Source organism: Stomoxys calcitrans, chromosome 1 (genome assembly GCF_963082655.1).
Source record: "Stomoxys calcitrans chromosome 1, idStoCalc2.1, whole genome shotgun sequence".
NCBI lineage: Eukaryota > Metazoa > Arthropoda > Insecta > Diptera > Muscidae > Stomoxys > Stomoxys calcitrans.
This window is the reverse complement of record NC_081552.1, coordinates 111154609-111226697: the sequence shown is the minus strand read 5'-3', so window position 1 is coordinate 111226697 and position 72089 is coordinate 111154609. Positions and strand designations below refer to the sequence as shown.

Sequence of the window (72089 nt, the reverse complement as noted above, 5' to 3'; positions counted from 1 at the left end):
GCCTAATGAGGTTGAAATCGGTCCATAACCTGATATAGCTGCCATATAAACCGATCTGGGATCTTGCCTTCTTGAGCCTCTGGGGGTCGCAATTATTAAATATAATTAAATTGTGGTCCAAACCGAACCATATCTTGACATCGCTCTAGTAGCAGAGCAAATCTTTTCTGTTGTCCTTTTTTTGCCTAAGAAGAGATGTCGTGAAAAGAACTCGACAAATGCGATCCATGGTGGAGGGTATGTAAGATTCGGCCTGGCCGAACTTAGCACGCTCTTACTTGTTATATATAAGAAAATCTAGCTGGGCAGGGCCCGCTTAAGAGTGAGGCGGATGCCCACATATCAGATTCATGCTCTTGTCTCAAATACCTTTCATTTGATTCCCATATTGTCATTATTGATTTATATTCCATTTGGCTGGTGGCTTTAGAGGTGGGGCGGCCCCCTATATATCCCACCCAACTCCGAGAAACTCCGTTTTTGGAAATATTGTAAGGAGAGGATTCGCCCATTAAAGTTTGGATGTTAAATCTACTTCAATCTTTTGTAATTGGAGTAGCCAAACTCTGTGCCCCAAAAGTTGATATCAGATTCATACTTCACTCCCGAAAATCACATTGGAGCTACATTTTCCAATACTCGGTATATATGTGTGGTTTAGGGCGAAACAGATACAGATTTGAGCCCCTTTTTGCCATAATCCACAAATATGTTCAGTTTGAGGGGTATGCATGGTGGGGCGGCCACCCACATACGTACAAACAAACAACAAATTTTGCCCATGACCATTCTACTATGGAAAAGGGACAAACTTCTCACATATCATTGAATGCAGTTGGATTCAAATTTTAAGCTCAATGAAAAGTGGCCTCCTTTTTATAGACGAGTCCGAACACCGTGGCGCAGTGCGACACCTCTTTGGAGAGAAGTTTTACATGGCATATTATCTCACAAATGTTGCCAGCATTAGCCCGTACTTAGCCCTGAAAAAATATCAGCATCATGCTCTACTCTCAAATTTCTTTAATTTGAGCCGCAACTGCCATTTGTTTAGGCTGAGTTTAAGGGTTGGCACGACCCCCAAACATTTGGCCTCAAACTTGAATATCAAATTCGTTTTCTACTATCAAATACCTAATATTTATCGCCATAGTAGGCAATTATGACCGGTTTGAAGGGAGTTTTGAGGCGGACTCTGAAAAAATACTAGCATTGTGCTAGAACACGATTTTATTTGAGCCCCATAATGTCAAGCATTTTAAAGGAGGTTATCAAGATATTCAGAGCTAGGGGGTCTCGTTTAGACTCACACTTATTAATTGTTTGTATTGGTTATCTACATTCAAAATCATATTTCAAAGCGGCCACTTGGGATACTACATTCTTAGAGATCCGCAGGTCCTTCTGAGGCCATCACAATCTGAGTGTAAAAATGATCGGCATTTATATAATACATGCTGACCCGGGCCCGCTCCGCTGCGCCTTCTTTTACTTTATATGGAACAAAATTTTAATTGGAATATTTTTTTCTACAATTAAAGAGCTTTTTATGAAATACTATGCTACGAAAATAGTATATGGCTTGGCTAACAGTTTAAAAATATAAATGCCTTTATATGAATCCCATATGATCTCTATTGGTCTGCGAATTTAAGTTTGGATGTAAGGTGAACTCCATTCTTAAAATACTTTATTTCAGCTCGATATTCTTGTGATATCTGATTTATGGGTGTTTTCGGGGGTGAGGTGGCCCCCCATATACTTGGCCCTGAAAAAATTTCAGCACAGTGCTCTTTCCTCAAATACCATTTATTCAGACTCCATATTGCCATTGGTTTAGGGGAGTTTACACGATGAGGCGTCCCCCAAACACAAGGCCCCGAAATTGGATATCAAATTTGTTTTTATACCCACCACCGACGGATGGGGGTATATTCATTTTGTCATTCCGTTTGCAACACATCGAAATATCCATTTCCGACCCTATAAAGTATATATATTCTTGATCAGCGTAAAAATCTAAGACGATCTAGACATGTCCGTCCGTCTGTCCGTCTGTCTGTTGAAATCACGCTACAGTCTTCAAAAATAGAGATATTGAGCTGAAGTTTTGCACAGATTCTTTTTTTGTCCAAAAGCAGGTTAAGTTCGAAGATGGGCTATATCGGACTATAACTTGATATAGCCCCCAAATAGACCGATCCGCCGATTAAGGGTCTTAGGCCAATGAAAGCCACATTTATTATCCGATTTTGCTGAAATTTGGGACAGTGAGTTGTCTTAGGCCCTTCGACAACCACCGCCAATTTGGCTCAGATCGGTCCAGATTTGGATATAGCTGTCATATAGACCGATCTCTCGGTTTTAGGTTTTGGTGCCATAAAAGGCGCATTTATTGTCCGATGGTGCCGAAATTTGGGACAAAGAGCTAAATTAAGCCCCTCCACATATTTCTGCAATTTGGTCTAGATCGATCAAGATTTGCATATAGCTGCCATATGGACCGATCTCTCGATTTAAAGTCTTGGCCCCATAAAAGGCTCCTTTTTAATCCGATTGCACTGAAATTTGACACACTGACTTATGTTAGGCTTTTCGACATCCGTGTCGTATATAGTTCAGATCGGTTTATTTTTAGATATAACTACTAAAAAGATCAATATTTTGTTATAAACAATTGAACAATAACTTTTACTTATTAGTATCTGGTCCAAATCGGAACATATATTGATATAGCTGCTATGGGGCATAAGGTATGAATTTTGCACCGGATTTTGAGGAAAGGTGGTTCACATATATATCCGAGGTGGTGGGTATCCAAAGTTCGGCCCGGCCGAACTTAACGCCTTTTTACTTGTTGAATATTGCTTAGAGTTCAAAATTAGTCCAACCGTGTGCTCCGTTTAGACTGTCAAAAATTAAAAACTATTAAAATTAAACATGCGTTACTCTTTGTGCTGGACGAAGTAGGTGTGGTGGGATATACAGAGAGCGTCGAAACCTGGGCTGTGGAGTCTAAGTCGGAGTCGGAGAGGGGTTTCGAGTCGAGGAAAACGTGCTCGACTCCGACTCCGGCTCAATAGTCCGACTCCAACTTCGACGGCGGCCTCAGAAACTGTACTCCGGTCGACTCCGCAGCCCTGGTCAAAACAAAATGTAGAAAAGCATTTGATTAAAAAAGAATTATTTCGTTTTTAAATTTACTGCCCAATGGCGGAATCACATACCGCTACGAACATGCAGGCGTATAAATATACCTCTTTTAGGAATCAATCACCATCCGCCACAACTTCTAAAAACATCCATGGTATAACACATATTTTAGACTTTTTTTCCGAAGTGCGAAAATGCTCTTACGCATACCCACTCAACTTCTCAAAATTGTTGTTTTAATATGCCTGCAATAAGCAAACTGGATAAATAATAAAATTATAGGATAATGGATAAAAATTGCCAAGCTATTGGAGCTACTTCAGGTTATCGACCGATTCGAACCATACTAGAATTATGTGTTGGAGACCATTATATGTTGGTAGAAGTCGTTGAGCCCCATAGTGGCTTATGAATTAAAATCGGGAGATCGGTTCATATGGGAGCTATATCAGGTTATGACCGATTCAGACCATATTTAGCACGTATATGGAAGGTCATAGGAGAAGTCGTTAGAATAATGTTTAGCCAAATCGCATAAAAATAATTGTTGCTTGGCATAGTTGTCGCAAGTCAAAACAAAAGACTTGCAAAATTTCAGCCAAATCGTATCTGTCGCGCACTCTAGAGGTTCACGAAATCAAGATCCGAGATCGGTTTGTATGGCAACTATATCAAGCTTTAAACCAATCTGGACCATACTTAGCCCAGATGTTGGAAGCCATAACAAAATACCTTATACAAAATTTGAGCCAAATCGGATAAGATTGCGGCGTTTAGAGGATCAAGAGGGAAAGATCCAAGATCGGTTCATATGGCAGCTATATCAAAACATTTATCGATATGACCATTTTACAATCCCAACTGACATACACTAATAGGAAGTATTTGTGCAAAATTTCAAGCGCCTAGGTTTTTCCCTTCGAAAGTTAGTGTGCTTTCGAGAGACGGACGGAAGAACATGGCTAAATTGTTTTAGATTGCAAAGATGATGAAGAATATGCATATATACTTTGTTGGGTCTAAGAGAAATATTTCGAATTGTTACAAAGAAAATAACGAAATTAGTTTACCCCCTATCATATGCTGGAGGTTTAAAAATAAAAAAAAAAACAAGATATAGTCCGGTTCGGACCACAATTAAATGATATGTTGGAGACCTGTGTAAAATGTCAGCCAATTCGAATAAGAAGTGCGCCCTTTGGGGGCTCAAGAAGTAAAATAGTGAGATCGATTTATATGGTAGCTGTATCAGGCTATAGACCGATTCAGACCATAATAAACACGTATGTTGATGGTCATAAGAGAATCCGTCGTACAAAATTTCAGGCAATTCGGATAATAATTGCGACCTCTAGAGGCTCAAGAAGTCAAGACCCCAGATCTGTTTATATGACAGCTATATCAGTTTTTGAACCATACTTGGCGCAGATGTTGGATATCATAACAAACAAGTAAAAGCGTGCTATGTTCGGCCGGGCCGAATCTTATATACTCTCCACCATGGATCGCATTTGTCGAGTTCTTTTCCCGGCATCTCTTCTAAGGCAAAAAAGGATATAAGAAAAGAGTTGCTCTGCTATTAAAACGATATCAAGATATGGTCCGGTTCGGACCACAATTAAATTATATGTTGGAGACCTGTGTAAAATTTCAGCCAATTCGTATAAGAATTGCGCCCATTGGGGGCTCACGAAGTAAAATAGAGAGAACGATTTATGTGGGATCTGTATCGGGCTATAGACCGATTCAGACCATAATAAACACGTTTGTTGATGGTCATGAGAGGATCCGTCGTACAAAATTTCAGGCATATCGGATAATAAGTGCCACCTCTAGGGGTCAAGATCCCATGAGTTTTTGAGAGAACCTTTTTATCTTGGCGGCGTCATTAACGCTATGGACCTGTTCGCAGAAAAGCTTCCAGGAGGCACGTTTTGTCGCTCTGGTAATCTTATTGTATTTCATGAGCCAATAAACTTCCGCTTTATTCGACGTGCTCTGTTAAAAAGTCTGCGGACCTCTTTCCCAATATTGCGAATCTCCCCGGTCATTCAGGGTTTTTCTTGGGCTGATTTCCTTTCCCGAAGAGGACAACTATCTTCGAAGGATTCTCGTTCAGTCGTAATCCTCTTGACATTTTCGTGAATCTCTTCTATGCTTGGACAATCTAAGTTATCTTGCCCAAGTCTTCTTCTGAGTAGCCTTCCGAACAATGAGTTGTGTTAGGCTCTTCGAAATTTTTCTGCAACTTGGCCCAAAACGGTGGAGATTTGGATATAGCTGCCATATAAACTGATCTCTCGATTTAAGGTTTTTGGCCCATAAGAGGCGCATTTATTGTCCGATGTCGCCGAAATTTGGGACAGTCAGTTGTGTTAGGACCTTCGACATCCTTCTTCAATTTGGCTAATATCGGTTCAGATTTGGATATAGCTGCCACATAGACCGATCTCTCGATTTAGGGTCTTAAGTCCATAAAAGGCGCATTTATTGTCCAATGTCCCAAAAGTTGAGACAGTGAGTTGTATTAGGCCATTCGACATCCTTCGTCGATTTGGCTCAGATCGGTCCAAAGTTGAATATAGCTGTCATATAGACCGATCTCTCGATTTAAGGTTTTGGAGCCATAAAAGGCGAATTCAACGTCCGATTTCGCCGAAATTTGGTACAGTGGGTTGTGTTAGGCTCTTCGACATTTTTTTACAACTTTGCGCAATCGGTTCAGATTTGCATATAGCTGCCTTATAGACCGATATCTCGATTTAAAGTCTTGGCTCCATAAAAAGCGCATTTATAATCCGATTTCACTGAAATTTTACACAGTGACTTATTTCACTTGCTTTTCGACATCCGTGTCGTTTATGGTTCAGATCGGTTTATTTTGCTATACACAATTGAACAATGACACATACTTATTAGTATTTGGTCCAAATCGGAACATATTTCGATATAGATGCTATGGGGCATAAGGTATGCCTTTTCAATGGATTTTGATGGAAAGTATTCAAAATTCGGCCCGGCCGAACTTAACGCCTTTTTACTTGTTTTCTCAAGCATTCGTTATGGGTGTGAATGCAAAGCCATAGGTGGGAATATAAGTGGTGAGAGTTAGAACAAGTAAAAATGTGCATAGTTCGGCCGGGCCGAATCTTATATACACTCCATCATGGATCGCATTTGTCAAGTTATTTTCCAGGTATCTCCTCATAGACAAACAAAGGATAATGGATAAGAATTGCTGTTGGTTATAAACCGATTCAAACCATATTTGGCATGAATGCTGAAAGTCATAGGAGTCATTGTACAAAAGTCATTGTAGTATTCCGCACTCTAGACGCTCAAAAAAAATTAGAAGATCGGTTTATATGGAAGCTATATAAGCTTGTGGACTGATTCAGACAAAATCTAGTACGTATATTAGAGGTTATAGAGCAACGGACGATCCGGAATAAAGTGTCTGAACTGAACCATATCAACCACAAATTATACTATGCAAACAATGGTACTCGGCCGAGGATCTGCCTTATTTGTCATAGGTTAGGTTAGGTTAGGTTGAAAAGAGGGTGCAGATATTAATCCGCCCCATGCCACTATGGACATACACCTAAGCCAGTAATCGGCTTGTTATGTGCTCTAAAAACTATAAAGTAACCTCAAAAAAGAAAATTTTAAGTTAGGAATTCCGTGCTACTTACAAAATTCTTAATTGTTTTCAATGCCACTCTCCTTAGTTGGTTCATGTCTGATATTGTGTCTCCACCTAAGTACCGGTATCTGATGGACGCGAAAGCCGGACAATGACAAAGGAAATGCACCAACACTCATCATCTTCCCCGCATTTCCTACACATGCTATCACATGCCGCACCGATTTTACATTATGATACCAATAGCTATACTGTCCTCCTTCTTGCTTCCTTTCAGTAATAGCCTCGTCTTCTCAAGATCTGTATCCCCCCATAGGATTTTCACCGTCCTACCGACCGTTTCGCTGTTCCACAATGTTGCATGCGCATTCGTCGCCCACTGCCTTAACTCGGACTGCGTCGACTCGAAAGGCTTCGGGTTAACCAAGTTTATTGACGGCAGTCCTCTGGCCTTCACCGCCAAATCGTCTGCCCTTTCATTTCCCCTTATTCCGTTATAACTCGGCACCCAAACGATGGATGATGGGAAAAGGATGGGAGAAGGCGTTAATCTACTTCTTACACTGCAAGACTGTTCGTGACCTTACCGTCCTGGTTGTTATTGCCCTTATGGCAATTTTACTGTTTTCAAAAGTGTTCACACTCGGAGTCCTCGCGTAAGCACACACCACTTCACGCAATCCGTGATCGCCCGGCTCTCCGCCTGCAGGACCGTATTATGGTCAGGCAGTCTAAAACAGATGTCAGTTCCTGGGTTTTCAATGTAAACCCCCAGGCCCACTCTGTCCTCTAGCTTTGATCCATCCGTGTAACATGATCTTCCGGATGGCAATACTAGGGTTCCGTCAATCCAAGACTGTGCCGATGCCAGCAGTGCGTTGCACTCGACTTCAAGGTTCGTCTCAGGTATCCGATCGGAAACCTCTCCCCTTCCTTCCTGGTTTCCTATCGTCGCCTCGATTATACCGCGATGGTATGAGCTGCTCCCATCCTCAATCCATTTTCCCATCGCCTTAAGTCTCATAGCCGTAGTGACTGCCTCACACTTAATCTTTAGGTCAATGGGTCGGATATCTAGAATAGTCTCCAGTGCCCTAGTGGGCGTGGTCCTCATCGCTCCGACTATGCCAAAACAACATGTTCTCTGAACCTGTTGTATGCTCCTTATGTTGCACTTTTTCTCCACAGCAGCCCACCAAACTACTGAGGCGTAAATAAGTATTGGTCTAATCACGCTGCTGTAGAGCCAGTGGACTATCCTAGGATTCAGGCCCCATTTCGAGCTTACGGCCCGTCTACATAGTGCCCAACATCTGTCAGCCTTCTCAGTACGCTCCTGAATGTGACACTTCCAATTCAGTTTCCCGTCCAAGATCACACCTCAGTCAGCATCCGTAAAAGCTCATTTATGGTGGTCACCCATAGGGGTGGCGATAAAATGGCACCGTGTGGCGTGCCCTCTTCCATTTTCTCCCTTATATATATGCCATTGGACACACAATTTATCCACCTGTTCCTTAGCATATGGTTTATCTAGTCTCTTAGGACCGGGTCCACCCGGTACAGGTCTAAGGATTGGATCAGTGTATCGCTCCGCACATTGTTAAAAGCCTCCTCGATGTCAATCCATACCACCAGTGTGTACGTTTTGGCATCGAAAGATTCTTCTATTTTATGCACAACCTCGTGCAGGGCTGTCTCCATCGACCTTCCCTTAATATATGCATGCTGTTGTTGAGCAGTTCGCTGGATGTCATATTCTTAATCATGGTGTCCACAATACGTTCCATACGTTTTGAGTAGAAAGGACGAAAGGCTTATGGGTCTGTAGGCCTTTGGTGTTGCATAACTTGCCTTGCCGGGCTTAGGTTTAAATACCACCCTTGCCTCCTGCCAGGCTTTCGAAGTATATGAAAGTCCTAGGCACGCTGTGAAAATTTTGGCCAGACGAGGCGCCAGATAGTCTGCCTCTATCTGTAGTAACGCCGGAAATATTCCATCAGGTCCGGGTGACTTAAATAGTTTGAAGCTCCTCAAGTATTCCTTTACCATAAATTCCGTTATTGTAAACCTTCGCTCAACGTCATTATTCCAAGATTCCGGTGTCTCCGTGAGTTCCTTCGTAACCTGTGGACATGGGTTTTTGAGAGAATCTTTTTTATCTTGGTGGCGTCATTAACGCTATCGACCTGTACGCTGAAAAGCTTCCAGAAGGCACGTTGTGCCGCTCTGGTAATCTTCTTTTATTCCTTGAGCCGTGTGTAATACACATCCCAATAAACTTCCGCTTTTTTACGACGTGCTCTGTTAAAAAATCTGCGGACCTCTTTCCCAATATTGCGAATCTCCCCGGTCATTCAGGGTTTTTTTTTTTGGCTGATTTCCTTTCCCGAAGAGGACAACTATCTTCGAAGGATTCTCGTTCAGTCGTAATCCTGTTGACATTTTCGTCAATCTCTTCTATGCTTGGACAATCTAAATTATCTTGCCCAAGTCTTCTTCTGAGTACCCTTCCGAATTTTGTCCAGTTGGTTTTAAACTTATTCCGAAAGCTTATCGGATTCGGCGCTGCCAGTGCTTTTCTCAATCTAATGAAGCGATGGTCAGAGAAAGAGAGTTCCTTGGAGACCCTCCAATTCTGAACCTCATCGATTACATTTTTCGAACATATCGTCACATCTAATACCTCCTCCCTAATCCTATTAACAAAGGTAGCGGTGTTACCAATATTAAGTGTTATTAGGTCGTTAGTATTCACGCACTCTGCCAGGGCTTGGCCCCGCTTATTAGTATTGGTGCTACCCCACGAAATGTGGTGAGAGTTCGCATCGCACCCTATTAGTACCTCGTTTCCTGTTTGCTTTGCTTTCATCACCAGCCGTTGCAGCTCCGACGTGGGTGGCGGTGTCGGAGAGTCGACACCAGATAAAGTGATGCCAAGTATGCTCCACCGTCTCCCTGTCTCACCACTGTTGCATCCGACGTTGACAACTGTGGGGAAAATATAAAATTCAAATTTCTATGACAAATAACGCAGGTCCTCGGCCGAGTACCAGTGATAGCACAGAATAATTGGTAGTTAATATGGTCTAGTCCAGAGACTTTGTTCCGAGTCGTCCATGGCTCCTGAATTAAGGCAATATGGATCTTTCCCTTGCAGATTTTCTCCATCAGAGCGTGTGTGGCAGTCTCGCCCCGGTGGAGGTTTATCTGGATTACCTCAATCATTGGTCCTCCATTAAATGGGCATCTTGGGAGTAGGTGATGATCTCATCGTCTGCTCCCTGTTCTTTAAGCTTAATTGGGTTTCCATTCCCTGTACTGCCTGATGTTCCAATACTAGGATCTTTGCCTATCTTAGCCTTCCAAATCTTAAGTAAATGGGCTTCTTGGGAGTAGGTGATGGTACCATCATCGGCTCCCTGTTCGTTGGGTTGCATCGAGACCCCTGTCGCTGCGCTGCCTAATGTTTCAATATTAGGATCTTTACGTATCCCAATATTCCGAATCTTTAAGTCGGTGGTGGGTCCGTCGACGGGTTCCTGTTTGTTAGGCTGTGTTGGGTATCTCGCCACTGCACTGCCTGATATTTTAGTATTAGGATCTTTGCTTCTCCTAGTCTTTCCAATATTGAGAGATGGCGTGATTATCTCGTTGTCGGCCCCCTGTTTGTTGGGCGGTGTTTAGTCACCTGCCACTGCACGTCCTGACGTCGCAGAATGAAAATTGCTGCCTATCCTAGTCTTTCCAATCTTGAAAAAGACAGCTTTGCTCCCGTAGTGCGCCATGCCTTTAATCTTAGCCAAACTCGTCACTTGATCAAAGCCAACCACAAAGATAGTTCCTTCCTCCTTCTCCTCCCTGTGGAAGACCTCCCACTTCTCTGCGACCAAACCTTCGTTTTGCTTGCCCAAGAATCCCAACATGCGTTCCGTCGCAAATTTACTGCCCCAACCCTTGATGAAGACCGTAGCCTTTGTGAGCTGGGGCATATCCATCTTTCTCACCAGGTCGAGCTTAGCGCCCTCACAGAGAGTGTGAATACCTCTGACGAGCTGTTTGACAGTATCAATACATTCCGCCGACGCAAAACGCAGCGTAAAGATGTCCCCTCTAAACTCGCCGCACATCATTTGTTTGGGTGGACCCTCTACAGAGTTCCACACATGTTCAAAAATCCGATCGTTAACCAGATCCTCCACTTGGGAACGATGATCTGGTGGAATCCTACCGATATTAATGACTGCGTAAGTCAGCTCATTTCTGTTGTGCTTCCTTGCCACTCTAGCGTAAGAGGGCGGCTCCTTACCACTCTCAGCGACCATCTTTCCCTTCCGCGATGGCTGTGGCCTTTTGGAAGTCACAGTCCTCCATGAAGACTCAGCACGGCCCGCGCTTCCTTCGTTTCTGTTCCAACTTTATCTACCTCCGAAGGACACTGTCTGGAGTCTCCATTGCGGGATGGCTGGCTTGGTTTGCCCAGAGGACTTGAAAGGGGTTTCTAGGTCTGCTTGTGAGCTTAGCAAAGCCATCACTCACTTCTGCCGTCATCCCAATGCCCTCATCTCTCGATTCGGCTGCGATGACTGTTTCATTGACACAGTAACTGTCTGAACCCGAGTCAGAAACACCACCTTTATTTAAAAGCTCGGTCTCTTCCTCTTTAATAAGTCTGACGACTAGTTGTGCGCTTGAAGCATTACTCTCGACTACAGGTGCCAAGGCACCCACACCTATAGGAGGGGAGGACAGCACTCTACGGTCTGACGCCACCACCGCAAATGTTGAGTCTTTAGAGTCCATTCATAGCCTACTCCAAAAGGCTTTAACATTTTTTTCGTAATAGGTAGTACCTGTTCCGAGATACGGATATATACTTCTTTTCTTTGAGGAGCGAAATAAAAACACGTTCGCTTCACTCAAGGGCTACACTTTCGTAAAACAAGTAAAAAGGCGTTAAGTTCGGCCGGGCCGAACTAGAAATACCCACCACTTCGGGTATATATGTAAACCACCATTCGTCATAATCCGGTACAAAATGCATAATTTATGCCCCCACAGCAGCTTTATCGATTGTCCGAGTTGGACCAAATTCGACACGGATATTGAGAGGCCTCATAAGTCATACAAGTCATTGTTCAATTTTGTAGAACAAAATATTATTATTTTTTTGCAGCAATATATATAGACCGATCTGATCCATATACGACATGGATGTCGAAAAGCCTAACATAAGTCATTGTGTCAAATTTCAGCGAAATCTGAAATTTAAATCGAGAGATAGGTCTATATAGCTGCTATATCCAAATCTGGACCGATCTGGGCCAAATTGCAGAAAGTTGTCAAAGAGCCTAACGCAACTCACTGTCCCGAATTTCGGCGAAAGCGGACAATACATGCGCCTTTTATGGGCCCAAACCTTATATCGAGAGATCGTTCTATATGGCAGCTATATCCAAATCTGGACCTATTTGTGCCATATGTCGTGTGGCCTAACCTAACTCACTGTCAAAAATTTCGGCGACATCGGACAATGAGTCTTTTATGGGCCTAAGACCTTCAATCGAGAGATCAGTCTATATGGCAGCTATATCCAAATCTGAACCTATCTGTGCCATATTCCAGGTAGATGTCTTGGGGCCTATCCTAACTCACTGTCAAAAATTTCGGCGACATCGGACAATAAATGCGCCTTTTATGGACCCAAGACCTTAAATCGAGAGATCGGTCTATATGGCAGCTATATCCAAATCTGGACCGATCTGGGCCAAATTGAAGAGGGATATCGGCTGGCCTAACACAACTCACTGTCTCAAATTTCAGCAAAATCGGTCTCCAACATGTAATATAATTATGGTCCAAACCGGACCATATCTTGATATCGCTCTAATAGCAGAGACAAGTAACAAGTAAAAGCGTGCTAAGTTCGGCCGGGCCGAATCTTATATACCCTCCACCATGGATCGCATTTGTCGAGTTCTTTTCCCCGCATCTCTTCTTAGGCAAAAAAGGATATAAGAAAAGAGTTGCTCTGCTACTAAAACGATATCAAGATATGGTCCGGTTCGGACCACAATTAAATTATATGTTGGAGACCTGTGTAAAATTTCAGCCAATTCGTATAAGAATTGCGCACATTGCGGCTCACGAAGTAAAATAGACAGAACGATTTATATGGGATCTGTATCGGGCTATAGACCGATTCAGACCATAATAAACACGTTTGTTGATGGTCATGAGAGGATCCGTCGTACAAAATTTCAGGCATATCGGATAATAATTGCGACTTCTAGGGGTCAAGAAGTCAAGATTCCAGATCGGTTTATATGGCAGCTATATCAGGTTATGAACCGATTTGAACCTTATTTGACATAGTTGTTGAAAATAAAAATAAAATACGTCATGCAAAATTTCAGCCAAATCGGATAGGAATTGCGCCCTCTAGAAGCTCAAGAAGTCAAATCCCCAGATCTGTTTTTATGACAGCTATATCAGGTTATGGACCGATTTCAACCATACTTGGCACAGTTGTTGGATATCATAACGAAATACTTGGTGCCAAAAATTGATTCCAATCGGATTAGAATTGTGCACTCTAGAGGCTCAAGAAGTCAAGACCCAAGATCGGTTTATATGGCAGCTATATCAGGTTATAGACCGATTTAAACCATACTTGGCACAGTTGTTGGATATCATAACAAAACACGTCGTGCGAAATTCCATTTCAATCGGATAAGAATTGCGCCCTCTAGAGGCTCAAGAAGTCAAGACCCAAGATCGGTTTATATGGCAGCTATATCAGGTTATGGACCGATTTGAACCATACTTGGCACACTTGTTGGATATAATATCAAAACACGTCGTGCAAAATTTCATTTCAATCGGATAAGAATTGCGCACTCTACAGGCTCAAGAAGTCAAGACCCAAGATCGGTTTATATGGCAGCTATATCAGGTTATGGACCGATTTGAACCATACTTGGCACAGTTGTTGGATATCATAACAAAACACGTCGTGCGAAATTCCATTTCAATCGGATAAGAATTGCGCCCTCTAGAGGCTCAAGAAGTCAAGACCCAAGATCGGTTTATATGGCAGCTATATCAGGTTATGGACCGATTTGAACCATACTTGGCACACTTGTTGGATATCATAAAAAACACGTCGTGGTAAATTTATCCCAATCGGATAAGAATTGAGCACTCTAGAGGCTCAAGAAGTCAAGACCCAAGATCGGTTTATATGGCAGCTATATCAAAACATGGACCGATATGGCCCATTTACAATACCAACCGACCTACACTAATAAGAAGTATTTGTGCAAAATTTCAAGCGGCTAGCTTTACTCCTTCGGAAGTTAGCGTGCTTTCGACCGACAGACAGACGGACGGACGGACGGACAGACGGACGGACATGGCTAGATCGACATAAAATGTCGCGACGATCAAGAATATATATACTTTATGGGGTCTCAGACGAATATTTCGAGTAGTTACAAACAGAATGACGAAATTAGCATACCCCCCATCTTATGGTGGAGGGTATAAAAAGGCGTTAAGTTCGGCCGGGCCGAACTTTGGATACCCACCACCTCGGGTATATATGTAAACCAACTTTCATCAAAATTCGGTGAAAATTTCATACCTTATACTCATATACCTCATACCGATCTGAACTTTGTACGACATGGATGTCGAAACGCCGAACATAAGTCACTGTGCCAAATTTTAGTGAAATCGGATTATAAATGCGCCTTTTATGGGGCCAAGACCTTAAATCGAGATATCGGTCTACATGGCAGCTATATCCAAATCTGGACCGATTTGGGCCAAGTTGCATAAACATGTCGATGAGCCTAACACAAAGCACTGTCCCAAATTTCGGCGAAATCGGACAATAAATGCCTCTTTTTATGGGCCCTAAACCTTATATCCAGAGATCGGTCTATATGGCAGCTATATTCAAATCTCGACCGATCTGGGCAAAATTGAAGAAGGACGTCGAAAAGCATAACCAAACTCACAGTCTCCAATTTCAGCGACATCGGACAATAAATGCGTCTTTTATGGCTCCAAAACCTAAAACCTGGATATCGGTCTATATGGCAGCTATATCAAAATCTAGACCGATCTGTGCGATATTGCAGAAGTATGCCAAGGGGCTTTACTTAACTCACTGTTCCAAATTTCGGCGACATCGGACAATAAATGAGCATTTTATGGGCCCAAAACCATAAATCAAGAAATCGGTCTATATGGCAGCTATATCCAAATCTGAATCGATCTGGACCAAATTGAAGAAATATCGCAAAGGGCCTAACACAACTCACTGTCCCAAATTTCAGCAAAATCGGATAATGAATGTGGCTTTTATGGGCCTTACACCATAAATCGGAGGATCGATCTATATGGCAGCTATATCCAAATCTGGACCGATCTGAGCCAAATTTACGAAGGATGTCGATGGGCCTAAGACAACTCACTGTCCCGAATTTCATCAAAATCGGATAATAAATGTGGCTTTTGTGGGCCTAAGACCAAATCTGGATCGATCTTAGCCAAATTGACGAAAGATGTCGAAGGGCCTAACACAACGCACTGTCTTAAATTTCAACAAAATCGGATAATAAATGTGGCTTTTATGGGCCTAAGACCCCAAATCGGCGGGTCGGTCTATATGGGGGCTATATCAAGATATAGTCTGATATAGCCCATCTTCGAACTTAACTTGCTCATGGACAAAAAAAGAATCGGTGCAAAATTTCACCTCAATATCTCTATTTTTAAAGACTGTAGCGTGATTTCAACAGACAGACGGACAGACGGACGGACATGTCTAGATCGTCTTAGATTTTTACGCTGATCAAGAATATATATACTTTATAGGGTCGGAAATGGATATTTCGATGTGTTGCAAACGGAATGACAAAATGAATATACCCCCATCCTTCGGTGGTGGGTATAAAAATATTTCCTTATATTGTGTTTTGCCTAAGAAGAAATGCCGGGAAAAGAACTCGACAAATGCGATCCATGGTGGAGGGTATATAAGATTCGGCCCGGCCGAACTTAACACGCTTTTACTTGTTATATATATTTATAATAATTTTCCAGTATATATTTCAGCCAGCACAAACGTGCACACGTCTACAACAAAAATTTTAAATAAAATCGTATTTACTTTGTTGTTATTTAACGGCTTCAGCAAAAAAATAAAGAGAGAAAAAATATTAAACACCTGCGATGATCTTGCTGTTCGAGTTTGCAAATTCAACTGATGATATTCATTTTCTCAAGAGCAAGCGGATAAAGATTATACCGATTACTAGCTTTCGTGAAGTGTTTCATTTGAACTTCGTAAATTGACTTCAAATCCTTATTGGCATACACAACTGCCTATCGGAAGCAATATGTAAGCAAAACAAATACGTCTTTACCATACTATGAAGCTGTTTTTCATGCATACCGTATGCAATAGATTAGTGCACAAATGTATGTTAAATTAATATTTTTCTATCGAATTTGTTTAAGGAGTATTACTTTACAATATATGAAAGTTTCATGCATACTTATTTAGCATTCGAAATGCGCATTAGCATGCTAAATTATTTTCGTATTGCTTCCTAAGCAGGTAAAATTATTTGGTGGGTGGAAGCTAAATCGAGATATAGTCCGATATAGCCCATCTTCGAACGTGACGTGCTTATGGACAAAGAAAGAATATGTGCAAAGATTCAGCTCAATATCTCTATTTTTAATGACTGTACCCTGATTTCAACAGATAGACGGACGGACATGTCAAGATCGTCTTAGATTTTTACGCTGATCAATTTACTTTATAGGGTGGATATTTCGATATGTTGCAACGAATATACAAAGTGAATATACCCCCACCCTTGGGTGAGGGCTATAAAAATAAATTTATGGCGACAAGTCAGCAGGTTTTATCACAATATTATTAAATTCACCTTTTTTATTTTTTTAAAAATGTTCTTACAAAAAATTGTCGTTAAAGAAATTAAAAGAATAATAACTGCGTCAACATAAATGCTCTAAAATATGAATATATGAAATGTCATCCAAAATAGACGAGGGAGTCGACGGTCAAGCGTAATGGGTTAAAATTTTGTCTTTAAAAATATTTATTGGAAATTGTCTATAGAAAAAAACCTTTTTTTTTTGATATTTTTCGAAATTTTCTTTTCGAAAAAATAATTTCAAGGATGCCTGAGAAACATTTTGCCTTTAGACATATTTCATTGAAATGTTGCATTTAGAAAAAATGTCTTTCAAGTTTTATCTTTACGTATAAAATCTCTCATTATAGCCATACACCACCATCATCATACAACACCGCTGTGGTACAGGGTATTGTAGATTTGTGCATTTGTTTGCACCGCCAAAGAAGAGAAGAGCTTGACTCATTGATAAGTATACCGAACGACTCATAATCACTTTCTGATTCGATTTAGCCATGTCCGTCTGTGAGTCCATGTATTCTTGTAATCAAAGTACAAGTTCGTATTTGTTGTCCAATCATTTCCAAATTTTGCACATACCACTTTTTTGGCCCAAGAACGAACGCTTTGATTTTAAAAGAATCAGATCAGATTTAGATATAGCTCCCACATACATCTTTCATCCGATGTGCCCTTTTAAAGCTGTAGAAGAAACAATTTTGGTCCGATCCTTACAAAATTTGACTCAATTTTTATACCCTCCACCATAGGATGGGGTGTATACTAATTTCGTCATTCTGATTGTAACTACTCGAAATATTCGTCTGAGACCCCATAAAGTATATATATTCTTGATCGTCGTGACATTTTATGTCGATCTAGCCATGTCCGTCCGTCCGTCTGTCTGTTGAAAGCACGTTAACTTCCGAAGGAGTAAAGCTAGCCGCTTGAAATTTTGCACAAATACTTCTTATTAGTGTAGGTCGATTGGTATTCTAAATGCGCCATATCGGTCCATGTTTTGATATAGCTGCCATATAAACCGATCTTAGGTCTTGGCTTCTTGAGCCTCTAGAGTGCGCAATTCTGAAATTTTGCACGACGTGTTTTGTTATGATATCCAACAACTGTGCCAAGTATGATTCAATTCGGTCCATAACCTGATATAGCTGCCATATAAACCGATCTTGGGTCTTGGCTTCTTGAGCCTCAAGAGTGCGCAATTCTTATCCGATTGGAATGAAATTTTGCACGACATGTTTTGTTATGATATGCAATAAGTGTGCCAAGTATGGTTCAAATCGGTTCATAACCTGATATAGCTGTCATATAAACCGATCTTGGGTCTTGACTTCTTGAGTCTCTAGAGGGCGCAATTCTTATCCGATTTGAAAGAAATTTTGCACGTAGTATTTCGTTATGATATCCAACAACTGCGCCAAGTATGGTTCAAATCGGTTCATAACCTGATATGGCTGTCATATATAAACAAATCTGGGAACTTGACTTCTTAAGCTTCTAGAGGGCGAAATTCCTATCTGATTTGGCTGAAATTTTGCATGACGTTTTTTATTTTTTCTTTCAACAACTGTGTCAAATAAAGTTTAAATCGGTTCATAACCTGATATAGCTGCCATATAAACCGATCTGGGGACTTTACTTCTTGAGCCTCTAGAGATCGCAATTATAATCCGATTTGCCTGAAATTTTGTACGACGGATCCTTTCTTGACTATCAACATATGTGTTTATTATTATTGTCTGAAGCGGTCTATAGCCCGATATAGCTCTCATATAAATCGATCTCTCTATTTTACGTTTTGAGCCCCCAAAGGGCGCAATTCTTATTCGAATTGGCTGACATTTTACACAGGTCTTTAACATATAATTTAATTGTGGTCCAAACCGGACCCTATCTGGACATCGCTCTCATAGCAGAGCAAATCTTTTCTTATATCCTTAATTGCCTAAGAAGAAATGCCGGGAAAAGAACTCGACAAATGCGATCCATGGTGTAGGGTATATAAGATTCGGCCCGGCCGAACTTAGCACGCTTTTACTTATTTTTTGTTTGACGTTCCAATATGTGTGCAAAATTTCATTGAAATCGGTCCAAATTAAAATATAGCTCCCATATATATCTTTCATCCTATATGCGCTTTTAAAGCTGTAGGAGCCACAATTTTTGTCCGATTTTTACCCAATTTAGCATGCTATATTTCGTGCGCCTTAACACAGCTGCAAAATTTCATTCATATCGGTTCAGATTTAGCTACAGCTCCCATATATAAATTTCATCCGATTTGACCCATTAAGGCTGTAGAAGGCACACTTTTGGTCCGATCTTTACCAAATTTGGCACGAAGTGCTTTTTTCTAATATGTGTGCGAGTTTATATGTAAAACCACTTTCATCAAAATCCGGTGAAAATTGCATTCCTTATGTCCTATAGCAGTTATATCGAAATATGATCCGATTTGGACCAAATAAGTACAACTCATTGTTCAATTGTGTATAACAAATTATTGTTCTTTTTAGTAGATATATCCAAAAATAAACCGATCTGATCCATATACAACATGTATGTAGAAAAGTCTAACATAAGTCAATGTATCACATAAATGCGCCTTTTATGGGCCCAAGACTTTAAATCGATACAACAGTCTATAGGGCAGCTACATCCAAATCTGCACCGATTTGGGCTAAGTTTCAGAGAAATCGGTCAATAAATGCGCTTTTTATGGCCCAAAACCTAAAACCGAGAGATCGGTCTATATGGCAGCTATATCCAAATCTGAACTGATCTGTACCAGAATGTCAAGGGATCTGCAGAAGTATGTCAAGGGGCATTACTTAACTCACTGTCCCAAATTTCGGCGACATCGGGAAATAAATGCGCCTCTAATGGGCCCAAAACCTTAAATCGAGAGTTCGGTCTATATGGCAGCTATATCCAAATCTAAACCGATCAGGGTCAAATTGAAGAAAAATGTCGAAGGGCCTAAGACAACTCACTGTCCCAAATTTCAGCAAAACCGGATAATAAATGTGGCTTTTATGGGCCTAAGACCCTAAATTGGAGGATCGGTCTATATGGCAGCTATATCCAAATCTGGACCGAACTGAGCCAAATTGAAAAAAAGATGTCGAAGGGCCTAACACACCTCACTGTCCCAAATTTAAGCAAAATCGGATAATAAATGTGGGTTTTATGGGTCTAAGACCCTAAATTGGAGGATCGGTCAATATGGCAGGTATATCCAAATCTGGACCGATCTTAGCCAAATTGACGAAGGATGTCGAAGGGCCTAACACACCTCACTGTCCCGAATTTAAGCAATATCGGATAATAAATGTGACTTTTAAGGGCCTAAGACCCTAAATTGGAGGATCGGTCTATATGGCAGCTATATCCAAATCTGGACCGATCTGAGCCAAATTGACGAAGGATGTCGAAGGGCCTAACACAACTCACTGCTCCAAATTTCAACAAAATCGGATAATAAATGTGGCTTTTATGGGCCTAAGATCCAAAGTCGGCGGATCGGTCTATATGAGGGCTATATCAAGATATAGTCCGATATAGCCCATCTTCGAACTTAACCTGCTTATGGACAAAAAAAGAATCTGTGCAAAATTTCACCTCAATATCTCTATTTTTAAAGACTGTAGCGTGATTTCAACAGACAGACGGACGGACATGTCTAGATCGTCTTAGATTTTTACGCTGATCAAGAATATATATACTTTATAGGGCCGGAAATGGATATTTCGATGTGTTGCAAACGGAATGACAAAATGAATATACCGACATCCTTCAATGGTGAGTATAATTTGCACTTAATAGGGCGTAGTAGCGATTTGCACTTAAATAGGCGTAGTAGCTACAATTTTCAACCGAGGGCCCACCCCCTGGCTCCCATATAAATCGATCTCCCATTTTGACTTCTTGATCCTCGGAAGCCACACTTTTCATCCGTTTTGGCCTAAAGTTTGCACACGGTGTTCTCTAATGTCCCTTTACAACTGTGTTAAGCGCGGTCCAAATCTATCTATAACCTGGTATTAGTTCCCATATAAACCGATCTCCCGATTTGATTTCTTGAGCCCCCGGAAGCCTCAATTTTCATCCGATTTGGCTTCTATAACATGATATAGCTCCCATATAAACCGATCTCCCGACTTGACTTCTTGAGCTCTTTCAATCCGAAATTTTTGTCCGATTTGGCAGAAATATTGCGTGCGGTGTTCTGTTTTAATTTTCAAAATCTGTGCCAAGTACAGTCCAAATCGGCATATAACATGATATAGCTCCCATATTAACCGGTCTTTCGATTATCTTTGTCCGGTTCCTAGAAATTTTAATGTTGCTGGTTTGACAGAAGTTTGGTATGTAGAATAAAGGATAAGGATTTTCAGATATCCTAAGGAGGGACGGACCCTCCCCTTAACACCAATTTTCAAAAACACCAGATTTCGGAGATGTGTGCTTCGATTTAAGCGAAATTTCGTACGCCACGTTATTTTACCTCAAAAACTTGAAATTGGTATAACATTTTAGTGAAAAATAACCTCTATCCAGGTTATTTTCCACTAAAATGTTAAACCCCCATTCACCGTAAGTGGTCGTCGGGGTCCCCCACCTTCCAATACCCCTCAACAGGACATATTTACCGATTGGGACAATATGGGTATCAAATGGGACAATATGGGTATCAAATGTGTAATATGATAACTTGTTATACTCGTACTTATAAGAAACTTTTGATGAAACTAAGTAGACTAGCTTGTTCCTTTAAAGTTGTTTGTTTGAAAAATATAATAAAAAGTTTCAGTTTGTTGACAGAAGCTTTACAATTCAGGTGTGGGGTTCCCAAAAAAAAAAAAAATAAATAAAAAAAAAAGAAGACTCAAAAAAAAAAAAAATTTTTTTTTTTAAATATGGATTCACGCCCTACTCGAGAAAGAATTCTTTCAGCTTTGAAAGCTTCAAATGTGGAATTTCAGTTTGTTGACAGAAGCTTTACAATTCAGGTGTGGGGTTCCCAAAAAAAAAAAAAAATAAATAAAAACAAGTAAAAACGTGCTAAGTTCGGCCGGGCCGAATCTTATATACCCTCCACCATGGATCGCATTTGTCGAGTTCTTTCCTGGCATCTCTTCTTAGGCAAAAAAGGATATAAGAAAAGAGTTGCTCTGCTATTAAAACGATATCAAGATATGGTCCGGTTCGGACCACAATTAAATTATATGTTGGAGACCTGTGTAAAATTTCAGCCAATTCGTATAAGAATTGCGTCCATTGGGGCTCACGAAGTAAAATAGAGAGAACGATTTATATGGGATCTGTATCGGGCTATAGAACGATTCAGACCATTATAAACACGTTTGTTGATGGTCATGAGAGGATCCGTCGTACAAAATTTCTGGCATATCGGATAATAATTGCGACCTCTAGGGGTCAAGAAGTCAAGATCCCAGATCGGTTTATATGGCAGCTATATCAGGTTATGAACCGATTTGAACCTTATTTGACACAGTTGTTGAAAGTAAAAATAAAATACGTCATGCAAAATTTCAGCCAAATCGGATAGGAATTGCGCCATCTAAAAGCTCAAGAAGTCAAATACCCAGATCAGTTTATATGACAGCTATATCAGGTTATGGACCGATTTCAACCATACTTGGCACAGTTGTTGGATATTATAACGAAATACTTCGTGCAAAAATTCATTCAAATCGGATAAGAATTGTGCCCTCTAGAGGCTCAAGAAGTCAAGACCCAAGATCGGTTTATATGGCGGCTATATCAGGTTATGAACCGATTTAAACCAAACTTGGCACAGTTGTTGGGTATCATAACAAAACACGTCGTGCAAAATTCCATTCCATTCGGATAAGAATTGGGCCCTCTAGAGGCTCAAGAAGTCAAGACCCAAGATCGGTGTATATGGCAGCTATATCAGGTTATGGGCCGATTTGAATCATACTTGGCACAGTTGTTGGATATCATAACAAAACACGTCGTGCACAATTTCATTCTGATCGGATAAGAATTGTGCACGCTAGAGGCTCAAGAAGTCAAGACCCAAGATCGGTTTATATGACAGCTATATCAGGTTATGAACCGATTTCAACCATACTTGGCACAGTTGTTGGATATCATAACAAAACACGTCGTGCGAAATTCCATTCCTATCGGATAAGAATTGCGCACTCTAGAGGCTCAAGAAGTCAAGACCCAAGATCGGTTTATATGGCAGCTATATCAGGTTATGGACCGATTTGAACCATACTAGGCACAGTTGTTGGATATAATAACAAAACACGACGTGCAAAATTTCATTCTGATCGGGTAAGAATTGCGCACGCTAGAGGCTCAAGAAGTCAAGACCCAAGATCGGTTTATATGGCAGCTATATCAGGTTATGGACCGATTTGAACTATACTTGGCGCAGTTGTTGGATATCATAACAAAACACGTCGTGCAAAAATTCATTCCAATCGGATAAGAATTGCGCACTCTAGAGGCTCAAGAAGTCAAGACCCAAGATCGGTTTATATGGCAGCTATATCAAAACATGGACCGATATGGCCCATTTACAATACCAACCGACCTACACTAATAAAAAGTATTTGTGCAAAATTTCAAGCGGCTAGCTTTACTCCTTCGGAAGTTAGCGTGCTTTCGACAGACAGACGGACGGACGGACGGACGGACGGACGGACAGACGGACGGACATGGCTAGATCGACATAAAATTTCACGACGATCAAGAATATATATACTTTATGGGGTCTCAGACGAATATTTCGAGTAGTTACAAACAGAATGACGAAATTAGTATACCCCCCATCTTATGGTGGAGGGTATAAAAAAGAAGACTCAAAAAAAAAAAAATTTTTTTTTTTAAATATGGATTCACGCCCTACTCGAGAAAGAATTCATTCAGCTTTGAAAGCTTCAAATGTGGAATTTCCAGAAACAGCGTCAATTGCACAATTGAGAACATTATATGATTCTTTGCAAGTTAACGGTGGTCCATCAAAGCACACTGAATTGCCTTCTGGAAATGTGGTTTCTTCTGATTCTGCTGGGAATTCATCTGTAACTGTCACTACAATGTCATCCAATACTTTGAATGAAACTCCCGTTATTAATTCCGCAACTGCCGATCCTGAAAATTTGCTTCAGTCATTTCAATGTAATGGTGAGTCCACAAATCAAACTGAATTGGTTCTTGGAACTGCCGCTTGTTTTTCTGCCGCACGGACTTCAACCGATTTAATATCTAGAAATATATTGAGTGTCGCTTTTAATAACAGCGAAATTGGCGTATCCTGTGCAAATCTTCGGCAAACACAGACTTCAGTGCCTCCTTCCGTAATTTCTTCCGTACCTTCCGTCTATAATTCTTCTGCTTCCGTTCCTGTAAATACAGTTCAAAGACAATTTCCTGGTACTTCAGGGACTGCTGCTTCTGTTTCTGCCGCCCGGACTTCATCAGTTATTTCCGATTTAATGAATACAAATACATTGGGTGTCGCTTTTAACAATAGAGCAATTGGCGTGTCCTGTGATGTTCTTCCGCAAACACAAACTTCCGTACCTCCTTCCGTATCTTCTTGTGTTGTTTCTTCCGTACCCTCCGTCAATTATTCCTCAGTTTCCGTTCCTGCAAACTTACTTCGAGGACAATTTTCTAGACCTTCTGTTCCATCACAGGTAACAGACCCTTTCATTCGTTAAAGCGTTTTATCCCGTGAAGCTGATGAACTAGAGAGTGAAATTAGAGTTTTGAGATTGAAGCAAGAAATGTTGGTTCTTCGAAACCAAATTGAATCTTTAGAAAACGGTGGAAAAAAGGTTTCTACAAATATCAATTATGACGAGCTCTCTATGATGGTTCCGAAATTTTCTGGGAATGATGGACGAAATATTGAAAAATGGATAAACTCTTTTGAAAGCTACACTATAAATATGACTGACCAAGAAAAATATATGTGCTTAAGATATTTGCTGGTTGGAACTGCGCGAGAGTTCATGGAAAATTCAAATTACAAAGAATATAAGGAGTTGAAGAGATCGCTCTTAGACATTTTCAAGAGAACGGTAACGCAAGAAGAAGTTTATCAAAAATTGCGTTTGCGCAAGTTGAAGCCAACAGAGCCGTGTATTGCCTATATAGTAGCAATGCAAACTATTGCAGCAGAAGGCGAAATCAACGAGCAAGAACTGGTTGACATTATAATAGACGGAATGGAAGATAAAACCAACAACATATCCATTCTATACGGATCAAACTCATTACAAGAATTGATGCATGGAATAGATAGATACGAGAAACGCAGGTCAAAAACAGTCAGTACTCATAAAGAAGGCCGTGACAATACTAAAGGCATACGATGTTTCAATTGCTCTCAATTTGGACATATGAAGAACACCTGCAATAAGCCTCGACGTCCACCGGGATCTTGTTTCCATTGTTTCCAAATGGGACATTTTTACAAGGATTGTCCTAAAAGGATGAATGTTACTGCTCCCATATTTTGTAGTAATGATATTGTAGACACAACACAAATGGTAAGTGTGGCCTTTAAATATTCTTGTGGATCCAAATATACTAATTCTGCGAATATTTCGTGCTTGATCGATTCCGGTAGCCCAATTAGTTTGGTTAAGATGTCTTTATTACCGACTGGTGTGATACGTTCGAAGAATTTAATACCAACTTCGTATGTTGGAGTTGGCAATTCCCCTTTGAAAATATATGGAAATATTTCTTGTTTAATAAAATTTAAAAAATCGTCTAAACAAATAGAATTACTTGTTGTTCCGAACGAGAGCATTCATGTTCCAATGATTCTTGGACGGAACTTTATGCATGCATTTAATGTAAAATTACTTCAAGTCAAGGAAACTACGAATGATATAGAAGTATTTGAATCCACAAGAAAAATAAATAACAATAATAATATAACCTCGGTGTCTACACCATCTACGATAAGCAATTCTTATGATAGTCCTGTGAATTCCCAAGTGATACGTACGGACGATATTGATCTAAATCCTTTGTTAAATTCATTCCAGAAGAAGACTTTAGAAGATCTTATTCATAATCGTTATATAACTCCAAAGGGAATTGATAAAAAGTCATCTGATTATAGGATGCAGATTAAATTATCTGATGATATTCCAATACACTGCTCTCCCCGTAGATTGTCGGTTCGTGATCGTGAGGAAACGCAGAAGATTGTTAGTGATTTGTTAGAAAGGAAAATAATACGTTACAGCAATTCTCCATACACGTCAGCAATTGTGTTGGTAAAGAAAAAGACAGGGGAAACGCGGATGTGTGTCGATTATCGAGCGTTAAACAAAAAGACTATTAGGGATAACTTTCCTTTACCCCTCATCGAGGACTGTATTGAGAGCATATCAGGCAAAAAATGGTTTAGCCTCATGGATTTGAAGGATGGATTTTTCAACATAGAAATGCATAATGATTCAATTCCATACACTTCATTTGTAACCCCATTTGGACAGTACGAGTATTTGAAGATGCCATTTGGTTTAAAGAATGCTCCAGCAAACTTTCAACGCTTTATAAATGGTATATTTCGCGACTTAATAGAGGACCATAGAGTGGTTATATATATGGATGACATATTGATTGCATCCTCTGATTTCGATTCTCATGTTCAGACATTGGCGGTTGTACTTGGACGTGCTTTTGAGTACGGATTACGTATCAAGTTAACTAAATGTAAATTTGGTTATCAGAGTTTAGAGTATTTAGGATACTTAATCAGCCCAAAAGGTATACGGCCGACAGAAAATCACTTGCGAGCTGTGAAACAAATACCAATGCCAAGGAATCATAGGGAATTACAAACTTGTCTTGGGTTGTTTTCCTACTTTATTAAATTCGTTCCGTCATTCTCAAATATTGCAAGGCCATTGTTAGATTTGCTTCGTAAAGAGAAAAAATTCGTTTTCTCTGAAGAATGTGTAAAGGCCTTTAGTGAATTAAAGTCTCGTTTACTTCGGGCCCCAGTATTAGCTATCTATAACCCTAAAAGCGATACGGAGTTACATTGTGATGCAAGTTCTCATGGATTCGGAGCAATATTGATGCAGCGTCAGGATGATAAAAAGTTCCACCCCGTAGCATTTTTTTTCAAAGGCTACAACCAATGCAGAATCGAGATATCATAGCTTCGAACTGGAAACACTCGCAATTATTTACGCGTTGCGCCGGTTTCGTGTGTATTTAGTAGGATTACATTTTACCATAGTCACAGATTGCAATTCACTTACAATGACCTTGAACAAGAGACAAGTTAATCCTCGGATATCCCGCTGGGCATTGGAACTAGAGAACTATGACTATTCTATCAAACACAGGAAGGGTTCTTCTATGGGTCATGTGGATATGTTAAGCAGATGTATAGAAAAGGAAATATCCCCTCATGTGGGATGTAACATGATTTGCTCTGTAGATTCGAATCAACTCGATGTCCAAATTCAACTGACCCAAGCTAGAGATCCTGTTATTAAGGACTTATGTAAACGTTTGGAAAAGGAAGAGATATGTGATTTTGACCTAATAGACGGTCTCTTATTTAAGAAAGTGGGTGCAACCGTTTGTTTATATGTCCCAAAGGAAATGGAAGATAATGTGATAAGAATGATACATGAGAAGCTTGGACACCTGGGGACAGATAAATGTTATTATAAGATTCGAGAGAATTTTTGGTTCTCAGACATGCGCAATAAGATAGATAGCTTCATTAAGAATTGTATAAAATGTATCATTTATGCTGCTCCAGCTAGAATAAACCAACAGAACATGTACAGCATTCCAAAGGTGGCGGAGCCATTCGATACGATACACGTGGATCACTTCGGACCACTTCCATCATTAAAATCGAAAAGAAAACACATTTTAGTGGTAGTTGATTCTTTTACAAAATTTGTTCGACTTTATCCTGTAAATTCGACGAGCACTAAGGAGATTTGTTGTTCTCTCGAAAAGTATTTTAGTTATTACAGTAGACCAAGACGCCTAATCTCGGACAGAGGATCATGTTTTACGTCATTGGAGTTTTCTGAATTCATTTTGAAAAATAATATTAATCATGTTAAGGTGGCGGTTGCCTCTCCACAAGCAAATGGGCAGGTTGAGCGTGTAAATCGTATTATTAAGTCCATGTTGAGCAAATTGAGTGACCCAATAGATCATTCCGATTGGTCATTGAAATTGTCCCAGGTGGAATATGCTATCAATAACTGTGTTCACAGTTCTACAAAGGAAACCCCAGCGAAGTTACTCTTTGGAACGAATCAACGAGGGGTGGTGGTAGATAAGCTGTCGGAATATCTAGATAAGAAAATGGGTAGTGAGGAGAAACTAAATTTGAGGGATATGAGGGTTAAGGCATTGAATTCTATACAGCGATCTCAGAACTACAACGAATTATACTTTTCCAAATATCATGAACCGGCAAAACGTTACGATGAAGGTGATTATGTTGTTATTATGAATATTGACAATACAGTTGGGAAGAATAAGAAATTTTGTGAAAATATCGTGGTCCCTACATTATTGAAAAAGTATTAGATAATGATCGCTACGTTGTGAGAGATGTTGACAATTGTCAACTGACACAGATCCCATATAAGGGTATAATTGAAGCAAAGCGACTTCGGAAATGGTTGACACCTAGGTTATAGATTTATGTTATTGGTCACACTTATATAATATACACAATTTTTATATCATGATTGTGGGCAATCATATTGTCAGGTTGGCCGAACTGTAATATGATAACTTGTTATACTCGTACTTATAAGAAACTTTTGATGAAACTAAGTAGACTAGCTTGTTCCTTTAATGTTGTTTGTTTGAAAAATATAATAAAAAGTTTCAGTTTGTTGACAGAAGCTTTACAAACGGGACAATATGGGTATCAATAGATACAAATGGCCTTGCCAGTCATACACATATTAGTAAAGCGATAAAAAGAAATGCGAGCATGCTCATCCACATTTCGAACTATATACCAATGGATGGATGAGTTAGTTTCTTTACGGTTGTATTAAAAAAATTTAAATCGCCTCTTTCACCAACATTTCTGAAAAAAATACCTAAAGTAATCAAAACAAGAATCAGGCAAACATAAAAAATATAGTAAATTTTTTCACTAGATTTGTGTACTTAAAACAGCAGATTTTGTTTGCTAATTTAGCTAACCGAACCGTTTGCTAATGCAACAGCCCTATGTTTGCTGAAACAGCAGTAATGTTTGCTTTCCTATTTTCAGCAGACAAAAACTGCTGTTCTAGCAAACATTTTTGCTGTTATGAATAACAAATTTGGTTGAGTGTACCTTCAAAATGCATCACATTATAGTGCTCAAACAAAATCGTGCTAATAGCACGATGGTGATATTATTTCAGGGTCCGCCCCCTAAACTCCCTTTAAATCGCCCATTTCAACATCCAGTTTATAACCAAGTGTTTCAGGGAAAACTCATCTCATAAACTCCCCCTGAACCACACATATACCGACTATAGCAATATGTAGCTCAAATTTGGTTTTTTGTAGTAGAGTATGAATCTAATATCCACTTTCGGAGCAAAGGGTTTGACAACTCAAATCCACCATCAAAACCAAGAGAATGAAGTAGATCTTACATCCAAAATTTTAACGGCGGCCCCTCCCCTTGCCCTATTATCAAAAACCCCACATCTCGGTGGTGAGAGGGGCGATTTAAGCGAAATTTTGTTTTTGTATAATAACTCAACAACCTAAATTTGGTATCCTTATTTAGGGTGGGATATCTAGGGGGCCGCGTCACCTCCAAAGAACCGCCAAATGGAAATATAAAACAATAACGATAACATGGGGCCCAAATGGGCGTCCATCTCACCCCCAAAAACACCGCCACCACCATGGAGCGCATTTGTCGAGTTCTTTTCCCAACATCTCTTCTTAGGCAAAAAATTATATAAGAAAAGATTTGCTCCGCTATTAGAGCGATATCAAGATATGATCTGGTTTAGACCACAATTAAATTATATGTTGGAGACCTGTGTAAAATGTCAGCCAATTCGTATAAGAATTGCGCCCTTTGTGGGCTCAAGACGTAAAATAGAGAGATCGATTTATATGGGAGCTGTATCGGGCTATAGACCGATTCAGACCATAATAAACACGTATGTTGATGGTCATAAGAGGATCCGTCGTACAAAATTTCAGGCAAATCGGATAATAATTGCGCACTCTAGAGGCTCTAGAAGTCAAGACCCAAGATCGGTTTATATGGCAGCAATATCAGGTTATAGACCGATTTAAACCATACTTGGCACAGTTGTTGGATATTATAACAAAACACGTCGTGCAAAATTTCATTCCAATCGGGTAAGAACTGCGCCCTCTAGAGGCTCAAGAAGTCAAGACCCAAGATCGGTTTTTATGGTAGCTATACCAGTTTATGAACCGATTTGAACCATACTTAACACAGTTGTTAGAAGTGATACTAAAACACTATGTGCAAAATGTCAGTCAAATCGGATGAGAATTGCGCCCTCTAGAGGCTCAAGAAGTCAAGACCCAAGATCGGTTTATATGGCAGCTATATCAAAACATGGACCGATATGGCCCATTTACAATATCAACCGACCTACACTAATAAAAAGTATTTGCGCAAAATTTCAAGCTGCTAGCTTCACTCCTTCGGAAGTTAGCGTGCTTTCGACAGACAGACGGACGGACGGACATGGCTAGATCGACATTAAATGTCGCGACGGTCAAGAATAAATATACTTTATGGGGTCTCTGTCGAATATTTCGAGTAGCTACAAACAGAATGACGAAATTAGTATGCCCCCCATCCTATGGTGAAGGGTATAAAAATGAATTTGTGTTTGTTTGTTTGTGTGAATGTTCCGTATAGACTCAAAAACGGCTGAACCAATTTTATTATGAAATTTTCACAGACGGTGCATTATGGATCCGAGGTGAAATTACGTTACTTCATTTTTTGATATCTGAAGGGAGGTCGAACCTTTTCACCTACCCTAATTTTCAGAAATGCCGTGCCTCGGAGATGAGTAGTGCGATTTTAGCGAAATTTTGATTGCTCTTTTATAGTAACCTAAAAACAACAAGTAAAACGGCGTTAAGTTCGGTGGTGGGTATCCGAACTTTGGATACCCACCACCTCGGGTATATATGTAAACCACCTTTCATCAAAATTCGGTGAAAATTTCATACCTTATGACCCATATCAGTTATATCAAAACATGTTCCGATTTGGACCAAATACTAATAAGTACAGTAGCTATATCTTAAAATTAACCGATCTGAACAATATACGACACGGATGTTGAAAAGCCTAACATAAGTTACTATGTAAAATTTCAGTGAAATCGGATTATAAATGCGCTTTTTATGGGGCGAAGACTTTCAATCGAGAGATCGGTCTACATGGCAGCTATATTCAAATCTGGATCGATCTGGACAAAATTGAAGAAGGACGTCGAAGAGCCTAACTAAACTCACTGTCCCAAATTTCAGCGACATCGGACAATAAATGCGTCTTTATGGCCCCAAAACCTATATCTAAATTTGAACCGATCTGTGCGATATTGCAGATGTATGACAAGGGGCTTAACTTAACTCACAGTCCCGAATTTCGGCGACATCGGACAATAAATGAGCATTTTATGGGCCCAAAACCTTAAATCAAGAAATCGGTCTATATAGCAGCTATATCCAAATCTGAACCGATCTGGGCCAAATTGAAGAAAGATGTCGAGGGGCCTAACGCAACTCACTGTCCCAAATTTCAGCAAAATCGGGTAATAAATGTGGCTTTTATGGGCCCAACATCATAAATCGGAGGATCGGTCTATATGGCAGCTATATCCAAATCTGAACCGATCTGGGCCAAATTGACAAAGGATGTCGAAGGGCCTAACACAACTCACTGTCCCGAATTTCAGCGGAATCGGATAAAAAATGTGGCTTTTATGGCCCTTAGACCCTAAATCGGAGGGTCGGTCTATATGGCAGCTATATCCAAATCTGAACCGATCTGAGCCAAATTGACGAAGGATTTCGAAGGGCCTAACAAAACTCACTTTTCCAAATTTCAGCAAAATCGGATAATAAATGTGGCTTTTATGGGCCTAAGACTCTAAATCGGCGGATCGGTCTATATGGGGGCTATATGAAGATATAGTCCGATATAGCCCATCTTCGAACTTAACCTGCTTATGGACAAAAAAAGAATCTGTGCAAAATTTCAGCTCAATATCTCAATTTTTAAAGACTGTAGCGTGATTTCAACAGACAGACGGACGGACATGCCTAGATCGTCTTAGATTTTTACGCTGATCAAGAATATATATACTTTATAGGGTCGGAAATGGATATTTCGATGTGTTGCAAACGGAATGACAAAATGAATATACCCCCATCCTTCGGTGGTGGGTATAAAAATTTGATATCCGATTTTCGGATGGGGTACATAGTGAGCCCGCACCTGCAACATTTATATATTGCCTATTCAATACAATATGGGATTCAAATGAAAGGGTGGAACACCCCAAATCTCAAAACACCCCTAAATCGGATATATTTAACGAACATGGCAACATGGGACTCAAATGAAAGATATTTGCAAGTATAATACGAATCTGATATCCAAATGTGGGACCAAGTTTCTGGGGATCCATCCCCCTTCCAAAACAATATGGGGCTCAAATGAAAGGTATTTGGATATAGAATACGAATCTGATCTGAAAATGTGGGACCATGTGATTGGGGGACCGCCCTTCCCTAACAACACCCCTCAAAGAGGACAAATTTACGACCATAGCAATATAGGGCTCAAATGAAAGGTCTTCGGTGGTAAATCACGAATCTGATATCAATGTTTGAGACTGTGGGGCCACCCCATCTCCATAACACTACCCACATAGGACGTATTTGCTGACCATTGCAATATGGGGCTCAAATAAGAGGTATTTCAGAGTACAACACGAATCTGATATAAATTTTGCATATTGTGGAAACATGGGACTCAAATGAAAGGTTATTGGAAGTAGACCACGAATCTGATATCAACATTGGGGATCAATTGTCCAGGGGACATTCCACACCCATAACCACCCCCATATAGGACGTATTTGCTCACCTTGACAATTTGGGTCTTAAAGAGAATGGAGATCGATACTGATTGTTTTTAGGGCCCATACCCAAACCGGACTAATGCACTGACTTTTACAATAAGGGGTTTAAATGAAAGTTATTTAAAATTAGAAAATTAAATTGATATTTGAGAGTAGGGCTCGATGCTGATATAGTTTCAGGGCTAAGAGCTTGGGGGACCACCCCAAAACACCTCTAAATATTTAGTGACCATGTCAATGTAAGGCTCAAATAAAAAGGTATTGGGGAGTAGAACACAAAATTGATACTCACTTTCGGAACAAATTTTCTGGGGGCCTGTTCCTTCCCCAAAACATCTCGCAAACCACAATTCTTTACTGACCATCGCAATATGGGGCTCAAATAAAGGTATTTGGGAGTAGAATACGAATCTGATATCCAAATGTGGGACCAAATATTAAGGGCACCTTCCCTTCCTCAAAACACCCCCCAATGAGTACAAATTTACCGACCATGGCAATATGTGGCTCCAATGAATGGTATTTGAGATTAGAAAACGAATGTGATGACCAATATAGGGTTTAAATAAAAAATATCAAAAAGCCCCCCAAATGGGAATATTATTTCATCTTAGCTAGATCAGTCTCAAATTAAAGGTATTTGGGATGGATATTTTTGAGTGGAGTGCGTCATTTAAATGTGTGCTCAAAAATTAAAAGTATTAAGTTGTGGCCTGCGAATCTGATACCTTTATTCTGATATTATATCTAGGTGATCACCTCCCCCAAAACAGCCGATCAGTCATAATGACCCAACTAAATTCTGTGTTATTTAATTAATTTAGGTGCAATGGACAAAGTAGGCTGCCTTGCTCCAAAAATTATGTCGATCCGTTCGGTGCCATAGAAGAAAATGCAAACCTTATCGCCACCGTGGCCACCACAGTAACAGCGGGGATATATCTCACATATCAGATTTTTCGATTAAAATTTTAGTTCATTGATAAGGGGCCTTTCTTTCCTAGACAATACCGCAGGGCAACAATTTAAAATTGTTCAAACATGTTACATGGTCATACCCAGACTATTGGAATGTGGGGATGACGATCACACAATCTATTCCAATGTCTTCGTAAGATTTCGAACGCAGGCGTTCGAGGTACAAGCAATCATGTACACATCTACGCAAAGTAGTCAACTTTGCGTAGATGTGTACATGATTGTCAAATATATAAACTAGCAAGTTAGTTGTTAAGACTATAAAGTCTTTAATATTGATATTTGATTTGATCAAAAAAGGCTATATGATGAATATTTAATAGACAGTCGCTTAAGGACAACTACCACATCATGATCAATGTTATAGGCGTTAAGCCACTTCAAGCGAGTAACAATGAAATTTACTTTAGCCCCCTCTACTGGCTGGAAAAAAAGAGGGCAGAGTGGTCAAAGTTAATGACAATCTATGGTTTTCTGTCTAAATAATTTAAGAGCCTGTCTTTGTCGTAGATAAAAAAGAAATATATATAAAAAAAAACAATTTTATCGAAGCTGGACAGGACCCGCCTCGCTGTGCCTTCTTTCACACTCTTATTTTATCTGAGGTGCAAAACCCTTTGGCCCGAAAGTGGATATCAGATTCATACTCCACTCCCAAAAACCACATTTGAGCTGCATATTGCTATAGTCGGTATATGTGTGGTTCAGGGGGAGTTTATGAGATGAGTCGTCCCTGAAACACTTGGCCATAAAACCGGATATAAGGTTTGAGCCGCTTTTGCCATAATCCACAAATATGTCCAGTTTGAGGTCGTATGTAGGGTGGGGCGGCCATCCACGCACTTAGCTGTGAAAAAATATCGGCATCGTGCTCTACTCTCAAATTTCTTTTATTTGAGCTCCAATTGCCATTGGTTTATGGTGAGTTTTTGGGGTGATATCAAATTAATTTTCTACAATCAAATCAATATCGTGCTAGAGCACGATTTTCTTTGATCCCTATAATGTGAAGCATGTTGAAGGTACACTCAAACAAATTTTTTATTCATAACAGCAAAAATGTTTGTTAAAACAGTAGTTTTTGTCTGCTGAAAATGGGAAAGCAGACATTACTGCTGTTTCAGCAAACATAGCGCTGTTATATTAGCAAACAGTTCGGTTAGCTAAATCAGCAAACAAAATCTGCTGTTGTATGTAAAGTGTGATTTTTTTGAGGTTAGGATTTTCATGCATTAGTATTTGACAGATCACGTGGGATTTCAGACATGGTGTCAAAGAGAAAGATGCTCAGTATGCTTTGACATTTCATCATGAATAGACTTACTAACGAGCAACGCTTGCAAATCATTGAATTTTATTACCAAAATCAGTGTTCGGTTCGAAATGTGTTCAAATTTTGACAAATTTTGTTCAGCGATGAGGCTCATTTCTGGTTGAATGGCTACGTAAATAAGCAAAATTGCCGCATTTGGAGTGAAGAGCAACCAGAAGCCGTTCAAGAACTGCCCATGCATCCCGAAAAATGCACTGTTTGGTGTGGTTTGTACGCTGGTGGAATCATTGGACCGTATTTTTTCAAAGATGCTGTTTGACGCAACGTTACGGTGAATGAACACATTTCGAACCGAACACTGATTTTGGTAATAAAATTCAATGATTTGCAAGCGTTGCTCGTTAGTAAGTCTATTCATGATGAAATGTCAAAGCATACTGAGCATCTTTCTCTTTGACACCATGTCTGAAATCCCACGTGATCTGTCAAATACTAATGCATGAAAATCCTAATCTCAAAAAAATCACCCTTTACAAAAATTTGCTGAAAAAATGTATTAAATTTTTTATGTTGCCAATACATGTTTTGATTAATTTAGAATTTTTTTTTTGGGAAATTTTTATAGAAATTTTGTTGAAAGAGATGATTTTAATTTGTGGAATATTACCGTAGAGAAACTATCTGGTCCATATATTGGTATACATTTCGAAATGTGGCTGAGTATTCTCGCATTTCTTGTTATCGCTCTTCTTATATTTACATGACTGTCATGGCCTTCTGTATCTAAATGTAAAGAAAAAAGATTATGCGAAGTATACATTCAGTGGTGATTATAAATATCCACTGAGTCACATAATCGAATTTTTATACCCTCCACCATAAGATGGGGGTATACTAATTTCGTCATTCTGTTTGTAACTACTCGAAATATTCGTGTGAGACCCCATAAAGTATATATATTCTTGATCGTCGTGACATTTTATGTCGATCTAGCCATGTCCGTCCGTCTGTCCGTCCGTCTGTTTGTCGAAAACTCGCTAACTTCCGAAGGAGTAAAGCTAGCCGCTTGAAATTTTGCACAAATACTTCTTATTAGTGTAGGTCGGTTGGTATTGTAAATGGGCCATATCGGTCCATGTTTTGATATAGCTGCTATATAAACCGATCTTGGGTCTTGACTTCTTGAGCCTCTAGAGTGCGCAATTCTTATCCGATTGGAATGAAATTTTGCACGACGTGTTTTGCTATGATATCCAACAACTGTGCCAGGTATGGTTCAAATCGGTCCATAACCTGGTATAGCTGTCATATAAACCGATTTTGGGTCTTGACTTCTTGAGCCTCTCGAGTGCGCAATTCGTATCCGATTGGAATGAAATTTTGCACGACGTGTTTTGCTATGATATCCAACAACTGTGCCAAGTATGGTTCAAATCGGTCCATAACCTGATATAGCTGTCATATAAACCGATTTTGGGTCTTGACTTCTTGAGCCTCTAGAGTGCGCAATTCTTACCCGATTTGAATGACGTGTTTTGTTATGATATCCAACAACTGTGCCAAGTATGGTTCAAATCGGTTCATAACCTGATATAGCTGCCATATAAACCGATCTTGGGTCTTGACTTCTTGAGCCTCTAGAGTGCGCAATTCTTATCCGATTCGAATGAAATTTTGCACGACGTGTTTTGTTACGATATCCAATAACTGTGCGAAGTATGGTTCAAATCGGTTCATAACCTGATATAGCTGTCATATAAACCGAACTTGGGTCTTGACTTCTTGAGCCTCTAGAGTGCGCAATTCTTATCCCATTTGAATGCATTTTTGCACGAAGTGTTTTGTTATGATATCCAACAACTGTGCCAAGTGTGGTTCAAATCGGTTCATAACCTGATATACCTGTCATAAAGACAGATCTGGGGACTTGACATCTTGAGCTTCTAGAGGGCGCAATTCCTATCCGATTTGGTTGAAAATTTTCATGAAGTATTTTATTCTTACTTTCAACAACTGTGTCAAATAAAGTTCAAATCGGTTCATAACCTGATATAGCTGCCATATAAACCGATCTGGGATCTTGACTTCTTGAGCCTCTAGAGGTCGCAATTATTATCCGATTTGCCTGAAATTTTGTACGACGGATATCTCATGACCATCAACATACGTGTTTATTACGGTCTGAATCGGTCTATAGCCCGATACAGCTCCCATATAAATCGATCTCTCTATTATACTTCTTGAGCCCCCAAAGGGCGCAATTCTTATTCGAATTGGCTGATTTTATACCGGACCATATCTTGATATCGCTCTTATGGCAGAGCAAATCTTTTCTTATATCCTTTTTTGCCTAAGAAGAGATGCCGGGAGAAGAACTCGACAAATGCAATCTATGGTGGAGGGTATGTAAGATTCGGCCCGGCCGAACTTACCACGGTTTTACTTGTTTTTAAATTTTTTTCTAACATCTCCTTTATAATTAAGCTTATAATTAAGCAGCAGTCATTTGCAGCACACTTCAGACTTTTCAGTAGTACGCCAGCTGTTCTAAAATTACAGAACTACTGCTGTAATAGCACAACTACTGCTATAATAGCAGCAAACTTAACTACTGATATTTAGGAGACAGTGTTTGCTATTATCAGCAAATTTTTTTCTATGAGTGTAGCTATCAAATTACTCAAGGCAATAGGTCTCGCTCAGATTCATACTAATAAATATTTTTTTGTATTGGTTATCTAAATTCAAAATCATATTTCAAAGCTACTATTTGGGATACGACAGTTTTAAGGATCCGTAGTTCCCCCTGTGTCTATCCCAATTTGAGGGTTGAAAGTGCACTCTAGTACCAAAGTTCTTTTATTGCTGTCCTATTCTGTACTGATCGGCCTTCATTTATTATTTTCAATTCTTTTCTTTTTGGGTAGGATAGGGGGAGGGAGATTGACCTTAGACACATCCATTCATTTGAATACAATATATTATCGGTTGTCCTACATGACAGTTTGCTGTTGTTTTTATTGGGAGGGGAGGGTCGATCCTCCCGACTCTAAGACCCAAAAGACAATTTATTTGAGTCCTTTAATTTTGGCATCTACTTGTCCTGCTGAACGGCAAGATGGCTGAACGGCTGGGCGTGACCCATATACTTGAATACTTATGTAAACATTAGATTCAAACTGTTATGTCATAGACCTTTCTTTTAAATCCCATATTATCACGATGAAGCTACACGTCCTATTTAAGGGTATTTAGTGGATAAGACGGTCCCGGACTCTGCAAAATGTGTATAGCAGATACGTAGTCAACTCCCATAGACCTTTCATTTGATACCCCTTTTGTGACTTTGGACACCCTGGACCGAATTCTTATAACAGATGGGTACTTAACTTCCAAATTCCTTTCATTTGATACCCATATTGTCCCAATCAGTAAATATGTACTGTTATGGGGTTTTGGGGAGTGGTAAAGCGCCTGAAACACCAAGGAATAAATTTTATATCAGATTCTTACACTACTTTTAAATACCTTCCATTTGATATCCATATTGTCCTAATTCGTAAATATGTCCTTTTGAGGGATTTTGGAGGGTGGGGGACTCCGCCGACCACTTATGGTCTAAGTTCATACTCTTCTCTTGAATACCTTTCTTACACTACTTTTAAATACCTTTTAAATACCGGGGGAGTTTTGGGATGGGGGATTCGCCAGGTTATTGGCCCTCAAAAGGTTTTTGAGGTTAAATAACATGGAGTACGAAATTTTGCTTAAATCGGTGCACCAATCTCCGAAAACTGGCGTTTTTGAAAATTGGGGTAAGGCGGAGGGTCCGCCTCCACTTCGAATATCTGGGACTCAAACTCTACCATATGTGAAAATTTCATGAAAATCGGAAATTCATGAAAATACGGAACAGACAAACAAATAAACAGACAAAGCGCAACAATTTAATTTTTATATAATCGAAGCATAGTACTTCGACTTTTCGGCCGAACAACTGTAAAAACACATTATAAAATAATGGAGACAAAGAAAATGATCTTGGTGTAAATGAAGGCGCAGCGAAGCGGGACAGGCTCAGTTAGTAGGCTATATAATTATCTGATATCGGAAGAGGGCGGAGTCCTCAACTTTGTAAAACAAAATATTGGTCTTTTTGATAGTCTTATCCAAATACAAACCGATCTGAATCATATACGACACGTATGTGTCAAATTGCACATAAATCTAATTATAAATGTGCCGTTTATGGCCAAAACCATAAATTGAGAGATCGGTCTATACGGCAGCTATATCCAAATCTGGACCGATATGCGCCAAATTGAAGGCAAATGTTGAAGGGCCTAGCACAACTTACTGTCCCAAATTTCGACGAAATCGGACGCTAAATGCGCCTTTTATAGGCCCAAGACCTTAAATCAAAAGATCGGTCTATATGGCAGCTAAATCCAAATCTAGACCGATCTGTGCCATATTGCAGAAAGATGTCGAGGGGCCTTACATTACTCACTATCCCAAATTTCGCCGACATCGGACAATAAATGCGCCTTTTATGGGCCCAAAACCTTAAATCGAGAGATCGGTATATATGGCAGCTTTATACAAATCTCAACCAATCTGGACCAAATTGAAGAGGGATATCGAAGGGCCTAACACAACTCACTATCCCAAATGTTGGCCAAATCGGACAATAAATGCCCCTTTTATGAGCTTAAAACCTTAAATCAAGAGATCGCAGCTATATCCAAATCGGGACCGATCTAGGCCAAATTGAAGAAGATTGTCGACTGGCCTAACACAACTCACTGTCCCAAATTTCAGTCACATAGGATAATAATTGTGGCTTTTATAGGTCTAAGACCCTAAATCGGCGGATCGGTCTATATGGGGGCTATAACAAGACATAGCCCATCATCGAACATAACCTGCTTATGAACAACAAGTAAAAAGGCGTAAAGTTCGGCCGGGCCGAACTTTGGATACCCACCACCTCGGGTACATATGTAAACCACCTTTAGGCAAAATCCGCTGAAAAATACATACCTTATGCCCCATAGCAGCTATATCGAAATATGTTCCGATTTGAACAAAATACTAATAAGTACAAGTCATTGTCCATTTGTGTATAGCAAAATATTCGTCTTTTTTAGTAGCTATATCTAAAAATAAACCGAACTGAACCATATATGACACGGATGTCGAAAAGCCTAACATAAGTCAGTATGCCAAATTTCAGTGAAATCGGATTATACAATAACTACGCCTTTTATGGGGCCAAGACTTTAACTCGAGATATCGATCTATATGGCAGCTATATTCGAATCTGAACCGATCTGGGCCAAAGGATCGAAGGGCCTTACACAACTCACTGTCTTCAATTTCAACAAAATCGGATAGTAAATGGGCTTTTATGGGCCTAAGATCCAAAATCGGCCCATCCATCTATATGAGGGCTATATCAAGATATAGTCCGATATAGCCCATCTTCGAACTTAACCTGCTTATGGACAAAAAAAAAAAGAACCTGTGCAAAATTTCAGCTCATTATCTCTATTTTTAAAGACTGTAGCATAATTTCAACAGACAGACGGACGGACATGTCTAGTTCGTCTTAGATTTTTGCGCTGATCAAGAATATATATACTTTATAGGGTCGGAAATGGATATTTCGATTACCCATCCTTCAGTGGTGGGTATAAAATTGACCGATCTGGACAATAGGCATACATATTAATAAGGGACTCAAACGAAAGTTATTCGGGAGTAGATTACGAATATGTCATTAAAAATGAGGTCCAAGTAATTGCGGGTCGTCCCACCTCCAAAAAGTCCCTGAAATGCGAAATCATGGCTATGTGGGATTCAAAGGAAAGGTATTTGGTAGTAGATTACGAGTATGACATTAAAATTTGTGTCCAAGTATCCAGTTTGTGCTTTAGCTTCTGAAAGCGCTTCAAACAGTTTAATTGACTTCTAAAGAGAATAGTGGATAATGCGGATGACTATCACAAAGCTTATTATAATGTTTTCCCAAAAGTTCGAACCCAGACGTTCAGGGGTACGGGTGGTCATATATAAACCTACATAAAGGTGGCTGCCAAATATATAGACAGGCAAATTTGTTGTTAAGGCCAGAAAATCGTTTAATAATGATATTTGATTTGATTTGATTAAATGACTAAATGATGAAGATTTAATAGATAGTCACATAGACATTAAAGAACAACTACCACATCATGATCAATGTTATAGGCGTTAAGCCACTCCATGCGAGTAACAATAACACTTACTTTAGCGCCCATTACTTTCTGTATTGTATTGCATTTGTATTTTATTATGATAACACCCATAAAAAAGACAATGTCTTATATCTAACAATTTAAGCAAATTTACTAATGCAATATATTAATAAAAAAGTTAAATGTAAATTCAACAAAAGCAGAAAAAGAAACTTAAAAGAAAATGTAACAATTTAATCAAAGTTACTGATAAAATAAATAAATAAAAAGTAAACAAGTAAAAGCGTGCTAAGTTCGGCCGGGCCGAATCTTATATACCCTCCACCATGGATCGCATTTGTCGAGTTCTTTTTCCGGCATCTCTTCTTAGTCAAAAAAGGATATAAGAAAAGAGTTGCTCTGCTATTAAAACGATATCAAGATATAGTCCGGTTCGGACCACAATTAAATTATATGTTGGAGACCTGTGTAAAATTTCAGCCAATTCGTATAAGAATTGCGCCCATTGGGGCTCACGAAGTAAAATAGAGAGAACGATTTATATGGGATCTGTATCGGGCTATAGACCGATTAAGATCATAATAAACACGTATGTTGATGGTTATGAGAGGATCCATAGTAAAAAATTTCAGGCATATCGGATAATAATTGCGACCTCTAGGGGTCAAGAAGTCAAGATCCCAGATCGGTTTATATAGCAGCTATATCAGGTTATGAACCGATTTGAACCTTATTTGACACAGTTGTTGAAAGTAAAAATAAAATACGTCATGCAAAATTTTAGCCAAATCGGATAGGAATTGCGCCCTCTAGAAGCTCAAGAAGTCAAATCCCCATATTTGTTTATATGGCAGCTATATCAGGTTATGGACCGATTTGAACTATACTTGGCACAGTTGTTGGATATCATAGCAAAACACGCAAAATTTCATTCCAATCAGATAAGAATTGCGCACTCTAGAGGCTAAAGAAGTCAAGACCCAAGATCCGTTTATATGGCAGCTATATCGAAACATGGACCGATATGGCCCATTTACAATACCAACCGACCTACACTAATAATAAGTATTTGTGCAAAATTTCAATCGTCAAGCTCTACTCCTTCGGAAGTTAGCGTGCTTTCGACAGACGGACGGACGGACATGGCTAGATCGACATAAAATGTCGCGACGATCAAGAATATATATACTTTATAGGGTCTCAGACGAATATTTCGAGTAGTTACAAACAGAATGACGAAATTAGTATACCCCCCATCTTAGGGTGGAGGGTATAAAAACAAAACAAAACAAATTATTAGTTAAAATGATTGTAAAGATTTTAACTGTCGTTCATTACTTATAATTTGAATACTATTGGGAAGATTATTCCAGAGACATATAGCATTAACAAGGAACTGTTGTTCAGATACACGATATTGATGACGTATTTGTATTCAGATAGGACGATTCATTGTTATAAATTATCTTGTGGATCATTTGCAACGAACGTATCTTAAGGTACGAGTCAAATGAGACACCATATATTAAATTGTCTGACAAAGTCAGATACCCGGTCCCTTCTATGCAAACCAAAAATGTATCTAACGACATCGTTATAGGCAACGTGCAATTTATTCCTATGAGTGACGTCGCAACCGTAAAAAAAACTCGCAAGAGGACAACGGCGTGTACTGTCGACTCATATATAAATTCCGTAAAACGCCATAGTACTGACATGATTCCTCCATGAAATTCTATCATCAAACTCCAACCCAAGGTTTCTTGCAGATGAAACAATCTCAATTGGGGCTACAGCGATTGGAACATCCAGATTGGGCGGCATTGTCACCCGATTCCTACCAATCACAATGCACTTTGACTTTGTTAGATTTAAAAGAAGTCCGTTGGCGTTTGCCCATGTGTTTATCCTATCCAATTCACTAATAATGCGAAGTATGCTATCGATCAGCCTCTCCGGCGAGGAGCTCATATACAGCTGTACGTCGTCGGCATACATATGACTACCACAGTTCCGTAACTGTACAGGAAGTGTAATGACAGTTATTTGATGGTTGAGAAGATACAGTACAAATTTAATTTTTTTCTTCTTACATCATTGGCAACCCTGGTACAATCAATTTTTTTCCCAAACATCATACTTATTTTGAGGAATTGAAATGAAGCTATTGCTCTCACATCAAATCACTACAAAGCAAAGAAGAAAAAACCTACCTTTCGACTAGACAATAGCACTAGCGAAATTCGTTGTTCCTCCTGGCACGCAACCAACAAAGAATTCGTCAGAAGTTTACAGAACAAGTGTTTTTAAAGGTTATTCCCTAACCATGTACAAATATCATATTAAGATCTAAAATCAACTTAGTTCAATTTTTTTCTTACATAAAAGACATTTGAAAATTAATCGAGGTTATTATACAATCTTTTGTGTGGAGAAACCGATAGTGAGTGCCTACTTTGTGTTTTTAGGAAAAGGTGGACAATATTATATTAATTACGCCACTCCGATTTCACAAGTGGATACGATTGTGCCAAAAAATTTCTTGTATAGTCCTTACTCCGGTCTCCACGTGTATACGGTTTTCAAAGAAGCAACCTTCTATTGGTTTCCGCGACAACGGGGCAAAAACAAATTGTCTCGAAAAAGGCGGCTCCATATCCACCAGAAAGGCAACACTGCACAATTTCATTGGAGGCTCTATACCATACCCTTTTTACTAAGAAATAGCTAAATCAGTGCAGCAATTTGATTGTTCCAGTTTTTTTAGACTCCTCACATGGCACTTCCATGTGCCAACTCTATTGCTGCAAACCTACCATCGACTTTCATTATTCGGTATGGGTGACAAGACAACCGAACATAGAGGAAATTACCGATATTCAATTTAAGTATAATTTCAATTTGCTGATTCTTTTAATATTCTTAAAAAAAACATCATGTAAAATTATCAACTCTCTTTTCTTAATTTTTTTATTTATAATTTGCAACAAATAATTTAAAGTTCCACCGTAATATGCATTTATCATCGTTAATATCAAGCCATTTGATAAGAAGCTGTGATCATATAATTAAGTTTTAATTAGATGGGGTCACCAAAATCCACATGAGAGTTCGTTCAAACACAATTTGCATGTACATAGATCAATGAGTTTGACTACCCAACCATCGAAAAAAACGTCATCATCGTCATCACAACGCAATTCATTGGAGGTCTTCAACGATTCTGCTGCTTGGTGAGTACACATGGTATGAATATCATTATTACATAATGTGAGTGTTTTTTCATAACGTTTTATTATTGTTGTACATTTTGTTTGATCTTATTATTTACATCTCAGCTATATTTTTGATCGTTTGATAAAATCTTTCTTCTAAAGAATTATGTTTTTGTTGAAAATGTAAGAAAATATTTGTTGCAATTTATGAAACTTAGAATTAATTATAAAGAAATAAGCTTCTATCTACTTTTCTTTTAGAATTCACAATGAATTAAAATATATATATACATATATACAGGGTGGCTGATGAATATTGCTACAATGATGAATATTGCTACATTTTTTTTTCGGTGTATGGAATACATTTTTCTTTTATTCATGTTAAATTAAATTATTAAATTAATTATTAAATTATTATTAATTAAATTAATTAATTAATTAATTAAATTAATTATTAAATTATTATTATTAAATAGAAAAAAAGTTATTACATTTTTTTTTGGTAGCGGCTTTCATCAGCCACCCTGTATATATATATATATATATATATATATATATATATATATATATATATATATATATATATATATATATATATATATATATATATGTTTGTCAAGTGCATGTTTTGACGACACTAAAAAATTCGACTTTTTTCGACGTACATAGCTTCGTTATACTTTCCTCATTACCTGCATTGCGATTTTTTAACCTTCACACTTCCTATTTCATACCTTTGTTAGATTACTGCAAACCACAAAATTCAAACCTTCCTCTCAGTGTTGTGTATGTTTTGACAACATTTTCTGGCTACGACATTGCCACCTTTATTCAAATTGTTATAACATTACGCCGTTCTTTTCAATCAGCTTTGGATTTCAATCTTTGTTTACAATTAAAAAGCAACCACAATACGTCACATATAAGAAGTGTTCGCATACTTTTTCTATCAAATTTGTTGAGGAATTTTGCAACTTCTCAATTACAAAGCACATTTAATGTTTTTCTCTCTCACACCCCTTGCGCTCTCCTCTGTTGGTGAATTAAGTACAACATCGAGTTTGAATTTCAATCTTTTTTTTAATGAAAACAATACAATACGCCAAATTAATAATCACAGGCACATATAAGGTGTGTTCGCGTATACATCCTATACAAATTTGCAGAAGAACAAAAACCTTTACACTTGAATTATTTAATTGAGTAAAACAAAATAAAGCTGTTGCTTTTCGTAAAATATAACAACAACAGATAATTTACGAAAAGCCACATTTTTACAGCTGCTAGGAAAAACCTTTGGCATAAAATTTCAAATTCCCAACTAGAAAACTCTGTCCACGCCGTCACAAAAAAACAAAATATATCCTCTTCTTGTTTCATTTTGTTTTATAACATCCTTTCAAGATTTATAAAATCCCTTCAATACACCAAAAATTTATTTTGGATATGGACACAACAACATTGCATCTTTATCGTAACTAATCGTGTGACGAGTACGATTTCGTAATGTATGAATATTTTTGGACAAGTGCACTTGATTATGAAACATGGTTTAAATTCAAAACTATGTTGACTTCCAAATATTGTTCCAAAGCATCGTTTGAAGAGAAATGTGAAATCATTAGAGGACATCTGCTAAATGTCAAGATGTGTGTGGAAAAACGTACCGAAAAAAGGAGAAACGATGTATTCCGTTCAGTCAATACGCAGACATGAAAAAGACATGACAAATACGACAAAGATACAAATTTACACATAAATCATGATGCGTGATCATCATAAATTTATTGGTGAAAATAATGTGGATGTGTGTATATGCCCATGGGTGCCCTCAAAAGGTAGGGTCACTTGCCCAAGAATAAAAATCTCTAACAACTAACAAACACTTGATTGGCACATGAAGTAAATTCAAATAATATATTGCATTTAGAAATAGACTTTATTTTATAATTTCTCTCTTTGAAAAGTGTTTTATTGTTGTATTTTTGTCATTCTAATACTATTTTCTTGCTTATGTGGCCTTTGTGGTTGTGAAATACATAAATTTTCTAATAATTTTTTCTCGAAATCCTTTAAGTTCGAACAGTCCATTGAAACTTATGCCCAATTCACACGTTACATCATGATACGTGAAAATTATAAATGGATTGGTGAAAATAATTGTTTATGCATCACATGCAACCACAGAAAAGTTGATAAAACGCTCTCATTTCAGTACCATACGGTATTGATAGTAAAACAACACCGTTTGGTACAAAAACAATACCGGATGGTGTGGATGAAACATAAAGTAATTAGTGACGTTTGGTACTAGCCTTATTACAGAACTATAGTCAGTTTTAATAACAATATGTTATTGGTTTAAGCACCAGTAAGATATTGATTTCAATACCAACCCGTTATTGATTATGCCACCCCCTAATGAACCAAAAAAAAAAAAACCATTGAAAATCATTGTATCTAATTTTGTTTCGTTTATTTATGTTAATAATTACCAACCTCAATTCTACATATTCAGCAATTGATTCCATATCCATTGCTTCCCAGAAGTGGTTTTCATATGAATGTACCACCACAGCGTCATTTTCCACACAATAGACTATCATGTTTTTATACCCTGCACAATAAGATGGGGGGTATACTAATTTCGTCATTCTGATTGTAACTACTCGAAATATTCGTCTGAGACCCCATAAAGTATATATATTCTTGATCGTCGTAAAATTTTATGTCGATCTAGCCATGTCCGTCCGTCTGTCTGTCGAAAGCACGCTTACTTCCGAAGGAGCAAAGCTAGCCTCTTGAAATTTTGCAAAAATACTTCTTATTAGTGTAGGTCGGTTGGTATTGTAAATGGGCCATATCGGTCCATGTTTTGATATAGCTGCGATATAAACCGATCTTGGGTCTTGACTTCTTGAGCCTCTAGAGTGCGCAATTCTTATCCGATTGGGATGAAATTTTGCACGACGTGGTTTGTTATGATATCCAACAACTGTGCCAAGTATGGTTCAAATCGGTTCATAACCTGATATAGCTGCCATATAAACCGATCTTGGGTCTTGACTTCTTGACCCTCTAGAGTGCGCAATTCCTATCCGATTGGGATGAAATTTTGCACGACGTGTTTTGTTATGATATCCAACAACTGTGCCAAGTATGGGTCAAATCGGTTCATAACCTGATATAGCTGCCATATAAACCGATCTTGGTTCTTGACTTCTTGAGGCTCTAGAGTGCGCAATTCTTATCCGATCACAATGAAATTTTGCACGACGTGTTTTGTTATGATATCCAACAACTGTGCCAAGTATGGTTCAAATCGGTTCATAACCTGATATAGCTGCCATATAAACCGAACTTGGGTCTTGACTTCTTGAGCCTCTACAGTGCGCAATTCTTATCCGATTGGAATGAAATTTTGCACGACGTGTTTTGTTATGATATCCAACAACTGTGCCAAGTATGGTTCAAATCGGTTCATAACCTGATATAGCTGCCATATAAACCGATCTAGGGTCTTGACTTCTTGAGCCTCTAGAGTGCGCAATTCTTATCCGATTGGAATGATATTTTGCACGACGTATTTTGTTACGATATCCAACAACTGTGCCAAGTATGGTTCAAATCGGTCCATAACCTTATATAGCTGTCATATAAACCGATCTTGGGTCTTGACTTCTTGAGCCTCTAGAGGTCGCAATTATTATCCGATTTGCCTGAAATTTTGTACGACGGATTCTCTCATGACCATTAACATACGTGTTTATTATAGTCTGAATTGGTATATAGCCCGATACAGCTCCCATATAAATCGATCTCTCTATTTTACTTTTTGAGCCCACAAAGGGCGCAATTCTTATTCGAATTGGCTGACATTTTACACAGGTCTCCAACATATAATTTAATTGTGGTCCAAACCGGGCCATATCTTGATATCGCTCTAATAGCAGAGCAAATCTTTTCCTATATCCTTTTTTTGCCTAAGAAGAGATGCCGGGAAAAGAACTCGACAAATGCGATCCATGGTGGAGGGTATATAAGATTCGGCCCGGCCGAACTTAGCACGCTTTTACTTGTTTATGTAGAATATCTTTAGAATTTTTACAATATCCATCGCTTTAAAGCAATTGAAGAGGTTTTTACGCTCTTATATTGTATTAAAACATTGTATTTATTTATTTAACAAATATTTTTTAATGGCGATAATATTTTACGTACAAAGCTCAACAATACTTCCGACGCGAGAACAAGAATATAAATGTGAAAAAAATCACATTCATTGTGATTTTGTTCGATGATTCGTGCCAGCCGACGTAACGTTTAAACAGAAATATGTAATGATTTCTTGACAGATGTTGTCCAATCATTAATTGACAAATTTGCTGTTAAATGACATGATGTGCACGGAAAAAGGTACCAAAGTAAAGTAGAGAAAAGAAGAAAGTGGTATATCATGTTTGCGAAATGCTTTATTTAACACCATTGTACAATTGAGTGGTAGCGTCACTAGCACAACCATGACATAATTACCAGGTAGTGTACCGTAAACAGCTGTCAAAGAGATATGGTTGTATGTGTGCGTATTATAGTTAAGAACGATAACACATATACAACGAAAAATGGCGCGAACTAGCAACATACTCAAAATCAAAGTTGCACGAATATTTTGTTGTTGAGCAACAGCCACTACCTGTAAATGAATATATCTTGATCATAACAACAAAAAACTACCCCATACGAAACTACCTTGAGTGGCAAATACCGATAATTGAAATGTCAAAGCGGTTTTAGAAATGAACTTTGTTTTACAACTTATCTTCTTTAAATGTGATATTTGTATTTTGATCATTGTAACACTGTTTTGTTGGAATATTGGATCAAATGGTACATCTTTTTAAGATTTTAGAAAAAATCACAGCTGTGTTATCAAGCCTACATGATGAAGACACATTTGATGTACAATGTAAGTTGAACAATTTACGCGGTACATCATGATGCGTTATCATCATAAATTTATTGATTAAACCTATGACATAATTACCAGATAGTGTACCGTAAACAGCTGAGTAAAATTTTTTCTCGCGAAGTGCACTATCTGTCAAGGAATTTTGGTTGTTTGTGTGTGTTATAATCAATAACTATTACACACAAACAACGGAAAATGGCGCGAACTAGTAACATACTCAAAATCAGAGTTGCAGTCAGGATGCACTAATAAGATGATGTCATGCGAATAGCTGAGTAAATTTTTTTTTTATTTAAGTTGTACTAAATTAATTGTACCATAGTTGAACTAATCACTAATTTTGACAGATAGTGCACTTAATATTTTGTTGTTGGGCAACTGCCACTACCTGTAAATGAATATATCTTGGTTAAAGCCTGGTACTGACTTCATTCGCACCGAAAATGTCTATTAAATTATTTCGAAATCCGACGGACTCTTTTCTTTGTCAGAACACAAGCAAAAGTCAAACAACAACACACAACAAATACAACAGTATTGAAGCAAAGTTGATTCGGCCCATTTCGTGAGCATTTAATTACGTTTGCAATTAAAATTGTGCGAAATTTATCCTGATGCAGCGACATGTCGCTACTATTTTGCTCATAGAACTCAGTGCCACTTGTACGGAATGTGTTGGAATTATCTCCGTCACCATATTTTTATAGAGCATTTTGACAGTTTTTCGTGTGAAAAGTCGAAGTCAATACTAGACTTAGAATAAATGTGTATGTGTCAAACGTATATATGACCATATGAAAAATTAAATCATTTTAATTTTTTAAATAATTATGTCAATCGTGTGTATCGTGTAAGCAGAAATTTACTTAAGGCTCTATCACACTACATATTCTTGTCCTTTGGCATGCCACTTTTTATGTATCATCGGTATTTCTTTATGTATGTCATAAATGCCGATTAACATACGATTCATCATTTTTGCTATCACATTAGTACATTATTTTTGTATGACATAACCTAAAATGTGAAGAAAGCTGATTTTTTATGACTACAAATTGTTAAGGTTGTGAAAACAATTTAATTTGGGGTTGCTTTCATCAACTTACAAAAAAAGAGGAGAATTCTTTATATTTCTTAGAGCATCGCTCTAATCGAAAAAAAACAGTGCTATTCAGAGAAGTGATTTTCATATCACACTATGTGTGGAACTTTAACAATAACAAAATTTAAAATGTATTGTTTGACATAAGACAATCACATGTAATGTGATGACACCTTTAAAAGATGATAAGATTTTTTTTAAAAAATAAAGAAATGGAAAAAAATAAAGAACAGCTTAATGAGTTTATAATATTAAAATCATAAAAAACATTTGTATGTAAAACCTTTGTTTTACGGCGTGTTTACACGTCATTGACGTGTCAGTCGTACCGTTTAAGCAGAAATGTGTAATCATTACTTAACAAATGTAGGATGACAGGGTTTGTTCAGAAAATATAATGAAATGGAAAAAAGTAAAGAAAAATTAACAAATAAAGCAAGGCTTAATGTGTTGGTAAAGCAAAAATCATTTATATTTGGAAAACTTCAAAATATTGAACATTAAAACTTGTATTATTGCGTCAATCTAATTTTTCTTTATAAAATCAGCTAACCCCGAATAAATGACCAGTGTAAATGGGGTTTTATTATCAATCAAACTTGTTTACGGCTTTTACAGCATTGCATGCTAAAATTTTTGTTGTTTGGCATGTTTTACCATAAACCAATAAATCCACTTTTCGCTGGATGTCTTTAAAACCTAGAATATATTAATTTTCAAGCTGATTGTGTGATGAAAATACGACGAAATGCATCTATCGAATGAGGTATATATATGTATGGTATATACGTACATATATACGAATGTACACTTGTGAATATATGATATGTACGTACATTCGTACGCATGTACACTTGTATGTGAGCTGATCTTCATATAAAATTTTGCTCAAATCGAGGTAATTTATTTTACAATATAAACGTAATCTAAAGAACAATTGCATAGTTAAGTGTAAGTATTAATACACAAATATTCTAGCATTAAAATATTTTCCCCCACAATCCTTTTTTAAGTGCAAACTGTCCATTAGAACTTAGGTAAGCATCAATGATTTTCCAAATAACATCAGGCTATATTTGCCAGCCATATGCACCGAAAGTTCCAACGTTGGAAGTACCCGTTAAGATCATACAACGAATACCAAACACAATTACTTTTTCATCCATATAATCTCTATTTGGAGCGTGTGTCGAATGAAAGCAATCTCCTATGATGAGATGTAAAAATGACGTAGGGGGTTGTTTTTTAGATTGGTGAGAAAAAAATTAATTTTGCAGTGCCAATCAACCATTTTTTCTAACACTGACAAATTTGACGGTTGGCAAAAATCAAAAGTAACATGATTTGCGCGCCACATAATAATACAGAAAAAAGACAGAAAATAATTTGCGTATTGAATATTTTTTAAAAATATTTTCCGTTACTGCTAGCAATTATATTGCAAATACGAACGTTGCAATATGAAGTTATTTAAGGACTTGCTTTGGAAAAGAGGAAGACACGGCGAGTAAGTTATGTTATTTTAAAGACATCTGTATAAATTATTTCAGAATTTTATAAAGTTTTGTACATGGAACCTTCTTTACAAATCATTACTTCACGAAAAATTAATGCAAATGCAAATTTGCTTCTATTTTTATACCCTCCACCATAGGATGGGGGGTATACCAATTTCGACATTCTGTTTGTAACTACTCGAAATATTCGTCTGAAACCCCATAAAGTATATATATTCTTGATCGTTGCGACATTTTATGTCGATCTAGTCATCTCCGTCCGTCTGTCTGTCGAAAGTACGCCAATTTCCGAAGGAGTAAGGCTAGCCGCTTGAAATTTTGCACAAATGGCAGCTATATCAGGTTAGGGGCCGATTTGAACCATTCTTAAGTTGGAAGTCATAACAAAACACATCATGCAATATTTCAGCCAAATCGGATAAGAATTTCTCCCTGTAGTGGCTCAAGAAGTCCACACCCCAGATCGGTTTATATGGCAGCTATATCAGGTTATGGACCGATTTGAAAGTCATAGCGAATTTGTTGAAAGTCATAGCGAAACATATCATACAAAATTTCAGCCAAATCGGATAATAATTGCGTCCTCTAGTGGCTCAAGAAGTCAATACGCCAGATCGGTTTATATGGCAGTTATATCAAGTTATGGACCGATTTTAACCATACTCAGCGCAGTTGTTGGAAGCTATAATAAAACTCCTTGTGCCAAATTTCAGCCAAATGGGATAAGAATTGTGCTTACTCTTGTGCTCAAGAAGTCAAGACCCAAGATCGGTTTATATGGCAGCTATATCAGGTTATTGACCGATTTGAACCAGTGGTTAGATTTCATAACAAAACACGTCGTGCAAAATCTCATTCCAATCGAAAAAGAAATGCGCTCCCTAGAGACTCAAGAAGTCAAAACCCAAGATAGGTTTATATGGTAGCTATATCAAAACGTGGACCGTTATAGCCCATTTACAATCCCAACCGACCTACATTAATAAAAAGTATTTGCGCAAAATTTCAAACGGCTAGCTTAACTCCTTCGAAAGTTAGCGGGCTTTCGACAGACAGACGGACATAGCTAGATCGACATAAAATGTCATGACGATCAAGAATATATATACTTTATGGGGTATTAGACGAATATTTCGAGGAGTTACAAACAGAATGACGAAATTAGTATACCCCCATCCTATGGTGGAGGGTATAAAAATGTATGACATATTTGTTTGTAAAAATATATTTTGTGTAAAATCTATTTTTAATAGGTCGCATGCTGGGAACGGTAACATACTTGATAATGACAGATCATTTTTTGTCAGTCGTCAACGTCTTAGGTTACCATTAAAAGAGCAGCAATTATGTTGTGGGTATCAATTACAGCGACTACTTTATTCGCGTATTTGATAAGCTTTCATATCTTATTCTAACGGGATTGTACAGTTTAAAACACACATTTAGAAGTGAAAATTTTGTGTGAACGGAGCGGTCAGGTAAGTACTTTTGCCACAATATAAAAAATAGTACTTTGCATACAAACTAAGAAATCAAAGACTACAAGATGCATAAAATTTCTTCAAAATATAATAATGAAGAAAATGGGCATGAAATCTCATCACAAAAAGGATATTTTAGGCATTATCGTTGGTAAAATCAATTAAAATTAAATCAGCCTTTTTTGTTTTAGTTGAAGTGCCTAAAAGATCCATTTGATGATGAAATTTCATTTTCCAAGAGATGTTCTATTTGATGGCTCAACAGGTGTGTTCATCGGCATTTTGAAGAAATTTTGTCCAACATGTATTCTTTGATTTCTTAGCTTGTGTGCAAAATTCCATCAAAATTGGATCATGTTAAGATGTAGCTAACCTCAGTGTTCTAGCTTCCATATTAGTGTCTCCGTCGGTTTACTGTATAACTTTTACTTTTTATACCCTCCACCATAGGATGGGGGTATACTAATTTCGTCATTCTGTTTGTAACACCTCGAAATATGCGTCTAAGACCCCATAAAGTATATATATTCTTGATCGTCGCGACATTTTAAGTCGAACTAGACGTCCGTCTGTCTGTCGAAAGCACGCTTTTGAGGGAGAAGAGCTAGCTGCTTGAAATTTTGCGGAAATACTTTTTATTAGTGTAGGTCGGTTGGAATTGTAAATGGGCCAAATCGGTTCACGTTTTGATATAGCTGCCATATAAACCGATCTTGGGCCTTGACTTCTTTAGCCTCTAGAGGGCGCAATTCTTGTCCGATTTGACACATAGTGTTTTGATATCACTTCCAACAACTGTAAGTAGTATGGTCCTAATCGGTCCATAACCTGATATAGCTGTCATATAAACCGATCTTGGGTCTTGGCTTCTTGAGCCTCTAGAGGGCGCCACTCTCCTCCGATTTGACTGATATTGTGCACATAGTGTTTCTATATTACTTCCAACAACTGTGCTAAGTGTGGTTCAAATCGGTCCATGTTTTGATATAGCTGCCATATAAACCCATTTTGGGTCTTGACTTCTTGAGCCTCTAGAGAGCGCAATTCTCATCCGATTTGGCACAAATGTACAAATTGTACAACGGCTCCTCCCAAGGCCCTCAACATACTTGTGCAATATGGTCAGAATCGATCTATAGCTTGATACAGCTCCCATATAAACCGATCTCCCGATTTCGCTTCTTGAGCCCCGAATCGGACTATAACGTGATATAGCTGTGGGCAAGATACGCCATTTTGTGCTATAAGGTAGTTTTAAGAACCTAAATCTAAGAATTACAGAAAAAACTTTTAGTCGCCCAATATGTAATGTCAAAATTTCATTAAAATCGTTTCAAGTATATATATATATATATATATATATATACACTAGCTGACCCGTGCTGCGCCTTCTTTTACTTTATATGGAACAATAGTTTCCTTGGAATATTTATTTTCGACAATTAAAGATTTTTTAGTGAAATACCATGCTACGAAAATAGTATATCGCTTAACTAACAGTTTAAAGATATAAGTGCCTTTATCTGAATCCCATATGATCTTTATTGATCTACGAATTCAAGTTTGGTTGTAAGGTGTACTCCCAGATACATGGCCCAGAAAAATAAAAAATTGGTCCCGAATGTGGGCATCAATTCTTGCTCTACCCCCCAATACTTTTCATTTAGGCCCACATTGTCATGGTCGGTAAATATGCCCGATTTAGGGGTGTTTTGGGGATTGGGGTGGTCGCCCAAACTCTAAGCCCGGAAAATATATTAGGAACGTTCTCTATTCTCATATATCTATATATCATTTATTTGAACCTCATATTGCCATTGGCCTCAAAATTGGATATCAAATTCGTTTTCAAATCTCATTGAAACTCCTTATTGGAAAAGTCAGCAAATATGTCCGGTTTAAGGTATTGGCCCAAAAAACTACAATATAAATATTTAGTTCCACTCTCTTTAGGACCCAAGTTGTCTTGGTGAGCAAATACGTCCTATTTGGTGGTTGTTATGGTGGTGGGACGTCCCCTAGACAGTTGGTCCCTAATATTGATATCAGATACGTGGTCTACTCCCACATATCTTTAATTTGAGCCCCATATTTCCGGCTTGGGGGTGTTTTGGGGGATGGGCGGCCTCTCTGTGAGTTGGCCCTTAAAATATACATCGGATATTTGGGTGGTGTCGTGGGGGTGGTGTGGCCCCATAGACAGTTTTCCGAAATATTAATATCATATTCGTGATTTCATTTGAGCCCCATATGGCTATGGTCGTAAATTTGTACCCTTTGGGTGATGTTTTTGGGGAGAGGCGGCCCCCTAAAAACTTGGTCCCATATTTGGATATCATATAGACAATTTTCCCGAAAATTGATATCAGATTTGTGCTTTACTCCCAAATACCTTTCATTTGAGCCCCATGTGGCTATGGTCGTAAATGTGTCCCCTTTGGGGAAGGTTTATGTGGAGAGGCGGCCCCCAAACACTTGGTCCCGTATTTGGTTATCAGATTCATATTCTACATTCAAATACCTTTTATTTAAGCCCCATATTCCCATGGTCAGTAAATAAGTCCTGTTTGGGGGGTGTTTTGGGAAAGGAGTGGACCCCCAGAAACTTGTTCCCACATTTGGATATCAGATTCGTATTCTACTCGCAAATACCTTTCATTTGAGTCCCATATTGCCATGGTCGGTAAATATGTCCGATTTGGGGGTGTTTTGGGGGTTGGGCTGGTCCCCCTAGCACTTGGTCCGACATATGGATATCAGATACGTTTTCTTATCCTAAATACCTTTCATTTGAGTCCCATATTGTCGTGATTGGTCTAAATATATGTTTGGTAGGTTTTAGGGTGGGGCGGCCCCCCTAGTTACCCCATCCGAAATTTGGACACCAAATTTTTATTTTTAGGGTACTATATGAGAGCATACAAAATTTCGCTTAAATCGCACCAACCATCTCCGAGATCTGGCGTTTCTTAAAATTAGGGTAAGAAAATCGGTTCAGCTGTTTCTGAGTCTATAAGGAACACACAAACAAATACAAATTGATTTTTATACCCTCCACCATAAGATGGGGGGTATACTAATTTCGTCATTCTGTTTGTAACTACTCAAAATATTCGTCTGAGGCCCCATAAAGTATATATATTCTTGATCGTCGTGACATTTTATGTCGATCTAGCCATGTCCGTCCGTCTGTCCGTCCGTCTGTCCGTCCGTCCGTCCGTCTGTCTGTCGAAAGCACGCTAACTTCCGAAGGAGTAAAGCTAGCTGCATGAAATTTTGCACAAATACTTCTTATTAGTGTAGGTCGGTTGGTATTGTAAATGGGCCATATCGGTCCATGTTTTGATATAGCTGCCATATAAACCGATCTTAGGTCTTGACTTCTTGAGCATCTAGAGTGCGCAATTCTTATCCGATTGGGATGAAATTTTGCATGACATGTTTTGCTATGATATCTAACAACTGTGCCAAGTATAGTTCAAATCGGTCCATAAGCTGATATAGCTGCCATATAAACCGATCTTGGGTCTTGACTTCTTGAGCCTCTAGAGTGCGCAATTCTTATCCGATTGAAATGAAATTTTGCACGACGTGTTTTGTTATAATACCCAACAACTGTGTCAAGTATGGTTTAAATCGGTCCATAACCTGATATAGCTGCCATATAAACCGATCTTGGGTCTTGACTTCTTGAGCCTCTAGAGTGCGCAATTCTTATCCGATTGGGATGAAATTTTGCCTGTCGTGTTTTGCTATGATATCCAACAACTGTGCCAAGTATGGTTCAAATCGATTCATAACCTGATATAGCTGCCATATAAACCGATCTAGGGTCTTGAATTCTTGAGCCTCTAGCGTGCGCAATTCTTATCCGATCAGAATGAAATTTTGCACGACGTGTTTTGTTATGATATCCAACAACTGTGCCAAGTATGGTTTAAATCGGTCCATAACCTAATATAGCTGCCATATAAACCGATCTTGGGTCTTGACTTCTTGAGCCTCTAGAGGGCACAATTCTTATCCGATTTGAATGAATTTTTGCACGAAGTATTTCGTTATGATACCCAACAACTGTGTTAAGTATGGTTGAAATCGGTCCATAACCTGATATAGCTGTCATATAAACAGATCTGGGGATTTGACTTCTTGAGCTTCTAGAGGGCGCAATTCTTATCCGATTTGGCTGAAATTTTGCATGACGTATTTTATTTTTACTTTCAACAACTGTGTCAAATAAGGTTCAAATCGGTTCATAACCTGAAATAGCTGCCATATAAACCGATCTGGGATCTTGACTTCTTGACCCCTAGAGGTCGCAATTATTATCCGATATGCCTGAAATTTTGTACGATGGATCCTCTCATGACCATCAACAAACGTGTTTATTATGGTCTGAATCGGTCTATAGCCCGATACAGATCCCATATAAATCGTTCTCTCTATTTTACTTCGTGAGACCCAATGGTCGCAATTCTTATACGAATTGGCTGAAATTTTACACAGGTCTCCAACATATAATTTAATTGTGGTCCGAACCGGACCATATCTTGATATCGTTTTAATAGCAGAGCAACTCTTTTCTTATATCCCTTTTAGCCTAAGAAGAGATGCCGGGAAAAGAACTCGACAAATGCAATCCATGGTGGAGGGTATATAAGATTCGGCCCGGCCGAACTTATCACGCTTTTACTTGTTATATATAAGATATCGTTCATCCGATAAACTAAGTTGTGTAGGATATTTACATTTGCCTTTCCCTACTTGTTTCAACTTTATTTTATTCCAATATTTCACTTAATTATAGATGTATTCGCTAATAAGGACCTCAAATAAAAATCTTTTTGTTGTCCAATCAAAGGAAATTTCCTGGAATGGTACTAGGAGTGTGCTCTTTAAGCATGAGGGAAAAGGGCATGTTGGTCTCCTTGTTTGTAAATCAAGTAAGTATTACAAATGTTGTCAATTTCCATATTTGGATACGCTTTGCGCATTATTTCATTTGTTTTATATAAATTAATTAAAACAATAAATTTTTTTAAAGATAATTATAGTTCCCTATTGGATAGAAAAATAAGGGAAGAAAAAAATGGTAATTATATGTTTCCTTTAATTTTATTTCAAATGTGTACAAAAAAATTAAAGATTTAACATTTTTTAGGAAATTTGCCAAAACAAAACAACAATAAGGAGAAAGAAAATGCCATATCACAGAAAATTCAAGTTAAACCCGGTAAGTAATAACATGCGCACACTGCAACATGTAGACAAGTTGTTGCCGACACAGGCTATCTCTTGTGATATTGGCCCTAAGATATGTTTCTAGCAACCTTTTTAGACTTTTTACCATAAATATGACTATGAGCTAGAACTTGACGTGGTTAAACTTGGTTACGTTAGGTCTGAGTGGCAGTCTTTTTAAACACACACACATAGACATTTCTTGTCCATTGTGATACCACATTGTGATTCCCATCAAACCCAGGACCCCCGGAATAATGTTTTCAATAAAACACATTTTCCAAAAATTCCAATATGGAGGACTATATTTATAATTATGTAATTTTCTACTCTTTCCAGAAATTAGTATTCTTTATAAAACACAAACTGTGTAACCAAATAAGTAAAAGCCTTGAGTTCATTTACCAAATTATTGTTATTGCTTCCATATTTCTATATATCCATATTTGCAAATACTTTGTTGAGATAATGCCATAAATGTTTCAGATATTCTAAAAAGTTCTTAATTATTGAAGCAATGTCGGTATATTGGAATAAAAATTAATGTTTTCCTAATTGATGAATTTGTTTTCAAAGCTATTATGTGATAAGGTTTTTTATGTTTGTGTTAATGCCACAAAAAAATTTAGTCATACATAGCATTGCAGAGAACTTCAATATAGAATTTGATACACAGTTGACAACTTTTAAATACATTTCGGGTTTCTATTCCAACATACCAAAAATGATTCAATAATTGTAAAATTTTTATAATATCTGAAAATTTTGCGACATTGTCTCAACAATGCATTGACAAATATGGATATATATGGAAATGTGGATGGAATAACAAGAATTTGGTGCCAAAATCCAAGGGTTTTGAATTATTTGGACAAACAATTTGTGTTTTATTAAGAATATTAATTGCTGGAAAGAGTAGTAAACTATATTGATAAAAAGGTCTGCTATGACGGAGCAGCAGCTGAGGAATAGTCCACACGGAAAGTGTCCAGCGTTCTAAGGAAGGGTAGTGCCACCGCTTTTCAATTGCGTCTGCATGCATACGGAAACTAATTATAAACAATGCCCACCCTACATATTATTTTTACGGAAAGCCATGACCTACATTGATGCCATAAATTTACCCACAATTTACAATATGGGACTCAAATGAATGGCAAATGGGAATAGAATACGAATCTGATATCATAAGAAGGGCCGCCTCTTCCCTCCAAAAAACACCAGACGCAAAAGTAGACTGATATGGGACTCAAGTGCACAGTATTTGGGGACAGAATACGAAAATGGTATCAAAATTTAGCACCAAGTGTCAGGCGGCTGCCTCGCCCACCCCCTCGGACTGCGTCGACCCGAAAGGCTTCGGGTTAACCAAGTTTGTTGACGACAATCCTCTGGCTTCACCGCCAAATCATCTGCTCTTTCATTCCCTTCCGTTACGGCCCGGCACCCTAACGATGCGGATTTTGCCATTCTCAGAGAAGGCGTTAATCTCCTTCTTACACTGCAAGACTGTTCGTGACCTTACCTTCCTGGTTGTTATTGCCCTTATGGCAATTTTACAGTCGGTAAAGATGTTCACACTCGACGTCCTCGCGTTAGCACCACACCATTTCACGCATCCGTGATCGCACGGATCTCCGCCTGCAGGACCGTACTATGGTCAGGCAGTCTAAAACAGATGTTAGTCCCTGGGTTTTCAATGTAAACCCCCAGACCCACTCTGTCCTCCAGCTCATGATCCTCCAGATGGCAATATTAGGGTTCCGTCAATCCAAGACTGTGCCCATGGCAGCAGTGCGTCGCACTCGACCTCAAAGTTCACCTCAGGTATCCGATCGGAAACCTCTCCCCTTCCTTCCAGGTTTCCTATCGTCCCCGCGATTATACCGCGATGGTATGAGCTCCTCCCATCCTCAATCCATTCTCCCATCGCCTTAAGTGTCATAGCCGCAGTGGTTGCCTCATGTGTATGTCAATGGGTCGGATATCTAGAATAGTCTCCAGTGCCCTAGTGGGCGTGGTCCTCATCGCTCCGCCTATCCAAAGACAACATTTTCTTTGAACCTGTTGCATGGTCCCTATGTTGCACTTTTTCTCCAAAAAAGTCCACCAAACTATTGAGGCGTAAGTAAATATTGGTCTAATCACGCTCCTGTAGAGCCAGTGGACTATCTTCAGATTCAGGACCCATTTCGAGCCTACATATTGCTCAACATCTGTGAGCCTTTTCAGTACGCTCCTGAATGTGACACTGCGAAGGACCCCACCAGTGCAGTCGTAATCCTGTTGACATTTTCGTCAATGTCTTCTATAATTGGACAATCCAAATTGTGTTGCCCAAACACAAATTGTGTGACCAAATAATTAAAAGCCTTGGGTATATTTACCAAATTCTTGTTATTGTTATTGTATATATCCATATTTGCCATTTGCCCTCCAACAAACCACCAAACGGAAAAAGGGGCAGATAGAGGTCTCAAGTGCACGGTATTTGGGAACAGAATACGAAAATGATATCAAAACATGGCACCAAGTATCAGGGCGTATCACCCTAAACAAAAAACCAAATGGGCATGCAGGCTGATTAGGACAATAGAGTACTCAAATGAAAGGTATTTAGGAGTCGAGTACGAATTGGGATTTATTATTTTGTATCCGATGTACCTTCATGACATGATTTTGAAACCAAATACCCTAAACAAGTTGATTTATGTGGATGTGGGAGAGGCTCATTGCCCTGAATGCCTCATTTGGGCACTACTATCAAAATAATTTAAAAAAAGTTGTGAATATTAACTCCATGAGGTGTCCTTCTACTGGCCCGTCTCTGTAGAACTACAGAACCTAAGCCAGTCGTAATACGTCTTTTAGTAAATAAGTTATTAATAAACTTTTTTACAATAGTATTGATGCCGAAAGTGTGCAGGTCCTTCTGATTAACGGGTTTTGCATTATTGAAGGCACTATTAATGTTCCTATGTCTTTCTGTCTGTCCTCGTATTCTTGTGATCCAAAAATTCCAATATAGAGTATAATTTTTATAATTGTATAATTTTCTTCTCATTCCAGCAATTAATATTCTTTATAAAACACAATTAATTTTCTTTATAAAAACCAAATAATTAAAAGCCTTGAGTTCCTTTACCAAATTCTTGTTAATGCTTCCATATTTCAATATATCCATATTTGTAAATGATTTGTTTGAGATATTATAAACATTTCTTAATTATTGAATCAATGTCGGTATATAGGAATGGAAACCCGAAATGTCTTTTTAAAAGTTGTCGACTTTGTATAAAAATGTATATTTTGCCTATTTTTTCAAAGCTATTATGATACTTATGTTTGTGTTAATGACACATAATATATATATCATTGGAAAGAACTTCAATATAAAATTTGATTTATAATTGACAACTTTTAAATACATTTTGGGTTTTTATCCCAATATTCTAAAATTGATTTAATAATTTTAAAATTTTTATATTATCTGAAACACGACTATGTAAGAGCTGTCAAATGTGACGCCAAGTATTTTGGGGCACTTGATGGTCAGAATCATTTCTCCATCGACTATCACAGTCAGCTCGGCATTCACCCCACGCGTATTTGTAGTGAACAATGTGGCTGAAGATTTGGTGGCAAATATCTTCAGATTTCTTGCAGCGAAATATGAGGCAAGTTCGTTGAGGTAGACGTTCAACCTATCGCAGATGTCAACAATGGGTGGCGGCCTGATGCCACAATACGATCTCTATGCCGTCTGGAGGGGGCGGAATGGAGGATAGTTAGAGGTTAAAAAGTACCGGAGATATAACCCCGCCTTGGGAAACTCCGTGTTTCACTCTAAGTGGCTTCGATTTCTTATCATTAAATTACACAAATGTCTGGCGACCATACAGATAATTCGTGATCCAGCGTTTCACGCCTGGTTGGAGGGACGTATTGGCGATGTACTCAAATAGTTTGGCGTGGCTGACCATGTCGAATGCCTTTGATAGGTCTTGTGTCACGAGGACCGTCCTATAACATGGCCTGGGCTGACTGAAGCCACGGCAAATGTGTGCGGTGATGGCATGCAAAGCAGTTGTAGTGCTATGCAGTCTTCGAAATCCCTGTTGATGCTCGGTGAATGGAAATTCTCCTGCGAGGCTCGGGAGGAGTAATGCCCCAAGCTTCTTTGCTGCTGGTGAGAGAAGGGAGTTCGGCCTGTACGACTCCCCCAAATGCTTTGTTGAGATAATGCCGTAAATGTTTTAGATCTTATAAAAATTTGTTAAAGAAAACCGGAATGCCTTTTTAAAAGCTGTCGACTTTGTATAAAAATTTATATTTTTCCTAATTGATGACTTCGTTTTCAAAGCTATTATGTGATTAGGTTTTCTATGTTTGTGTTAATGACACATACATACATATATAGCATTGGAAAGAACTTCAATATAAAATTTGATACACAATTGACAACTTTTAAAGACATTTCGGTTTTCTATTCTAATATTCCAAAATTGATTCAATAACTTTTAAATGTGTATAATTCTAAAACAATTACGACATTATCTCAACAATGCATTGACAAATGGCGATATATATGGAATAAATAAATATGGATGGAATAACAAGAATTTGGTACCAATACCCAAGGATTTTAATTATTTGGTCACGCAATTTGTTTAGTATTAAGAATATGAATTGCTGCAATGAGTAGTAAATTAATTAACGAAAAAGAGAATTTAAATTTATTAAGAGAATTTAATATTTAAACTTGCTAAAATTTGGTACAGTGAGTTGAATTATTAACACGACATCCGTCACAAATAAGTTATAGATGGGATCAAGATGGGGGAAAGTATATATATTCTTGATCAGCGTAAAAATCCAAGACGATCTGGACATGTCCGTCCGTCTGTCTGTTGAAATCATGCTACAGTCTTCAAAAAATAGAGATATTGAGCTAAAATTTTGCACAGGTTCTTTTTTTGTCCATAAGCAGATTAAGTTCGAAGATGTGCTATATCGGACTATATCTTGATATAGCCCCCATATAGACCGATCCGCCGATTTAGGGTCTTAGGCCAATAAAGGCCACATTTATTATCCGATTTTGCTGAAATTTGGGACAGTGAGTTGTGTTAGGCCTTTCGACATCCTCCGTCAATTAGGCCCAGATCGGTCTAGATTTGGATATAGCTGCCATATAGACCGATCCTCCAATTTAGGGTCTTAGGCCCATAAAAGCCACATTTATTATCCGATTTTGCTGAAATTCGGGACAGTGAGTTGTCTTAGACCCTTTGACATCTTCCGTCAATACGGCTCAGATCGGTTTAGATTTTGATATAGCTGCCATATAGACCGACCCTCCGATTTAGAGTCTTAGGCCCATAAAAGCCACATTTATTATCGGATTTTGCTGAAATTCGGGACAGTGAGTTGAGTTAGGCCCTTCGACATCGTCCGTCAATATGGCTCAGATCGGTTCAGATTTGGATATAGCTGCCATATAGACCGATTCTTCAATTTTAGGGTCTTAGGCCCATAAAAGCCACATTTATTATCCGATTTTGAGAAAATTTGGGACAGTGAGTTGTATTAGGCCCTTCAACATCCTCCGTCAATTTGGCTCAAATCGGTCCAGATTTGGATATAGCTGCCATATAGACCGATCTCTCGGTTTTAGGGCCATAAAAAGCGCATTTATTGTCCGATGTTGCCGAAATTTGAGACAAAGAGTTAAGTTAAGCCCCTCCACATATTTCTGCAATTTGGTCTAGATCGATCAAGATTTGCATATAGCTGCCATATAAACCGATCTCTCGATTTAAAGTCTTGGCCCCATAATCCGATTGCACTGAAATTTGACACACTGACTTATGTTATGCTTTTCGACATTCGTGTGGAATATAGTTCAGTTCGTTTTATTTTTAGATATAACAACTAAAAAGACCAATATTTTGTTATATACAATTGAACAATAACTTTTACTTATTAGTATCTGGTCCAAATCGGAACATAGCTGCTATGGGGCATAAGGTATGAATTTTGCACCGGATTTTGAGGAAAGATGGTTCACATATATATCCGAGGTGGTGGGTATCCAAAGTTCGGCCCGGCCGAACTTAACGCCTTTTTACTTGTTCAAGCTTATTTGCGCTCATTTAAGGCCATTATTAGTTACATGAGATCCTTAAATGCCAATTTGGTCTATAATTTAATGATGAATCGTCTGTTAAATAGTTAGTCGCGAGCTTCTTCCATTTCGCACCAAATTTACATTGTTGGACTCTAAGCCAACAACACGCTTATGTAGAGTGCGAACTGAAGAAAATGTCGCAGTCAGTATATCAATGGATACATAAATAAACAGAATTGTCGATTTTAGAGTAGCGCAGAGGTTAGCATGTCCCCCTATGACACTGAACGCCTGGGTTCGAATCCTGGCGAGAACAACAGAATATTTTTCAGCGGTGGTTATACCCTCCTAATGCTGGCGACATTTGTGAGGTACCTTGCCATGTAAAAACTTCTCCGCAAAGATGTGTCGCTTTGCGACACGCTTTTCGGACTCGGCTATAAAAAGGAGGTCCCTTATCATTGAGCTTAAAATTGAATCGGACATCACTCATTGATTTGTGAGAAGTTTGCTCCAGTTCTTTAATGGAATGTTCATGCGCAAATTTTGGAGTAAAGATCTGCCAGAAGCATTGCAAGAGCTACCAATGCAACCAGCAAAGTCACAGTTTGGTGCGGTTTATGGACTGGTGGCATCATTAGACCGTACTTCTTCAAAGATGATGCGAATCGTAATGTAACTGTAAATGGTGAGCGCTATCGTGAGGTGATATCCAACTTTTTTTTGCCCAAAATGTAAGAGCTTAACTTGCATGACATGTGGTTTCAACAAAACGGCAACAGCACGGGTAGGAATGAACTTAGTGTGTGGCGAGTTCGGTGAACAATTTATTTTACATTCGGGTTCGGTCAAATGGCCAGCTAGATCGTGCGATTTAACGCCTTTAGACTATTTTTTGCGGGGCTATGTTAAACCTCATGTCTAACAGACAAGCCCGCTTCAATTGGCGCATTGGAAGACAAAATTGAAGCATTTATTCGTGATATACCGGCAGAAATATTGGAAAGAGTATGTCAAAATTGGATTAAGCGGATGGACCATTTGAGACGCAGTCACGGTCAACATTTGCATAAAACAATCTTCGAACATTTAAATAAATGGCCAAGTACTATCGATTCAAATAAAAATTTCATGCATTTTTCTGAATTTTATGTGTTTTCTTTTTGAAAAGCTTTCCTATAGCTCTAAGAAATAACCCCTTATATATATTTGTGTATAGCTGTCATTTAATCTCTTGAATTTTGGGAATTCGAGATAGAAAATAGTAAACTATGCCTAAAGTGGATTTGGACCACAAACTCAAGGCTATTTTAAAGAAAATTTTCAGCAAATTTGATTGTAATAATCAATACAATAAAGTTTATTGTATTGATAAGAGAATATCAATACAAGAAATAATAAGAGACTATTCAGTTAAATCCAGTTAAAACAGTACAATCGAATTTCTTGTATTAGTTGCAAGTTATTTATGATTATCTAGATATGTATGTCAGTTATCTCCAATGACACTGTTTACCTTCAATATAATTTCAAACTCGACGCTTTTTTTTAAGGGGTTTACCAGGACAAATCTAATCGGAATGTCGGCAAGATTGCTGCTAGTATTACAAAAATGGAATATTCATTAAACCAAGATGATTTACCTACAACTAACTTAGAGTTTCCTGAGGATGTCACATTATGTTGTTTTAGTGAGAAGTATTTGAAAAATGGGGAGGATCCTCTAGTTCTTATTTCATCACCAACGCCAGAAAGCCACTTACCTCTAAAACCATCAAAGCCCTCCTCCAATATAGACTTAAGCTCGACACTTTTAAATAAATGGGTTTCTAAGGACAAATCTGGTTTGGATCTTAGCTTGGTTTCTGCAAATACTACGCAAGGCAATACCACCATTGAATGTTTAATAAACCAATATGATTTATCTACTAAAGAGGATAGTCCGGAAGTAGAATTATTTTGTCCCGTTTCTAATGTATCACCGACTCAGTTACATCCAATAAAATCGACGTCCACCTACAAAACAATTTTAAACTCGACCCATTGCGAAGGAGTTTCTCAGGATAAGTGTGACTTGGATGTTAGCACAATTGCCGCAGATACTTCGAAATGCGAATCCAACATTGATAGTTCATTGAACCGCGAGAATACGTCTAATTCACAGTATGTTCCGGACACCAGCTTATGCTCTACTTTTGAACAAAGCCTAACAATTATAGAGGATCCTCTTAATATAAATTTGGTTACAGTTCCTCTCAAAGGCAAAGTCAAGAAAAGGCATTATTGCAAATTTTGCGGTTCATTGCAGACTCAGATTGGAAGGCATTTGCTTTTGAAACATAAGGCTGAGAGAGAAGTAAAAACTGCGAGCAGGTTGCCGGCAAAGAGTGATGAGCGTATGAAAATTTTGGCAAAATTGCGGAAAGAAGGTGATTTTGTTCATAATACTAACAAAACTGCAAACACTGGCGTTTTAATTTTACCAAGAAATCCACAAAAGAAGTTTGCGAAAAGTGCCACTGATTTGACTTGTTGTTGCACTTGTAAGGGCTTCTATTCCAAAATGAGTTTTCGACAACACCGGTATAACTGCCATAAAGTCAATAGGGCTAGAAAAAATAAGTTAACTATAGCAGCGGGTAAAGCACTAACTCAATTTTACCATCCAGCGGCCAGTCCAGTCCTAAGAACGAAGATTTTGCCAGTTCTCAATGACGACGTTGTAACCGATTCCATCAGGTTTGATGAACTCATAATAAAATATGGTAGGAGGATGGCCGAGAAGTACACGTCCCCCCACAATTACGAAATGATTCGTGCTCATTTGCGGTATTTAGGCAGGTTTAAACTTCAGGCTATGGCTTTAGATCATGAAATTACCGAATTAAAAGACGTCTTTAGGCCCCAAAAACATGATATGTGCATAGAGGCTATAAAAAAAGTAGCCAGTTGGAATGAGGAACGGCAATGGTATGATCATCCACAAGTGGCGATAATACTTTCGTCTTTAATAAAAAAATGTGCATATACATTGCAAGCGGAATATGTTAAAGATCTAGCGGAAGAAGATAAAAAGAAAACTGTCCGTGATTTTATCTTACTGTGGGAAGAAGAAGTACCTACGGTTATAAATAGAAAAGCCCTTGAAGACCAGAGCAACCAAAAGCGGATAAAAAAGTTGTCCTGCCAACAAAAGAAGATATTAAGAAATTGTACTTTTATCTTAAAAACTTAGTGGCCGAATATATTTCGAAATTGACAAGCTTTGATATGGACAGTTACATCGAATTGAATAAATGTACTTTAGTGCTCATACAAATCTTTAACAGAAGAAGGGCTGGAGAACTTGAGCGCATCCAAATTGCTAACTATACCAACAAAGAAATTATAACAAACAGAATGGAGAAGGAGCTGCTGAGCAATTTATCTAATGAAGCAATATTTTTTGCAAGACAATATGCTAGGATTAACCTAAGAGGCAAACTAGGCCGCACTGTACCTGTGCTTCTTTGTCCTTTAACAGTTAAAGCAATTGATAAAATTTTAGAATACCGCAAAAAAGCAGGGATAACTATTAAAAACCCTTTTATATTCGCAAACCCGGTAGCTTCCAAAACATCCAACCAATACTTTCGTGCATGTACTTTGATTAGACAGTTTTCCACTGAATGCGGTGCAGAAATTCCGGAAAGTCTGCGTGGAACTAAATTGCGTAAACACATAGCCACTTATATGTCAATGATTAATGCAGAAGAGGCCTCTATTGATAAATTAGCCAACTTTTTGGGACATCATAAAGATATCCACAAAAACGTTTACCGAGCAGCAATTCCAGAAGCTGAAGTAAATTGCGTGTCCCAAATTCTTATGGCAGCAATTGGTATTAGTGATAATGGCGTTAACGACAATGAAAACGATGAAGATGCCGCAGACGACGAATGTGAAGGAGGTAACGTTGGTGATGAAGATAGTAGAGGTAACGTTGGCAACCAAGGTAATGGAGGTAACGAAGTGGATCTTGGTAATGGAGGCAATGTCGGTGATAGAGTTGACTTAGACGACCAGAGCAATGGGTATGACGCAGCAGTAATTGGCGATCAAAATATCATCACCTCTACCGTGGAAGATCAAAATGGAGATCCAGATTACATGCCAAAGAAGAAGAGAAGAAGTAGTAAATTTTAACATTTTTCTCGCACCAACTTATAACTTAGTATTAAGATTGTCTTTCAAAAAATCTTTTCAGAAAAATATTTTAAATATTTTATCGATATTTTAATAAATTTTTAAATTTTTAGCTTCTCCCTATGGAAAAACGAAACGTCGGAGATGGACACCAATGGAGAAAGAAGTGCTGCGCAACGAGCTGGGAGATCTTGGAAGAATAAAAAAACTTCCTACCGTATTAGAATGCCTCAAATTAAAAAAAAAATACAATATTTTGGAGGGAAGAACCCCTCAGCAAATAAAATCTTTTATTGATAATCAAAAAAAGCCTTATAGGGACAAGGCCTAATGAGTGAATTTCGAATATTAATTTATTTCTTAATTGGTTTTATTTAAAAAACTATTGCTTCATTTACTAAAATTTAATTAATCGTTTTTTGTTTTGGATTTTTTTGTTTTGTTATGTGATTGCGCCAATAAATTTTTTGAATTCTTAAAATGTTCAAAGAAACTAGTCAAAATTATTTCTGCTTATTATATTTTTTTTGGTTTTAACGGACTACGCTATACTGACGGGAATTTGACAGTGTTAATTCAAAAACGGGGTTTTCAAACCACTGCAGTTGTTTTGCTGAAATTTGGGACAGTGAGTTGTGTTAGGCCTCCTTCGTAAATTTGGCTTAGATCGGTCCAGATTTGGATATAGCTGCCATAGACCGATCCTCCGATTTAGGGTCTTAGGCCCATAAAAGCCACATTTATTATCCGATTTTGCTAAAATTAGGGACAGTGAATTGTGTTAGGCCCTTCGACATCCTTCGTCAATTTGCCCTAGATCGGTCCAGATTATATAGGTGCAACATAGACTGATCCTCCGATTAAGGGTCTTAGGCCCATAAAAGCCACATTTATTATCCGATTTTGCTGAAATTTGGGACAGTGGTTTGTGTTAGGCCCCTTGACATCCATCGTCAATTTGGCCCAATTTATTTGTTAAAAAAACTTTCTTCCCATTTTTAAAATATATTTACAGCAAGATTGCAATATATAAAATATGTTATTATTAATATATAAATAAGTAAAAAATTAATTAGTTTAGGATTAAGAATTAAGCAATAAAAAAGTTTTATTGCCTACAATTTTTAAAAATTGTAAAATTTTATAATCTTGCCCTAACAGGCAAAAAACTTGAAAATGAAAGTTTTACCTTGTAATGTTTATTAAATGGATGTCCTTCGAAAATAATAAAACCATTTAGGTCTATGGTAAGCTAAATCTCTATACACAAAATCGTCTTGCGACAGACTATCTGATTAGTGCATAGCACAAATAGGTACTTGGCAATTAACATGGTATATGAAATTTGTTATTACCATAAAAATGAATCTTTTCGCAAAAATATATATCGATTATGAAAAATATACCACCAATAATTTTGGGAATTATCGTTAATACAACACTCATAGAAATTTGTTAGTAAAATAAGCGACGATATTTGCTGTAACAACAGCAAAGCTGCTAAAAATGGGACAGCAATAATTTTTTGCTCAAACAGCAAACAATTTCTGCGATTCTCAGATAATAAAAAGTTGGTGCAAATGAAAAATGATAGAAAAAAAACATACCAAAGTGTTTAAAATTTTTTAACTTCTAAACTGACATTAGATCGTTTACCATATATTAGACGTAAAACAACAAACAATCCCATGGCAGTCGTTTGTAAGTACCGGATTGACCCGATTGACATCAACAAAGGCTGCCGCCTCGGTGTATAACAAACTGCTACAACAACATTACACGTAATATACATTTTAGGAAATTTTAGTAGTACATTTTTTGTTAAAAAGCATAAATAAAACATTAGAATATATGTTATCAGCTGTCATTTGGAAGCGTAAAAAAGTTATACAATTGTTGAAAAGTAGAAAAAATTTACGCCCGAATACCCTTATAATAAAAAGATAAGACTTAATATAAAAATTTTTAATATATTTAGGCAGCAATCAACTTTTTATCTGACAACAGCAGTAACTGTTTCCTATTTTAGCAAGCAATTACTGCTATTCTATTTTCTGTTATTTCAGCAAACATTTTTGCTTTTTATACCTATCACCGAAGGATGAGGGTATATTCATTTTGTCATTCCGTTTGCAACACATCGATATATCCATTTCCGACCCTACAAAGTATATATATTCTAGATCAGCGAAAAAATCTAAGACGATCTAGCCATGTACATTCGTCTGTCTGTTGAAATCACACGACAGTCTTCAAAAAAAGAGATGTTGAGCTGAAATTTTGCACAGGTTCTTTTTTTGTCCATAAGCGGTTAAGTTCGAAGATGGGCTATATCGGACTATATCTTGATATAGCCCCCATATAGACCGATCCGCCGATTTAGGGTTTAAGGCCCATAAAAGCCACATTTATTATCCGATTTTGCTGAAATTTGGGACAGTGAGTTTTGTTAGGCCCTTCGACGTCCTTCGTCAATTTGGCCTAGATCGGTCCAGATTTGGATATAGCTGCCATATAGACCGATCCTCCGATTTAGGGTCTTAGGCCCACAAAAGCCACATTTTTTATCCGATTTTGCTGAAATTTGGGACAGTGAGTTGTGTTAGACCCGCCGACATCCTTCGTCAATTTGCCTTAGTTCTGTCCAGATTTGGATATAGTTGCCATATAGACCGATCCTCCGATTTAGGGACTTAGGCCCATAAAAGCCACATTTATTATCCGATTTTGCTGAAATTTGGGACAGTGAGTTTTGTTAGGCCCTTCGACATCCTTCGTCAATTTTGCCTAGATCGG

The 72089-nt window shown here is 38.1% G+C and overlaps 2 protein-coding genes across 4 annotated transcripts; both read left to right on the top strand.

Moving 5' to 3' along the window:
* The first annotated feature begins 24588 nt into the window (after positions 1-24588).
* On the top strand, positions 24589-25715 carry LOC131994286 (uncharacterized). The gene is made up of 2 exons (XM_059361004.1): positions 24589-25340; positions 25421-25715. The coding sequence occupies exons 1-2, from the start codon at positions 24657-24659 to the stop codon at positions 25427-25429; spliced, it is 693 nt and encodes a 230-aa protein (XP_059216987.1). The 5' UTR covers positions 24589-24656; the 3' UTR covers positions 25430-25715.
* Positions 25716-44550: 18835 nt separating this feature from the next.
* Positions 44551-69743, top strand: LOC131994016 (uncharacterized). Of its 3 annotated transcripts, none has more exons than XM_059360056.1 (5): positions 44551-44683; positions 58545-58680; positions 58782-58829; positions 58899-58970; positions 69407-69743. In XM_059360056.1, the coding sequence occupies exons 2-5, from the start codon at positions 58545-58547 to the stop codon at positions 69622-69624; spliced, it is 474 nt and encodes a 157-aa protein (XP_059216039.1). In that variant the 5' UTR covers positions 44551-44683; the 3' UTR covers positions 69625-69743. The 3 variants fall into 3 exon arrangements, with proteins under 3 accessions (XP_059216039.1, XP_059216038.1, XP_059216040.1); XM_059360055.1 differs by lacking the exon at positions 44551-44683 and adding an exon at positions 53646-53734; XM_059360057.1 differs by lacking the exons at positions 44551-44683; positions 69407-69743 and adding exons at positions 53646-53734; positions 59064-59184.
* The last annotated feature ends 2346 nt before the right edge of the window (positions 69744-72089 follow it).

Coding starts and splice junctions, on each gene's coding strand:
- LOC131994286 (XM_059361004.1), top strand. CDS start 24,657: ATGATGGTTCCGAAATTTTCTGGGAATGATGGACGAAATATTGAAAAA.
- LOC131994016 (XM_059360056.1), top strand. CDS start 58,545: ATGTATTCGCTAATAAGGACCTCAAATAAAAATCTTTTTGTTGTCCAA. Junction 58,681..58,781: donor TCTCCTTGTTTGTAAATCAA/GTAAGTATTACA, acceptor ATTTTTTTAAAG/ATAATTATAGTTCCCTATTG. Junction 58,830..58,898: donor AATAAGGGAAGAAAAAAATG/GTAATTATATGT, acceptor AACATTTTTTAG/GAAATTTGCCAAAACAAAAC.